Here is a 71,780-nt window from a genome sequence, read left to right on the forward strand (position 1 = left end):
GGAAATTTCAATGCCACATAGACAGGCTTTAAGAAATAGCCTTTCTGGGTGGAGGGGTGGGTGTAGCTCAGTGGTAGAGCACACGCTTAGCATGCATGAGGTCCTGGGTTCAACCCCCAGTATCTACATTAAAAAAAAAAAAAGATTTAAGGTGGAGAGAGTATAGCTCAGTGGTAGAGCTCATGCTTAGCATGCACGAGGTCTTGGGTTCAATCCCCAGCACTGCCATTAAAAAACAAAACAAACAAACAAAAGGAAGTAGTCTTCTGAATCTTTTGTTCTTATTTCCCCTTTGGGGTTCTAGCCATGTATCTTTTGTCCAAGAGGAGCTGCAAATATGTCTCTAGGAAGCTGAATACCTTGGTACATTTTGGGCAGATTTTTGTGACAAAGGTGGATGAACAGTCTTCTTCCACAAACCCAACTGATGTATTTGGAACTTCTTTCCTGCAGGCTGTGGCTCTGTACCTGCGGTGTCCCACAGGCAGTGCAGAGTCAGGTAGATGCACAGCTGGGTGAAAACTGGATTGGCTTCCATCTTGAGGGATCTGCTATAAGGTACCTTTCCCCAGTCAGGCCTCAACAATTTCTAGTCTGTCTTTCTCCCCCGAGTGTACCTCCAGCTCATCTTTCACACTGGTTGCTAAAGTGATTTGCAAATCCAACCATATCTGCACCCTGTTCCCTCCTGTCAGTCCCCGCAAGGGCTTTCCACCACCTTTGGAGCAACATCCGCGCTCCAGAGTATGGCGGCCAGGCCCTTCGTTACCTGGTCCAGCCTTATCCTCTGTCACTGCCACGTGTGTCTCTTGCTCCAAAAACAGCAGGATCCTTGGAATTTCCGAACTCACCTCTGCTCCTCTGCACCTCTCATCCCTGTGTCTGGGTGACACCTTCAGAGCCAGGCTCAGAATTCCTCCTCCAGGAAGCCTTCCCTGGCCCCCTGCAGAGCTCTTGAGAACCTTCCCCGGTGGGCTCGTCACAACCGGAGCCGATTCAACTGTCTTGGTGGGTGTCCTCCAGACACCTTGCTCACTTCTAAATCTCCGGAGTCAATGCCCGCCGTGTAGTGAAAACTGAGAGAACGCTTGTGGAATGAACGAAGGGGTGTCACTGCCTGGACGCTGACCATCATTTTGTGCTAACATCGTCACTGGTCACCTTTAGAGGACAGTGTCTGATGAGCAACAGCTGGGAGCTAAATGGTCCTTCCCTGGACGAAAGGGTGCTTTCCCTGCATCGAAGGGCCCCCCAGGGGGCTTTATCTCACTGTGAGCATGGAAGTAGAAGTCTTCCCAAGAACCTTTTGACATAGAGAGAAAAAGAAGAATTTCAGCTATTTGGAAAATAAGAGTTGGCCCAAGTGTTTGGTTTGAAGTTACAGAGGGGAGGTCTGCCTACCTTCCGCATCCTTGGGGATCTATATCGTGGGTGAGAGAGACCGCGCGATCACGGGACGACCTCAGACACAGATGCTGGCCATTTCCGTCCGACCTCAGCGCCAGGGCTCTGATTTGTGAATTCACCCATGAACTAGGGCTTCCCTCAGTGTCCACCTTTATTTGTTCCTGTGATCAAAAACCAACAAAATCCATCAAAGCTGCAACTGTCTTGCTCAATCACTAGCAAACAGATGCAGAAAAGTCTTTAGCTTGAAACCCCCTCATGTGCCTCACGGAGCAAAGATGCTTTCTGAGTTGCAGGTGAGCAGGTGGGCACACAGGTACTCGGCTCGGTGCTCGGGTTTCGTGTGTGTGCAGGTGTTGACTGAGCGCTCACGGTCCCAGGCACTGTGTTTGGCAGCGCCCGCCTTGTTCAGAGACGGTTCTTCTTGGGTCTCCTGCATCCCTCACATCTTATGAGTGAGGCACCGGCTGCCCTTTTTTCTGGACTTCCTTTTTCAAGAATGTGTGTCCAACAAGCAGCCTTGGAAGACGGGGATTGTGCCTCCCTCCAGAGCCGAGGGCGGGCATGCCCCTTATAAGAGACCCAGCTTTCCCGAACGCAGCCCTCCCCTCCCGGAACTTGACCCACTGTGTGGGCATGCAGCCGCCTGGGGCCATCCACACTGCCCCGTGGGACCTGAGGACAAAGAGGACTGGGGTTCATGTCCTCTCTGTGCTGTGGGTGATCTCTGAAACCCTCGATCTCTGACCGAGGCATCCTGCGCCTCCTGTCCACACCCTCGGAAGTGTTACAGGCTGACTTGTTCACTTGAAAGCGGGGACAATCTCAGAGACTTCACAGTGCTCGACAAGCTTATCTCCCTCTTGAATTTTACATTCAAAACATCCTAAAATTCAGATAGTTTAATCTCCATTTTGTTTGTTAGATCTGAACCAGAGAAGTTAAATAACTCTTCCTGGGTCACAGTTAGTGCAGAGGGGAGATTTTTGTTCAACTCAGTCTGATTCCAGAATGACTCTCTCTCTGTAACACATGAATTGCCAACATTAATGTGCCCATAGGTCCAAGGTGGCACTGGGCCAGTTAAAATCCTGTTGGCCCCTAAATCACCCCCATTGCCACAGAGATAAAAATGCTCAGCAAGGAATGGCAAACAATGGAACAGCCTCTCCTCCAAAGGAACATAAACAAGATAAAACCATCACGAGTTCCTGCCACTGAAGAAAATTCTCTAATATTTCCATAGCAGTTGGCTCGAAGCCCTGACCTGATGCCCTTTCTTCTAGTGAGTAGATGGGATGTGTTTCCCACCGAGCAGGGTGGGATGAGTCAGGTGACATCCAGACTGCACAGCGGGGTAGCTGGAGTGATGGGCGAGCTCCAGGCGAGGGATGTGTCAACCCCTGGGCCGCATGCAGACCCTGTGCATTTCCACTGCTCACTGTTACCTCGTGTCCCACTGAACTGGATCATGGCCACATCTTTATGATGGAGGCTGACCTCTTCCTTCAGTGGCTCCCAATTGCCCAAGGGACAAAGGCCAAAGTTCTTAGCCTAGGGCCCAAGACCCTCACTGGTCCAGCCCTCGTCTCCTGTGCTACTGACCCGAGCCTCCCTTCCCCTCTGAAGCCTTTCCTAAGCCCCTGCCACCCTCAGGTGGGACTGGCCCCTCCCTGCTTGGGTTCCACATTATCTGTATCACTTCTATTTTTTCTTAATTTTTTCTTTCTTTTTTTTCTTGAAATGGAAGTACTGGGGATTGAACCCAGGACCTTGTGCATGCTAAGCAAACGCTCTACCACAGAGTTATACCCTATCCCCGTGTCATTTTTTTCACAGCATCTGTAACACTTTAGGGCCATATATACTTACACGTTTGTCTTCTCCACCTGGGGCTGGGGGCCTGGCTGTGCTTCCATACAGTTTTCCTGCACACTGGGTGGGCCAGGAGAAATGGCCGAGGGGAGGTAAGGGAGGGAGGGAGGGGCTGGAGCCCAGCTCCCATGGGCCAGTTCTGAGACCTCAGTCAGTACAGATGGTCCTGGATCTGCAGAGGGAGGGAGAAGCCGACGGAGGAGGAGGGTAAGGAGGGCTGGCCACATCTCTCCTCCACAATGGGCACCGCCCTCAGGGAGGCCCAGGGGCTCATCCTCTCCTTGCAGCCTTTTTTTTTTTTTTTAATCACTGGTAAACATCCAAATTTAAAAAACAAATTTATTTTTTATTGAAGTACAGTCAGTTACAATATGTCAATGACTATATTCAATATCTTGTAATAACCTTTAATGAAAAATAATTTGAAAACGAATATATGTATGTATATGCATGACTGGGACATTGTGCAGAAATTGACCCATTGTAACTGGCTGTGCTCCCTGGAGCCTTTTTTAAAGGACAGCATGTCTGTGTGTGGGTTCTGGGTGTTTCCCTCTGTGTCCCTGGACAGTGACCTGGGTTCACGTTCCTTGAAGGCGGGGCCATAGGCTCACATATTCTCAACAACCTGAAGTGACAGCACAACAGAAAGGAATGTGAGAAGTCGTTTTGTGTCTCCCAAATGTGGTCCAAGGAACTCTGGACCCACATGTCTGTCTGTCACAGGTGTTTTGGGAAGAAATGGGGACTCCAGCTGAATGCATTTGGGAAGGGCTGCCCGAGTCCCCCTGCCCGCCGTGCACACAGTGGGGCTCTCCAGATGCTGGGAACACTTGGACTGGTTTCACTTCCCTGAGGAAGCCATTTTCCAAACTTACTTGCACATGGGACATCATTTTTGTTTGTGCTATTTATCATCATTTTGCCAAGCTGGTGTTCTACAGCATCTGGGAACACGGACGCAGCCAAACCCTTTATTTTCTGGATGAGAACACGGAGGACCAGCAAGCGTGGGTCACCCAGGGGAAGGCCTCAGCTTCTGAACAAGTCTCTTCCACCTCCAGTGTCTTTCCTTCCCTCTGTTTCTCTCCCCCCATCACAGCCTTGTGATGTCCAGCTCCCTGAGCCGGTGGTCACTCCTGCCTGAACTTGGGTCCTGTTGTTCCCCTAGGGAGAGTCATGGAGACCCTTTTGCCGATGCCCTGGGGGAGATGTCACAGCCTCCAGAACCTTGAGTCCTGGGGGTTCCCGGGAGCCGGGGCTTCAGTTTTTAATCTTGGAGCTGCTGGTCTCCAAATGGGCGATTGCTGAGCTGCTGGGAGTTTTCGAAAGGCTCTCCTGAAAGAGGATGGTTATCAACAGTGGAAGACAGGGCTGAGTCCTTGACATGTGTGTTTCTGCCATGGACCCTGTGAGTTGGTACCATCGAGCCATGTCCACTTGAGGGACCAAGACACTGAGGTCAGAGGTCAGAGAGGTCAAGTGAGTTGCCCAAGGTCACAGGACCAGGAAAGGGGGGACTGGGGCCCAAATCCAGGGAGTGGGGCTCTGTAGTCTGCACTCCCACCTCTATGGCCATGGTCACTAACTGTCCCCATGGGAAGGATGGTGCAATCTGATGTGTGATTTGTAAGAAACATACATTTGATCACTCAGATGACCAAAATATATTTCTCCTATATATTGGGTCTTCAGTCCACAGTTCCTGACGCATGACTCCCAAAACCCTTGGAATATTCTAAGTGTTGAGAATCATAAATGTGTCTTTTTTTATTTGAATGAAAAGACTTTTGGAAGCACCTAAGGTTAGAGGCTGGTTGCTGGGAGAACCAAACAGGATCAAGGGTTTGTAACTTTCAGTTCCGCATCCTGATTTCCAGGGAGGGTTTGGAGGTTATGTCAATCACCATCGACCAATCATTTCGCCAGTCATGACTATGTACTGAAGCCTCCACAGAAATTCGAAAGGACAGCTTTTGGCACTTTTTCAGACAGCTGTCTTGCAGAGGGAACCGGAACACTTCTGTGTGCCGCAGTGCTGGGCCCGCTGTCCAGGACCTCGCCCTGTGCCTACCTTCCTCTGGCTGTCGATCCCTTTCCTTTACTGTCTTTTTATAATAAATCGGTGATCTAGTGAGTCAGTCGGGTCTCTTGGGTTCTCTGAGCCCTTCTAGAGAAAGCAGCTGTTTTGCCCCTTTCCTTTTCCCCCCTAACCTCGAAAGGACCTAATTATAGGAACAAGATCATTAGGCAATTGAAACTACCTCCTGACTTATGTCTCCTGAACGCACACCATACCTCACCTAAAGTGTTGATTATTTTCCTTGATAAAAAGAAGGGAGAACGAAGAATCAAGCAGTTAAAGAATGACTAGCTCTTGACCCCCAGTGGCCCCTTAGCAGTCCTGCAAGCAGATCGCGTGGGCAGGAGAACCTCTGAAGAGAGAGTCAACCAGTCTGCACACAATGGAGATGATGCAGAACCCGACCTTCTGCCCCGATGATTCACTCAGATTCTCCCCCTTTTTCCCTTTAAAAACTGTCACAACTGAGCAGAATCTTGGGGTTGGTCTCTGGATGTGAGTCCAACTTCTCCCCAGATTGTTGGCTTGTCTGATTAAACTATTTTTCCTTTCTACTAGCACTTGCCTCTTGAATTATTAGCTTTTGAGCAGCAAGCAGGCGAACCTGAGTTCAGTAACACTAGCAAATTAATCGAACCCAGGGAGGGGGTCTTTGGGACCTCCAGGTTGTAGCTGGTCAGTCAGAAGCATATGTGATAACCTGGGCTGCCCCTGATGTTCGAAGTGGAGGGTGGTCCCGTGGGACTGAGCCCTTTACCTGTGGAATCTGATCCGACCTCTGGGTACATAGGGTCAGAATTGGGTTTAATTGCTTGTTGATGTGGCGATGCCTCCACACCCAAGTTGGAACTGGGCTTGGGAACCCTTTTCTGACGGAGTTCACTCATACTTTTAACAGATCCATTCTTTCTAATACCAGGCATTTGGTAATCAACACTTCAGCCAGTGGCCAGTGCCCAGGGGGTTGGGACTATCTGTTTCTAGAGGGACCCGGCACCTGTACATTTTTTTCCTGAGGCTGTCCTTGTGTGGGAAGACGCATGCTCGTTACTGGTCCCTCTCTCCCTCCCAGGAGCCGTCTGGCTGTCTGAACACTGCACAGTGGAGCTGGTGGTGGCCATCCTAGCACTGGGCACGTGGTCACAAAATCGCTTTGGGGTGCATAGGTGGGTGGGGAGTAAATCCTGGTGGCTTTTATCTTCCCCAGATGATCACAGAAATGCCGCTGACTCTGAAGTCTCCATTACATTTCAGATTTATTTCCAATCACTCAGAGTCCCATCAGGGGGAGACAAAGGTGCCTTTTAGCTCCAGCACCTGCTGTCTCCCAGATGACAAGGATGGACACTTGATGCAATTATCCCCAGTTGGCGTCCTGATGACTCACTTCCTCACCCCCCTGCCCCTTGGCCCCCCCACAGCTCACACCCAGCGAGGACTTTCACACATGCAGGTGACCACATGTGCTGCCTGGGAGGACCCAGACCTCCTCCCCCCGCAGAGCCAGGACTGGCGTCCAGGGTGGCCAGAACATCCTTGGGTTCCCGGAAGAGGCCCTTCCGGCTCATTCCTCCTTCCCTCCCTCCCTCCCCAACCCCCTGGGTGGCACCCGATGTCCCAGGCGAGGTGCATGTCTCGGGGTGCGGTGGGTGCCCGCGGGCTGCCTGGTGCTGAAGGTGGGGCGGGTGATGGGGTCGGAGGAGGAGGAGACACCGGGGGATGTGAGTCCTGGTCAAGTCCCTCAGATGAAGTACTCCTTCTTGCTGCTGTCACCGTGGTCCTGGAGGGAGGGGTCGTCCTGCAGGGCCGCGTCTGCGCTCTCGGCAAACTCGGTGCCCTTGGCCTCGTTGGTGTGGTAGGTGCCCTGGTGCCGGTACAGGTAGTGCAGCATGAGGAGGAGGAGGCAGATCAGCACGAAGGCCACGGCCGCGATCACTCCTGCAGGAGGGAGGGAGCAAGCGGGGGGCTCTGTGCGGGGCAGGCGCCAGGACGGGCCAGGGGTCGGGCCCCCAGGGCTGTGCCAGGGCGGAGAAGCCAGCAAGCCTGGACAGGCTGGATCCTCTCTGCCTTCCTCTTCTCCTGCCCAGTGTGTGCCCACCCCTCACCTGGGCCTGTCCAGGTTCCCCTCTCTCCCCTCTCCTGCCTTCCCTCCCTCCCTTGACTCAGCTGCCCCAGACAGGCTGGAAGAGCACCCCAGAACTGACTCCTGCTCCCAGGCCCTCGTGGTCCACCACAGAAGGCAGACCTACAAGCACAATCCACAAGGTGCAGCTCATGGGCTTGCCTAAAAGTGAGGGGTGAGCGGGATGGGAACTTTCACTTTTAAAACCAGGACCATCCCAGCTGAGGGGTCTCCTGGGGGAGGCAGGGGACTTGAAGAGCTAAAACGGGGAAAGGGCCGCTGGGAAGACTGGGCTGAGTCGGCTGCCCTGTGGGCACTTCGCAGGGGGAGGAAGCGAGCGCTGTCCGCAGTGCTGGAGAGACCAGGTGAAGTGCGGCTGTGTGTGCCCAGGCCTGAGCTCCCCGCGCTCCTGGGAGGTGGGGTCTGCAGGGCAGGCAGTCAGCAGAACCAGGTCGCTCAGGGCCTTGGAGTGATGGAGTGCAGGGTGAGGGGATGGAAGAGTCTCGGTAGGACTCTCATCGTGGGGGGGGGGTTAAAATTCAGGTGTTTTCTTTGAAGCCATAGAACAAACCCACAGCCTTGACTTAGAAAGTTGGTTCACTTGGGGAGAGGCTGTGGAGAACACGTAGAGGTGGCAACTGTCCTCAAGTCCCAGCTTTGTGGGACAGTCTCCTGAACTTCCTGTGTCAGGGGAACACTTCTGTCTGCATGATAATAATCTGGTCTGAGGAAAAGAAGGTTCAGCAGTCCAGCGATCTGAAGAATGTCAGATGAAGTAGAACCAAACAGGAGTTTGTGACTGACTGCTTTTTAAAATCTATGTTTAATTGTAAATCTCTCCGGGCTGTTAATGAGCTAGTGAGAAGTGTGGCTCTCTGAAGGAAGCAGCAGGTGACATCCCCAGACTTAGTCGTTCCTGAAACACAGTTTGGGGTCACAGCCGTGATCAGTGGGCCCCAGGACAGGGTTCGAGGCAAGACTAGGGCAGGGGCAGATTTCCTTAAGGCTAGAGGAACAGGGGCGTGAGACGTAGGGCAGGAGTAACATGGAGGAGGGGGACAGAATAGAAGTCAGGGAGCCTGGGTCAGCTCCCCTGCCCCGACCTCAACCCACCCCTCTTGCACCTGAGCGGCTCTCCCCCCAGCCCCCGATCCCTGTGGGTCTAGGGCCCTGACAGGCCTGGATGTGGGTGCCTTGGCTTCTTACCCACCAGGACACCGTGATGGACATTTTCTTACAGAGCCAGAGTCCTCCAGTCCACATTAAAACCACCTTTGAAGGAAGGAGAGCACGGGCCCTAGCGGATTCTCCCCTGAGCATTTCCTCTGACCCTCCTGGCTGCTCAAGGGGCCCCAGGACAGTGTACCTGCAATGATGGCGATGTCCGTCTCACTGGAGGCTAGCCCGGGGTTGGGCTCTGTGAACGGGGCAGGAGAGCCTGAGGGGAGAGAGGACAGCTGCTCATACCGCGAAGTGTCTCAGCAGAGCTTGCACCTCTGATCACTTGAGAGCAGCTCGGTGCACCGGCCCAGGGTAGACAGGAAACAGCCTGGTGCACAGACAGCCCTCTGGCCAGGGCGCACAGAGCAGGCCAGGCTCTGCTTGGCCACTGACCATTGGTGGAGAGCATCATGTGAATCCCCAAGGCTGTCAGACACCATTATGGCATCTCCAGGACCATGACTGCAAGAGAGATCTCTGCTGCATGCCTCCTGTATCCCTGCTGCATCCCTCCTGTATCCCTGCTGCATCCTTCCTGCATCCCTGCTGCATCCCTCTTGTATCCCTGCTGCATCCCTCTTGTATCCCTCCTGCATCCCTGCTGCATACCTCTTGTATCCCTCCTGCATCCCTCCTGCATCCCTGCTGCATCCCTCCTGTATCCCTGCTGCATCCTTCCTGCATCCCTGCTGCATCCCTCCTGCATCCCTGCTGCATCCCTCCTGTATCCCTGCTGCATCCCTCTTGTATCCCTCCTGCATCCCTGCTGCATCCCTCTTGTATCCCTGCTACATCCCTGCTGCATCCCTCCTGTATCCCTGCTGCATCCTTCCTGCATCCCTGCTGCATCCCTCCTGTATCCTTGCTGCATCCCTGCTGCATCCCTCCTGTATCCCTGCTGCATCCCTGCTGCATCCCTGCTACATCCCTGCTGCATCCCTGACCAACAGCCCTACCTGCACCTGAAGATGCTCACTAGACACCTGTTGGGGGGCCCTGACTGTGGTGGGCACAGCTGTGTTTAGTACAGTGTCACCGTCCTCTTTGGGCCTCAGCTTTTCTCACATTGATGGTAAAAACAGATCATCTGTGGAGTGTCTGCAGGTGTTGGGTGTTGGTTTAGTTGCTTCCATCTAGTGTATCAAGTAGCCTTCACAACAATCCCACAAGGTGCCTGGCAGCATTAGACCATTTCGCAGGTAGGACATGGAGGCTCACAGCGTGACGTGCCCACAGTCACATGGCTGGCCCAGTGGCCGAGCTCAAGGCTGGGTCTTAACCCTGTGCTCTCACCTCTAGGGGTACTTTCTCTCTTCTCCCTGGACGACACCCCTCCCAGTAGGGCTCCTGTCCAAAGACCCCTCCCTGAGACCCTCCACAGGCCTCTGCATCCTTCTTCTGCGGGAAGGGCTGCCCTGTGGAGCTATCCAAGTTACTAAGTGCATTTTTCCACAGCTCAGTGGTCTGGCCAGAAGGCTAGGATGTCCGAGAGAGCAGGAAACTGCACAGAACATCTCCTCTCTTCCCTGGGGGTTGGTGTGAGAGGAACGATTGATTAGAACATGGAAATATTCATGTTAACATGGAAATCTCACGTCCCCATTTCGGCGGCCACGCATATTAAAACAGAGAAGGCTGCCTCATAATAGTCATTTCCGCTCAGATAATCACTTTAATTATCCTGCGATGAGGTCATTCTCCCCAGAGCACCTGCCAGATGCCTCTTTCTGATAAGAAGCTGGCTGTCAAGCGAGGAAGGACCTTGAGGAGAGGAAGCAGGGGCCCCAAGCTTGAGGCCAGGAGGAAGGGAACTGGGCTGGGGGCTACGCAGCCTGCACAGAGCCTGGAGGTGGGTGACAGGAGGAAACAAGGTCTCAAGTCTCAAGAGACAGAGCAGGACCACCCAGGCATCAGGTCAGGGGGAAGGAGGCTCTGGCAGGAGCAGCAGGAGGGGGTCAGGGGTGCTGGACTCTGCAGTTCAGGGGGGTGAAGTGCAGCCTGTGACCGGATATCTTGCACACAGTAAGTACTCAGTAAACACTGACTGTACGCGTGGTTGCGGGAGTAATGCGCGCATGCGAATGAGTGCATCCAGAGACCGGCGTTCTGAACGTCACGCCATCACTGAATGCCTCACAGCTCTGTAAGACGGAGCAGCATCTGGCTTACGCCGGCGTGGATGGTTGCAGGAGCCCTAGGACTGCTGCCAGGAATCTTCCAGGGGAAGACAGCATTTCCTAAGGAGTCAGCCTGTCCCACGCAGCCGGGCTGAGAAGGGACAGCTATGTCTTCTTTTAAGAACAGTTAGTAATCGCTTACCCCGTGCCAGGTACTGTTCTTAGCACTTAATGTATTTTTGACTCAAGGAGTCCCTGCGACAGTCCATTCGGTAGCAGTTATTAAGAGTCCCTTTTTCCAGATTTGGAAGCTGAGTCGCAGAAAAGTGCTGTTGGTTTCCCAGCGTTGGACAGGTAACGTGAGGGTCAGGAGTCTCTTTTGTCCCAGCCTGGGGAGCCTGGAGCCGGCGCTCGTAGCCCTGCAGGGCCCTGCCCAGTGGGGAACCTGGGCAAGCTGGGTCGGTACCGGAGGCATTGGACACAAATCACTTGGGGTGTTTCTTGGCTTGTGTGTAGGGACCCTATCCCCAAACTGACACACCTGGAGCCCTGCAAGCAGTCCTGTCAGGCCAGCCAGGCAGAGGGGCAAGTGGGACCTGAGACCCCCAAGGCTTCACCAACTGAGCCTCCCAGCACAGGCTTCCCTCAAGTTCAAGTCCACCAAGGGGCACGGTGGACGGGGAAGGTCTATGTCCCGCCCCTTCCAGATGTGTGGAGCTGAATTTGTTCAGGTCGCATCATGTGACTGACTCCAGGGCAGGGAGCCTTCAGCATGGCCAGAACCACCACCCAGGTCAGAACTGGCACAGAGGAGAAGCTTGGGCATGTCGGGGAAGGTTGGGATGTTGGAAGACAATGGTTCTCAAAGTGTGGTCCCTGGAACCACAGTGTTTCCTGGGAGCCTGTTAGAAATGCACACTCTGGGGCTCCACCCCAGACCTCCTGTATCAGAATCGCCAGGGCTGGGGCCCAGTAGCTGGTGGGTTTGGGCCTACAGGTGACTCTGATGCACACTCAGGGTTGAGAACTGCTGGTGTAAGAGAAGGCTTCCCAGGGAGGGTGTATGAGGATTGGCCCTTGAAGGGTGCATAGGAGTTTGCTGCACAGATAAGAGTACAAGCGTTCCAGGCAGAGAGCTCAGCCCACCCAGCAGTGCTCACTTCTCTCTGGTTCTGCTTTCTCCCCAGATGCCTGCTTACATCTGCGACACTGTCTAAAACCTGGGTTTTGATCTTTTGAGAGCTGATGTGGGCGATGGCAGCAGAAGGCTCAAGGGCTGACAACCTGGGGCTTCTGATCCCCCTACGTGGCCACCCCACTGCAGACCTTGCCACCAGGTCAGGACTACAGCCACAAGGCCAGGTGCAGGGACCACAGATGCTTCCTGTGAGCTGGTGGATGCAGGGAGGGAGAGGAAAGGGAGGGGCTGTTCCCGCTCCCAATTCGGGAAGTCATCACCTCCTGCGGAGTGATGGGAGGGTAGGGATCAGGGAGGTGGGTGATGCTCTCATATTCCAGGTGTGGGAATAATATCCTGGGAGGTCCTGGGGGCTCAGCCGCAGCTGGAGGAGGGGGCAGGAGGAGGACTTAGAGGCGGCAGGCACTGGGGGACCTTGTCACTTACTCTTTCTCATTTAACTCTACAGCAAAGCAGCAAAAGGGAGGTTTCTCCCCCCTTTTAAGTTACAAGTAATAAATGCATGCCCAGAGAGATCAAGGAAGTCGTCAAAATCTCATGGCCAGAAAGGGCAGAGCCTGCGTTCTAACCCTACGACCAGTCGCCATGGTTGGGAATGGCCTTGCTCTGTGGCATCTGCACCTGGGTTGCAGCCAACCTCCTGCTGATTCTGCAGGTCTGCTAGGTGGCCAGTCGCCTGTACCCGGTCAAAGGTGGTGGCCCTGTGGTTGGGGGTGTTGCAGGGTGCAGAGGGGCTGGCCCTCCCTACAGGGAACACTCTCTGCTCCAGCCGGCCTCTTGGGCCCAGTTAACAGGGCACAGAACTCCAGCAACAGCTGGATCCTTGAGGGTCCGGTGGTGTTTCTCAGATGCCGACAGGGAGTGGTGGGCAGGCGCTGGCCCCAGGGACACAAGTCCACCCTCCTGTCGCCACGAGAGCCTGACTTCTCTTGCGTTTTCAGATGATGCTGTGCCAGGAAGCTGTCATCTTTCCTGCGAGGCTTTGTTCTCACACTTCCCCATCCAACTCTAACGGTTTTTCCTCCTGCCTCAGGGGTCCTGGAGGGAGCACCCCACTTCCCGTTTCCCATTGCTTTCCTGGTCCAGCAAAGGGGAAGAATTCAGGCAAAATGCAGAGGACTCTGAGAGGAGGAAGATTATTTTAGCCACAGAATCACAAAGGGAAACGCAGGTTTGTTATGAAGTCCTTGGAGAGGCGGCACCATGACAACGCTGTGGATGCCGGCAAGGCAGTGGCCGCCACATCTGCTGCTGGATGATCTGCTCCTTGCTGTGTACACCAAGTGCATTCTATTTCAGGGAGCCCACAGATCGGGTCAGAAACGTCACTTTACCAGGGTCTCTTGGGGGGTGGGGATGGCTTTGCGTGAGTTTGAGTTGGGTTTGCAGAGAACAGGAACCCTCTGTGTGGTCACGGTTCTCCTTGGCTCACACTGGAGTTTCTTCTTCCTGCTCTAGACTCTGGCTTCAAAGTCCTGATGCAGAAATCCGTCGACAGTGGACGTTTACTAACTTGCCTTTTGGGTAGGAGAAGGGTCAGAGATGTCTGCTTCCCTTTGATGGCTGGTGGTTATCACACCCTGGAAGGGTGTAGCTTTCAAGCTACCACTGGGAAAGAACTGGTCTCAGAATATATGGGCCCCCCAAAAAGAAACGAATCGTTTGTTAACCACTGTCCATCTCACTTGCAAGCCAGTGGACGCTGGCTGAGCACTGAGGACCTGCCTGGCCCTAGGCTGAAAGGGGTGTGACTTGATTAAGTAGATGCAATGCATTTAGGTGAAAAGTTAGACCACCAACCCTCTGTGTGAGCACGTGTCCAAATGAGCACTAAAGACGTGCTCGGGGCTGGTGTCGGGGGAACTCCGCATTCAGACTCAGCTCCAGGGCTCCCAGATTCCACGACAGTGGGGAAGATCACGGTTTTGTTTATTCATTCTTTCCTTTGGGAAACTTTCTCTAGCACCTCCTACCTTCCAGAAGTGCTCGCTAGTTGACGCCAGGCCCCTGCCTTCAAGGAGCGCACAATGTAGCAGATGACAACCATGTCTAAGACTAAATTCAGAAAGGGTGGCTTTGTGGGTTCTCAGGAAAGGCTTCCTGGAGGAGAAGTTCTCCCAGGCTGGCCTGCTGAGTGGCTGGGAGGGCAGTGCCGGCAGCAGTGGTGAGAGAAGGACATGGAGGTGGGGCAGGAAGACCTCCACGTGGGCTTGGTGGCGGGGATGCCATGTCATTGCGTGTCAGGTTGGGTGCTGGGGGAGGGGATTCCCTGTCTGCATTCTCCAGCACGGTCACCCTTCCTATCCTTGCAGGGAGCACGTGACCACCGACCTGGGCTGGCATACCAAATTTTCAGGACAAAGCACCCGGCCAGGCCAGACCAGTGTGAATCTGACCCCTGTGGTCAGAATGTGCCAGCCAGTCTTAAGGTCAAAATGATTGCCCTCATAGTCCCTGTGTGTCACCTTCTGAACCACCTCTCCAGTCCCAGGGTGGCCAAAGTGCTGTGCAATGCAATGGTATTGCTCGGAAATCCCCCAGAATGATCCGGCCACATTTTCCCCTCCCAGCTTCTACCCAGATGCTGCCCGTTTTCTCAGCAATCCCACTCCTGGGCATATATCCAGAGGGAACTTTAATTTGAAAAGATTCATGCACCACAATGTTCATAGCAGCACTATTTACAGTAGCCAAGACATGGAAGCAACCTAAATGGCCATCAACAGATGACTGGATAAAGAAGATGTAGTATATTAGTACAATGGAATACTATTCAGCCATAAAAAAGAACAAAATAATGCCATTTGCAGCAACATGGATGGGCCTGGAGATTGTCATTCAAAGTGAAGTAAGCCAGAAAGAGAAAGAAAAATACCATATGATATTACTCATATGTGAAATCTAAAAAAGAAAGAAAAGAAAAACTAGGCCACTAAAGAACTCATCTACAAAACAGAAATAGACTCATGGACATAGTAAACAATCTTATGGCTACCAGGAGAAAGGGGATGGGAAAGGATAAATTTGGGAGTCTGAGATTTGCAAATGTTAACCACTACATATAAAATAGATAAAAAACAAATTTCTTCTGTACAGCACAGGGAGCTATATTCCACATCTTGTAATAACCTTTAACGAAAAAGAATCTGAAAACGAATATATGTATGTATATGCAAGACTGGGACATTGTGGTGTACACCAGAAACTGACACATTGTAGCAGACTGTACTTCAGTTAAAAAAAAAAAAGGCCCCTTTAATTCTCTGGTATGCTATTTGGCAAATGCTTCACCCTAGGATGAATCCTAGAGAAATAATCTGGAACAGAAACAGGAACTCAAGCTCAGCAAAGTGCATTGCAATTTTGTTTAAAACGGAAGACTAAAAGAGAGGACCATGTGAATGTTGCGCTTTGAGAAATTGGTTGTGTAAATGACAATGCACCCACAGAACAGGCTGTTTGCAGTTCCTGAAGTGACGCATGAGAATTCTCAGTGACAGGAGGCAATGCTTACAGTACGACTGAGTGGAAAGGAACAGGGCTCTGTAAAGATAAATTACATTAAACGTTCAAAAAGAATTCTTAAAAAAAGGAATGAAAGGAAATATACTTCCTGAGATGGTGGCTTTGGGTGGCTATGGGTGGGGGTTAGGTTGTGGGGGTCTTGCTTTTCTAACAGAGTTTTCACATACCCACCCAGGCAGCCGAGCGCACACATGGCCGGCCTCCCGTGGTGATTGCAGCCCTGGCAGTGAACCCCTGGGCTGACGCAGGTGTTTCTCTAGGGCACGGTCCCCGGCCGTCCGTGGTGGGACTGTGAGCATCTCAGGCTGGTGACTGCTATGTTCCAGCATAGGGTCAAGCACGTGGATGGCAGGCAGGAAGGCGGCCGGTAAGCAGCAGCTGGCGTCTCCCCCAGGAAACAGGCCAGGAAACTCTCCCCAGTTCTGACTTCAGGCGTGGCAGGAGTGTCGGGACCAAGGACCTGACCCCTCCAGCTTAGGGAAGCGCAGAGGCCAAGGTTATAAAGCCTCTCCTGGGGCAGGGGAAACTGGACATCTGGCTGCTCTGAGGCTTCATCTGAAGAGACTGTCACCTCCCCAGACCCTGTGAAAGCAGGATCGCCCCCTGGCCAGCCTGTGTGGCCTTGGTTTGCTGTCGTGTTCATACCCTGAGGCCAGGCAGGCCCCCTGCCCACCCCGGGCTCCACTTGGTCAGTGACTCCGCTTGAAACCTTCCTTTCCTGACCTGGATAATGATGTAACTGCCACCGTTTTGGGGGCTCATTTTCTAATTTCATGGATGATTGCAATTTCTCAGAACCACCGAGGTGGGTGTTATAAAGCCTGTTACTTGACAGTAGGGGAAACTGTAACTTGCCCGAGGTCACATGACAGTTACAGGAGGGACTGGAAACAGATCTGTCTGACTCCAAAGTTCATTCCAGAATCATCCTTTCAAAGAAGGTTCACTGCGGGCCTACTGCATTCTCTGTTTTACAGCCTGAGGCTCTAACAGTGAACGGGGTAAAGACTGGCCCCTGGGTTCCCATTCTTACTGAGGGAGCAGGCAACAGGGAGTTAAAATGTGGATGTAAGGATGTAAGGCTAAGGGATGATGAATCCTGAAGACATAAAGAAGGGAGAAGGGGGGAGAGGGTGATCGGGGGGGTGATCACGGAGGCCCCCCAGAGGAGGCAACTTGTGGGCAGTGCTAGACTGAATACTTGTGTCCCCCACCTTGTGCTAGCATGCATGAGGTCCAGGGTTCAATCCCCAGTACCTCCATTTAAAATAATAATAAACAAACAAACAAAAACAAACAAACAAACCTAATTGCATCCATCCCCCTCCAAAAAAAAAAAAAAAAAAAAAAGTGGTGTCTTTCCTGCATTGCCTGCCCGGAAGGAAAAAGGAACAGTCAGAAGGCTGATGTGGCTGGAGTGAGATGAGCACAGATGAGCTGTAGAGGATAGTCAGAGAATTGACAGGCTGGATCGTGCAGGGCCATGGGAGCACTGGACGAGCTTTGGCCCTTCCTCTGAGGTGGACGGGAGCCATGGAAGGATTTGGAGCAGAATAGTGATGTGAATTGAGCGACATGCTGAAGGGTCTGCTCTGGCTGCTGTGTGGAGGAGGGGGACCACTGAGGGCCATGGCTGGTCCAGAGAAGAGAGGACAGTGACTTGGATTTCAGGGGGAGAGGTGAGAAGAGATGGAGTTTGAATGTGCTTTCTAGGGACTACAATGATTGGGCGTGGATGCCAAGATGCACAGGGGGAAGAAGTGAGGAAATGCAGGAGGCAGGTGGGTGGTGGGTAGCGGGGAGTGGTCAGGTACTGGATCAGAGGCACCCTTGGGGCTGACGAGTTGCTGGAGTGGAGATGTGGAGTCAACAGGGCCACGGACTAGCCATGCAGGGGGCTGTCAGAGAGGACAGTTGAAATGAAGACTCTGGAGGTACCGAGAGCATCCCGTTCTGGTTATGGAAGCAGGAGCAGGAGCAGATGCGAAGGGGAAGTGAAGTAAGACAGGTGTGTGTGTGGTTGGCGCTGGGATGTGGGTGGAGGTGGTGCTTGAGACAACAGGCAGATGACGGCCCAGGAGGAAGGGACAACAGTGTCTCCAGGTGGCTCCCATCTCTCCTCTGCGCCCAGTGGCACAAGAGCAGAAGGGAAAAGGCCACCACCTGAGAGGATCAGCAGTGTCCCTGGGGTGCCAGGTGCCCGCTGTAGGAGAGGGGAGACAAGCTCAGCGGGGCTGGGGTGGGGGCTGGGTGGTGCGCCTGTGGTCACCATGGGCTGAGATGTCAGGGAGATGAGGAGTCTGGGCACGGGGACGACCTGAAGCCTAGCGTCCAGGCATCCTTGGTGTCACGTCCCATCACCTCCTCTGAGAAGCCCTCCATGCTTTCTGCCCAGGGCTTGCGCGTGCTTCCCTCTGTTCCTGCAGGGCTAGCAACCTTTCTCCTAAATATTTTAGGCTTTGCAGCCCACATAAGGCCTCAGTTGCATATTCTTCTTTGTTTTCTTGGTTGGTTTGTTTGTCTACTTTTTTACAACCCTTTAAAAACGTGAGAACCACTCTTAGCTAGTTCACTGTACCAAAACAGTCCACAGGCTGGATTTAGCGCTCAGGCTGCCGTTTGCCGAACAACTTGTTCAAATCACCATTAAAATGCTTTGCGGTTGTCTGTCTCTGCACGAAGTTTTGAGCTACTAGAGGGTGACGGTGGTATTTTATACCTGAACATCTGACACAGCGCTGGGTGGATGAGTAAGTGATGCTGCATAAAGCATCCTCTGACGCGTCCCAACTGTGTCTCTCGTCATTAGTTTTTCTACACACCTGCCTCTCACGTGTTAAATAAATAACCCCCTGAAGTGTCTCCAAGTCGCTATTAAACAGCCCCTCCACAGATGTACAAGGCGCTTCCAGTGATATTAATGGGCGTCATTTATTAAGTTCCTGGTTTGCAGCAGCCCCTTGTAGAGTCCCGGGGACACAGAGGTGAAGCCAGCATCCTGTGTGTGTGTGTGTGTGTGTGCGCGCGTGCGCATATACACGCGTGTGCCCACATACATGATTCAGGTACAGACCACTCAGCCTCCATGCAGCCCACGGTCACACGGACGTCCCCTCCACGGTCCCTGAGCTCCAGCTGGGTCACAAGCATGAATCCTTATCACTTCTCTGAGGACTTAATTCACTTAAAAAAAATCATATAATTGCATTTTCAGCGTAATTAGGTACCTAATTACATGACTAAATGTCCTCAGTTGGGCTGCATGTGTACATAATGATGATTCAGTTAGCCACGCTTTGTTACTGGGTTTCCAGAAGGTTCATGAGTTGGTGGAACAGGAGTGAGAAAATGGTTTTCTCCTCCCTTCACAGGGTTTGGCAGGCAGGATGGGCAGAGCTCTGTGTTGTGTCTGGAACGTGAGTGGCGTGGTGAGGGAGGTACTGGGGACTTGTGCTGCCCTGTGGTCTCGGTCAAAGCCTCAGGTGGGGTCTGCCAGATGAGGGTATGCAGTGCAGGCATTCTGCAGACAGACCCCAGCACCTCCATGCAGGACGTGCCAAGGGAGGCCAGAGTGACTCAGAGAAGGCAAGACTGTCAGTTTATGGATTGAAAAGGAGAAGATGTAGTGAAGGATTCTCGAAGGATGGGAAACCACAGAAGCAGGAAGCTTGCGTTTCTCCTCCTCCGTTTCCTCCTCTGAAGCTGCGGAAGCGGCCGCAGCAGAAGACGCTGCCTTCTCCCCACCCTGGGCAGGGCGTGGGGAGCCTCCTTATTCGTACGTGTGCAATTGGGCCATGAGCAGCTCCGGGGATGGTTGTGAGGATGACTTCAGATGATACATATGTGGTCTCGGGATGGGTCTGTACATAATACATGTCCACTGATATTGTGAGTGATAAACGTGATTTATTTTCCTGCTGGAATAATGTTTAAAAAGGGTGCTGGGAAAGAGGGGTGCATTCTGATCTAAACATGGGGAGCGGATTGCTTGGGGTGGTGGTAAAGCAAAGGATGGTTGCACGTTAACAAACCTCTCTTTACAAAGATCGTCTGAAGCTGCATTAAGGGGGCGTCCTGATGCAGGCGAAGGGAGCCTGGGCAGTAACGCCAGAGAGACATGGCCATGAGTTCTGGCTCCTGGGAGTCCCTGCTCCATGTGACCATCTCCAGCTCTCAGCTCACCCATCTGTAGAGAATGGTGCACCTGCCTGGCTCCCGGAAGGGAGGCGGTGGGCAATGCATGATGGCTTTTCTTATCATCCCCATTTATTTGAGAACAGCTCTCTCCCTCTCTCTCCCTCTCTCTCCCTCTCTCTCCCTCTCTCTCTCTCTCTCTCTCTCTCTCTCTCTCTCTCTCACACACACACACACACACACACACACACACACGGCCTCTGGGTGCAGGTCTCTGGGGGCAGGTGCAGGGGACCAGTTCCTGTGACCGGCAGAGCAGCAGCAGGTGCTTAGTTACCTCCTGGAATAATTAGGCTTTTTGAATACTTCCCTCTATGCTGTTAACCCTCTTTTGTCCTTGGGGACCAAAGCACCTCCTCATTTTGCATCAGACAATGGAGCTGGAAGTTGCCTGCCCCCTGTGCTATCTCTGCTTGGGGAGGAAAAGGTGTTTCTCGTCACTGTTCCTGCCGCCCCCTCCCCCCGCACCGTCCCATCCTCCCACTGCTTTCCTGGCTGACGAAGAGACTCTATAATATGTCTTAATCTATCACCCTGGCACAGTCCCGCTCCGTCTTCCCAGCACCTCTCTCCCCTTAAGGTCTTGTGATTTATAACTTGCCAACATTAATCTTTCAAAAGCAAAGAAGCCACAAACACACACATAACTCTTCCTCCTGTCAGTTGAAATCCCATGACACAAATCAGCTGCCATCTAAATTAAATGTTTCTTTCATAGAAAGTGATAAACACCCTGGAGACTAATCAAAGAAAGCCTACAGACTTAGACTTTGTTTTACTTCAGAATTTTGTACATGGTCTGTTTAAAGTCTGACAACTGGTCAGTGTCTAATGACCAACAGGAACGGTGAATTGCACCCTCTTGCTGTTTTAATGCAGCTGATGTAAACAGGATGTGTTGCCCATCTTTCCTCATCAGAGATCTTAGCACCCTGGAACTGGATTTGAAATCTAACACATCTTAGGTGGAGAAGGCTAGGCACAAACACAATTTACAATTCTGTTGGACTGGTGTGCTAATTTCTTAAGCAAACCAGGTAAAAGAGCAAAAACAGTTACCAAAAAAGACATTAGCCAATTATAGGGTTGGATCTGTTTGAGTGATCAGGATTAGGGAGGGAGTCCCAGATAAGCCAGATGGTCTAAGACAATACCGATTTCAAATAATTTTATCTTTTTCAGTATGGGTGATTTTACATTGAAACAAATGCAATTTTTAATTTTACTCCTTTTAAATAACTTTTGGGAATAGGAGAAGGAAAGGAAAATATGAATGACTAAATTCAGTACACGTCGAGTTTAATTCCGTTTCATCCTTTTCCTTGTCTTATTACTTCTTCTACCATCACTACCACATTCCATATCATTCATAAACTTCGCTATTCATCTTTTTGGTGAGTAATGAGCAATGAAGAGTCTTAAAGGTTAGGTTTTCTCTTGTAAGCAATGAGCAGGTGAGAGATTATAGAAAAAAGGGAATCTGTAGAAATTTTCAAGAGGTACAGGGATGGTTAGAAGGAGAGCTTTCTCTCGTCCAAGTTTAAAAGAGCACTTGGGAGCTACAAGGAGAGGATCAGCATGATTCAACAAGAGATCAATAGGGCTGAGAGTAGTGGACATGGAGAGGGAGGTATGGTTGTGAGGTGGGGGCTCCAGAAAGGCACACCTGACACAGATGGGAGTCTTGAGGGTTACAGAGTTTGGGCTTCTGGAAGGAGTGTGGTAACAAGTTAATGGAGGAGACATCAGTGTGTTGGGCTGGTAAGAGTGTTATGAATAAGGATTTATTGTTTTGTATTTAAATATATCCAGTTATTGACTCATTTCCGCAATTACATTATTTAAAGACTTAAAAATTAAGATGGGCTTCAGATTTTCAAGTTTACATAAAAAAATAGGTTTTTAACTACTGTGAGAGGCATCCGTGAGATGGATGGAAAGGATGAGGAAGAAGGGAATCTTGAAAGCTTCCTGAAGGTGTTTTTTAAGACTGAGAATACTCCTCCTACTCAGAAGTCTCTGCAGTTTGGGACCTTGCCTGGGACTTGAGACAGTGGGCTTGCTCACAGCAGCAGGGGTCTTTTGCTCATGGTTCTTAACTCTGGCCGTACATTAGAATCTCGTGGGACCCTTCCAAAAACATCCATGCCCAGGTCTCATCTTCCTAGCATTGCCAGGTAAAACGTAGGATGCCAGTTAAATTTGACTTTTGGATAAATAACAACACCTTTTTTTTTTTTTTTTTGTATAAGTAGATCCCAAATATTGCATGCCAACTCCACAGACTGGTTCTTTGTTGACTCACCAGACACACTGTGAGTTTCCCAGTGGGGATACACTCAGAGGAGAACCCTGGAATGTCCCGAGCCTGAGCCCAGAGCCATGCGCACCAGCCAGCCTGAATTCCCACACTGTCATCTCACGTATTTACATGTGAGCCCCTTGGGTCACATGAGCTCTATTTCACACTTCCAGGTTCTGCCTCATGCTATGCCCTCTGTCTGAAAGGTCCACTCAACCAGGTCTACCTGGTGAATATCCTCACATCAACCCACACTGGTCCAACTCCATCCATGGAGGGCATCTGTTCGTACCTTCCAGGAGGAGGCAACCCCCATTTCTATGAACAGACCATCAAACACATCAAAATAACTTGGGGGTGCAGGGAAGGCTGTGGCGTCTTCCTCTTGGTGTCCTGGAATTTTGAGAGGTGGCTAGCATTTGGTGGTTGGTCATCAAATCTCACTGGGTGAGGTCTCCTCCCAGTAGCCCAGTGAAGTGCAGCAGGAAAAAATCATCCAGACCAGCAGTGATGGAGGCCAGGGTTTGCGGTGATTTCTAAACCAATGGAACTGAGTACCTACTAGGCACTAGGTGACAAGACCAACTCTTGCATTTACCTCCCCACATTGCAGAGAACACTTACACACACCAGTCCTTTGGGTCTGATGATCTCCAGTGATGCTCTGACTGATTCCAGGAGGAACCCCCTCTTCCACCCCACAATGGATCATTCCTTCCCCAGACACCAGATCATGTGATCAGCACCCCGGCTGGCCCTCCTCTCCTACCCCTCATTCCACCCTTTTCTGGCCTTCAGCCTCTGGGGAAGGCTCATTTCTTGACATGTCAGCTATAATCTCAGGCCTCCAGCTCAGTCTCCATCTCAGGGCAGACTATCCATGTGGTCCTGCTTTGGGACTTGAGAGTCAGGAACTGCTCCTCCTGGCTGTGTCTCCAACCCCTCCCACAAGGTCTGTTCTGACGGCACCGCCTTGGGGCTCCTGCAGGCCATCTCAAGGCAGGCCACACTCCTCTGTGCCCCCTGGTGGCTGCACCTTCCGGGAAGGCTCCTGCCACTGGGCCAGGGTGCCAGGTGGCCCTGCCTGACCTGCCCTGCATGGAAGGCTGCTTGCAGGGAACCTGGGCCTTATACACATCCATGGGCATGATGGCCTGGAGCAGGGGGCAGCCAAGAGGTCAGCTGGGCTCCCATCAGCTGCTCTTCATGGGTCTGCTCTACGCTGGGTCTTCACGCATAACATCTTACAGTCAAGATGCTGTTCATTCAAAACCCGCTCTCCTGGGACGGCCACAAATCAGCAGGACCTCTCATTAGCTCAACTCCCCGAAACAACCTTGTCAGCAGGCATTTATACCCCTGCTTTATGAATGAAAAGACTGAAGTTCAGAGATAGCATCCATCACCAAGGACAGAGCCAGGATTCAAACCCAGGCCCCAGTCCGAGGGTCTACTGCTGATCCCACCACTGGTCTGGCCCTGCCTCGGCGAAGCCTGGTGATGGGGCCCTGCTGGGTGGTGGTGGCGACATGCCCTCCATCTGTGGAGCCCTGCGTGCTCCTGGCAAGGCACTGGACACAGGGCTCTGTGAGGCAGGGGTGAGCCCATTTTATAGACGGGACAACAAAGGTCAGAGAGGCCAAGTCACTTATCAAAAAAAATCAGCTATGGATGGACCTAGAGATGATCATGCTAAGTGAAGTAAGTCAGACAGAGAAAGACAAATATGTGACATCACTTACACGTGGAATCTAAAAAAATGACACAAATGAACTTATTTACAGAACAGAAATAGATTTTCACAGACATAGAAAACAAACTTATGGTTACCAAAGGGGAAAGGTGGGGGGAGGGGTACACTGGAAGTTTGGAATTGGCAGATACACACTACAGTATATAAAACAGATTAACAATATAGCACAGGGAACTACACTGAATACCTTGTAATAACCTATAATGAAAAAGAATATGTATATATATGTATAACTGAATCACTAAGCCATACACCAGAAACTAACACAACATTGTAAATCAACTGTACTGCAATAAAAAAGCAAAAAAAAAACCCCCAAAACCAAAAAAAAAAAACAAAACCCCGAAAAAGAAACAGTAGGAAAACGTCATCCATTCTACCCTAAAGACAGGAAGTTTAACAGTGACCCGATCTTAAAGGAAAAGAAGTTAACATTTGAGGGTAGAATTTCTGTCTTCAAATGGGGTGTGTGTTGGGGGTGAGCTCTTTGATCTTCAGATCAGAACCCCCAGGAGGGATTAGGCAGCCTGAGCTTTGGGGCAAACCTCCTGCAGGCCTGATCGCTCCACAGCAGATCAAATACCTTAACATCTTCCCTGTCCCAGCCTCAGTGTCTCATCCAGACAATGGGAACAGCGGTGCTTGCCCCCCAGGAGTTCTGAGAGGGCTCCAACCACACGTTTCATCCCCATGTGCCCTGTTCCGAGCCCTAAGGCCCCCTGGGGTCCTCTCCCCTATCGGCCTCCTGGCCAGAACTTTCTCCCTATTGGCAGTTCATCAGATTCTGTTGTGGTGGCCCTGGAAGCCTACACTGGTGTTTAAGAAAATCAAGAGGCTTCCCGGATCTCCCTGCCCCAACTTCTGATGGTGGGGCCCAGGGAACGGGTTGAGAAAGCAGCTGGTGAGCGTGGCCCGGGCCCAATTCATCAGCACCAGGCCCGCCCAGTGCCGGCATCAGACCCTATGCCTCGGCCTGATAAGAGGCTCAGCTCTGCTTTCTCCAAACTGCCTGGAGCCTTATCAGAGGCGGGCCTGGCTGAAGGAGCCGTTTCCATCAGTGTGAATAAAAGGAGGGAAAAAAAAAAAGCAGGAAGAAATATAAGGCCTTTGCTCACAGACACAGCCAAGCCAGCCGTGACCATGGGGCCAAGCTCTGCACTTTGTGGGTGCGTCCCTGACCTGAGCTGAATTCAGAGAGGCCGGCTCCCTGAGGATGCTGTGATCAGGCAGTCAGGTCCCCTCCATGTGTGCATGCATGCGTGTGCTTGCAACTAAGGGCATCTTTCATTGCAGCTGAGAGCAAACAGGGCACTTGGTGAAGCCCCACCCCACTCCCCTGGCACCTCAGGCGTTCCTTAGGACTCCCCTGCTGGCCTCTTCCCTATCTCTCAGCTGCCACTGCACTCCAGGTTGCTCAGTCCCTAGCTAGAGCATTAGCTGAGACACCGAGGGCTCTGTTGTCAGGGCAGAAGCATCCTGCCAAGAGGCTTTGAGGCCCCAAGACTCAAGAGGATGCTAGAATCCAGCTGCTACAGCAGCTGTGGGGAGATACTCCCATCACCCCCTGCCACGATACTTGTCTGACTCCATCTCCTGGTGACTGCTTCCCACCCTCTGCTTCCCACCACACTGCTTTCCTGACAGTTTCTGCTTCAGGTCAGGCCTCCTCTCACCCCAGGGCCTTTGCACATGCTGTGTCCCCTGCCTCTTATGCCTTCTCTCACATATCCCTACATCTTGCTCCCTGGCTTCCTTTTCTTAAACCCCACCTTCCCAGTGAAGACCTCTCCAACCACACTCTTCAAAACGGCACCCCCACAGTATCCCCGGCACTTAGCACCTTCTGATATCCTGAGCATTATTCCCATGTGTCTTATGTCCATCTGTCTGTCCCTACAAGAACGTAGGCTCCCTTCTGGGATTACTGCTGGTTTGTTCACTGTCCTGTCCCCAGGGCCTCGACCAGGGCCTGCCATACAGCTGGTGCTTAAAACACATTCATGGACTGTGACTCCCGGTCTCAGAGCTGGAGGAAACAGATGGCAGAGGCAAAGGACGTGGGTGTAGACTTGGGGAGACTATGACTGAGCTCAGGATCCACCACTGTACAGCTGGTGCATTGTGGACACACTTCCCACTTGCCCCAAGTCTCCAAGTCCAACCTGAAAAAGGAGGTGATATGATAACCTCCAGGGGTGGGGAGAGGCCCCAGGCAGTCCAGGACAACACTTCCGGCCCAGCATTTGCCACGTGGACAGACAGCCCCCCTCTGCCTGGGCCCTGGTGCGAAGCCCTGCTTTCTGAAGGTAGGGGTGCAGGGAGCTGGCTAGTCCAGGGAGGGCCTGTTTCCTATGTCTGCCTAGTTGAGACGAGGGTTTTCTGCAGGCCAGCAGCACAGCCCGGCTGCCTGTGTTCACAGAGCGGGTGACGAGAGGGCAAGAGAAGGTGGAGATCACGTGGGCAGCCAGGTTGTGGGATGAGATGCCCCCTGTGTGCCCAGGTGAACGGTCTGGCCCCCGTGGGCCTCCTGGCTGCAGCCTGGTCCCTGCCCTTGGCTGAAGGTCTTTGGTCCAGGCTTCTAGTCCACCCACGAGGCTGTGGTGTCTCCCAGAGAGAGGTGCACTGGGGCCCAGTGGCCTCGAGGCCTAGAGGTTGAGCCACTGGAGACACTCCTATTGGTTTAAGACAGTGGTTGACAAAATTTTTTTGGATAAAGCACCACAAAGTAAATAGCTTAGGCTTTGTTGGGCCACTGGGTCTCCGGACAACTCTACCATTGTCAATTGAAAGCCCCCATGGGACCCTGTACATAAATGGGTGCAGTTGTGCTCCAATAAAACTTTATTTATAAAAATAGGCAGCAAAGTGGATTCAGCCTGTGGGCCTTGGTTTGCAGGCACCTGGCTTGAGTCTCCGGGTCTCTGAGTCTCTCTCCGTCCTCTCAGGCTAATAAGTGTGTTGAGCTTGCCCCAGACGAGGTCTGCGCCTTTATCTACATCTTCTCATTCAAGGTGCCCACGGGGACAGAGCCATCGAGTGGCTGAGCTGCACCATGAACCCAGGTCTGTCACGCTTGAAGCCTGTCTTTCAACCATGTGATGCTCAGCTGTCAGAATGCGGGCCGCGTGCACGGCTGTGGCCACTGTGGACAGATGCCAGGGTCCGGCCACACCCAGGGCTCCTTGTATCCTGAACACCCCATGAGGTTGAGAGGGCAGGGGCCCCAGGCTAGTGGAGGCCCAAGAGGGTGAAGCCACTGTCCCAAGATCCCCCGCATTGGTTAATGGTGGGGTTAAGACATGCTGGCGAGGTGGCATGGGGGCAGCAGCGGTCCTGCCCCTGACTTCAACCTCGACAAGGGTCAAGGCCGTCTCTGCTGGTGAGGGCTGTGGCCCAGGCCTCTCCGACTGGGCTGTGTGCACCATCTCTGGCCCACCGCACTGACTGGCGAGGTCCCGTCACAGAAGGACTCTTCAGGGAGCCCTGAGCCCTGGAGTGTCAGGTCCCAGAACAGGACAAATGGCCTATTCAAGTGGGTAGGGCTTGCTCCAGGGAGGTCTGGGCAGCGTCCTGCTGGGGTAGGAGGGTCCCTGAGTGGAGCTCGTTGGCCCAGGAGGCATCAGGAACTGAGGCAAAGGAGAAGGCCCACCCTCTGCTCGTTTCTCCTTGGGGGGGGCCCCACTCAAGGAAGCTCAAAGGCGACCCTTGGGCAGAAGGCAGGGCAGTGAGAGGTCAGCCTTTTATCTGCACAGTCAGGCCTCTGTTCCCACAGCCCCAGGGCAAGGAGGGCAGGCACTCAGACAATGGTGCCTTTGAGGCCATCGCAGGGCGTCTGAACTTTGAAGGAAAACCATGGACTTCACCTGCCTTTGACTGCTGCGGCCTCAAAGATGCGGTCTGACTTTCTCGAGCATTGCCCGTCTTCTCAGGGAGCAACCCACATCACGTCACTCAAATGAGTTGTTTAAAAATAGTCTGTTCCAGAAGGTCTTTTCAGAAGCTCCAAGAGTCTTAAATAGGGAATGACCTGGGGGTAATTATCCAGCCGGATAGAAAGAAATGCAGTTGTAAAGCCCATTGGAACCGACTTTCTTTCACTCGTGTGAAAGAAAATGGTATTCTCCATTTGAAACTCCCCACTTCCAACACAAATGGTGGTGGTGGGCAGGGCTTCAAAGAAGGCCCAGGGGTTGGAGCACATGGTTTCAAATCACAGTCCTGCCACCCACAGCCGTGTTGATGGAGGTGCTCACCACAGACACACCTCGCAATGAGGGATGAGGGCTCTGATGAACGAACACTTCTAAACAACATTTCCTCTGCATGACAGGCCTGACCATCCCTGCTGATGGCAGGTACCCTGCGCACTTGCCCTCTTTTTTGTATTTTTACAACCTTGGACTTATCTTTACTTAGAACATTCTCAACAGTCAACATTGATCACTGACAACTTCTTCCAGCCCAAGGTCTCAATTCAACATGATAAACCTACAACTAGTCAAGTAGAAAGTCCCCATAATTTAATATCAGCTGTCAATATTAGCTAGTTTAGCTAATTTTAGATTTCAATTTATATTTGAAAAGTCTTGTTACTTTAAGCTGTTCTTTAAATATCTAATAATATCCAGCAAATCCCACTCCTGGGCATATATCCAGAGGGAACCTTAATTCAAAAAGACACATGCACCCCAGTGTTCACAGCAGCACTACTTACAATAGCCAAGACATGGAAACAACCTAAACGTCCATGGACCGATCACTGGATAAAGAAGCTGTGCTATATTTATACAGTGGAATACTACTCAGCCAGAAAACAGAATAATGCCATTTGCAGCAACATAGATGAACCTGGAGATTGTCATTCTAAGTGAGGTAAGCCAGACAGAGAAAGAAAAATATCACATGATACCACTTATATGTAGAATCTAAAAAAAAAAAAAAAAGACCAACTTATTTACAAAACAGAAACAGACTCAGAGACATAGAAAAATTTATGGTTAACAGAGGGGGAAGGGAGTGGGAAAGGAGAAATTGGGAGTTTGAGATTTGCAGATACTAACTAATATATATATAAAAATAGATAAACAACAAGTTTCTACTGTGCAGCACAGGGAACCACATTCAGTATCTTGTAGTAAACTACAGTGAAGAAGAATATGAGAACAAATGTATGTACGTTCCTATGTGACTCAAGTATCGTGCGGTACACCAGAAGTTGACCCAACATTGTAAACTGACAGCACTTCAATAAAAACATATTAAATATCTAGATAGCCACTTGGTTAGTTCGATGAAGAATCACCAGAAGACGTGGACAATTCAGTCTGAAACCTGAATTCGTGTGATAAGAAATTTCTCACCAGGAGGACTGGATGTTTTTTATCCCTGTCATGATGTGGGTCCTGCTGCCCCAAGAAGCCCAACAATGCTTTGAGGGCAGGGATTGTATCTTAGATTTTCTGTCTCCTCCTGAATCCCTGGGACAGATGACAGGATGCACACATCGTAACCCTGTGAGTTTCTATTGATGAACCAGGGATGTATATAGTGGTTAATAAACATTTGTGGATAAATTGCTTTCACAATGGAGTTATCCATCTAGCTCCCTTTCTAACTTTTCCACCTCTCTTCCTGGGTATCGAAGTTTGACAAGAGCCTTTCTCGTGGAATTAGTTGTTAAAGTGATTGACAGCTGGGTGTGCACTGAGGTCTGGCCGTAAGCAAAGATTTAATCATGGTGAGAGGGTATCACGGCTTCATGTGATGGAAGTGTCTCTTAGGGAAGGCTTCTCTGAGACCCATGCCTCAAAGCACCATCGCTGACAACAAAGAGTGACCAGACATCAAGCGACCGTCCTGGAAGGCCCCAGCTGGAGGCTGCAAGCTGGGTTATGTCACGCCCTCAGTGTCCGGTGATGACTCGAAAGTGACCAACACAAGGGGGCCCTGAAGTGGGGTCACCAGGTGTCTTCTTATCCCCAGATCCACTGCCATGGATGGGCTTTTATGTCTTTCAGATTTCCAGACTCTAAGAATTTCTTTTGTAGAATTGCTGCTTCTCCTGAAAATAACTGCAGTGGAGGTTTATAGCAGTGACATCATTTTTTATGTGTGTGTTTTTTGGGGTGGGGGAACCCCAGGTAGGAAGCTACTTATTTTGGAGATTTGGGGAGGGGTGGCCATCATTCCTTTTGGTGACCCTGCAGGCCCAGCCTCAGATCCTCAACATCACCTGATCCTGCCCCCACTTTCGAACCCGATGAATGAGTTTCTCAGGCAAAGACAGTGCTCACCCTGAGGAATCAGAGACCTGCATCCATGGATACATCTGGCTTTGTGAACTCAACCTAACTTCTTTGAGCTCCGCTTTATTTACCTATTGGAGCAGGAGAGCAGTGTCTCCTGAATGAAGAAAGGAAACATTTGCAAGTGCCTAGCAGAGAACAGCACACAATGCAGGAATGGTCCCATGGCTTGTGAAATTCCAGTGAAAGACAGAGCTGCCCGCCCAGGGTGGGTTCTGTGGTCCAGGCATTCCAGGAACTGGCCAGCATTTGGTGGGGGCATTATTCCCTCCTGCTGCCCTTGCAGTGACCTTGAGAGGCAGCTGCCCACTCCTTCCCTGGGGAAACATGGGAACTGTGTGGGGGTTGGCCTCGGCTGGCAGGACTTGCGTGGTCACAACCCAGCCCATGCGAGTGTCGTTAGCAGCTGCTGGGCTGCCAGGTGGGGGCTGGCGGAGTGGGGGCGGAGCCAGCACAAGTGGCCCAGGGTCGGGTGGACAAAGAAAGACCTTTTCTTCTAAGGCAAGAGAATGGACCTCAGGGCTGCCTGGAGCTGAGCAAAAGGCAAGGGGTCACAGGCCACTTGCTCCCAGCAGCGCGGTCTACTGCATCCCCGAAGTGGAAGGACACACCTGGCGCCAGGCTGGACTGGGCCAGTGATGCGCGGTGGGGCTCTGGGGGAAATAACCTCTTTGAACACTAGTCTCCATATATCTAAACTGGGATTAATATATCTATACCCTTGGAACATCTAGTTGAACAAGGTACCATGTGTACGTGCTCCGGGTGCGGCCAAGTTCACTCACCACCCCGCCCCTGGACCGATGCTAAGATCCACAGTCCAGAGCAATCATGCAACTCCAGCAGGCTCTTTGTGGCTCCCCTCTGGGACCCTCACTGTGCGGCCTCTTTACCCTGAGGTCCTCCAGCTTTCTTTCTGTCCAGGCCTCTTTCCGAACTGCCTTCTAGCTGTCGCCTGGCTGTCCCATGGGCATCTGAAAGTCCCTCTGCTCTAGAGAGAATCTTCCTGTAGCCTTCTTATCAGTCTGGTACATGTAATTCTATGATCAACGTGAATTGCTTCCGGAACTATGAAACAGAGCAAAGAAAATTTACTTTTATAGTTTTAAGTGACGAACAGCCTAATTGCATGGCTTAAAAAGCCAAAAGAATAAGAGAAAGAGAGAGAGAGGGAGTGAGTCCTGGGAACCAAGCATTTACTTTTGAGTCTCTCGATCTCCCCAGGGCACAGGTAAAGAGCACGTACAGAGGCGGCCACTGCAGCCCCCAGCCCAGGGCCCTACCGGGGTGGGCAGGACTGCCAGGGGGAGTAAGGATCAGCGAGGCTGAAGCCGTGCTGACGAGGGTCAGGGCAGAGCTGGGCAGGGGCAGTGGAGGTGCAAAGACCAGTGGGCACCTGGCTCCGAGCCTGGATGAGCTGAGCCAGGGCCCCAGTGCGGACTTCATGTACCTGGGTGCTCTGTCTTCAAGGGTCCCTCCCTGCCCCCACCCCACCACCAAATATTAGCCACACTACTTTATAATGGCATAGATACACAAATGCCATGTGTAGTCTTCAAGGTTCATTCTTTTCCTTCTGATTTTAAAAGAAACAAACCTTTCTGTGGATTTCTAAAGCTCTAAGTGCCAGGCCTACTGTGCATGTGGGCCCCGGCTGAGCCCCGCCAGAAACACCTGCCACGCCTGAGTGGGAGGGAGAGCGGTCGGCCGGCCGCGGCTCCGGGCAAGTCACGCTGCCTCTAGAGTTTCCCTCTCATCACATGCAAAATGGAGATAAAAATACTTGCCGGAGGGCTGCTGGAGGGTGAAATGAGATAGCTCCTGCGGGGGCAGCTGACTTTCTAGGCTCTGAGTCAGGGAGACAGTCATCATAAGAGGGGAGTGGGTGAGGATCATTTATACAATGTGTAGGAAAGGAAAAAAAAAAGAGATTGTAAAGTTTAAAAAAAAAATGACTACACGGGACTTTCAGCTGATGCTGAAATTGATCCACTGAGATGAGCACTCTGGCAGGAGCTGCAGGAGGGCCACTCAGTGTCAAACCCCAGGCAGGACCGAAGGAGGGAAGGCCAGCTTCCTCGCTGGAGTTCAAGCACAAAGGGGTGAGAAAGGGGCTTTCCCAGGAGGGAAGGGAGCCCACACTTTAAGGAGCACCCCAGGGAGGCTCACGCTGCAGTGGCAGCATTGACGGAAAGAGAGAGCTGCTGGGGAGCGAAGATGCTGGAAGGTGTGCCCAGGTTTGGGGGGCAGCGTGCATACACAGGTCAGGGGTACAGGAGCCCTGGATGGGGACAGGTCAGCGGGCTGAGCCAAGCCAAAAGGCCACTGCGGGCCACCGAGTGGACAAGCCTGACTCAGGACTGGGAGAGCATGTGGGTGAGCATGCGATCACAGCACTCTGTGTAGACAGGGCATGTTTACACGAAGTGGACCTTCACATCCATCTGTTCATTCATTTGTGAGTGTTTTTAAGGAGACTTCTCTTTCCCATGGAGAACAAGACAGCTGAGACCTCCAATGCTAAGTGTTCAGCTGAGGCGGGGGAGCAAGGATGCTCTTCCTTGGGCACAAGGGAAGGAGACTGAGCGGCAGAGGGTAGAAGTTTTGCTCAGAGTCACAGCTGGTGGCAGAGGACAGGGCCAGGCCTGCACGAACCCTCCCCTCTAACCACCTCACCTCCACGGAGCAGACAGCTTGAAGGCAGGGGTCCTGGCTCAGCAGGGAACAGCGTCCCAGAACTACTGCAAAGGCTGGGACTGAGGGCCCTGCCGTGGTCCTAGGACTGGGCAGATGGTGCATCCTGTCCTGGGGACCTATTTTCAGTGGCAAGTGAGCAAACAGGGACGGGAGCGGGGAACATGGAGGGAGCTGGGCAGGGCAGGTAGCCAGGACTAGCTAAGGACACTGGCAAGCGCTCGGCACTGGATCTGAGTGAAAGGCAAGGGGTCACAAGCCACCCGCTCCCAGCAGGGCGGGCCACCACTGCATACTTGATTAATGTGCACCCGGCACTGTACTAGCTCTGCTGATGAGCTGAGACACAGAGGGCCATGTTCAAGCCTGTCCACTCAAACCCAAATCCCGAACTCTAAAGCTGGCATTCTAACCTCCTGTCAATAGCAAATTGATGCAAAGTATAAATAGCTTAAAACAGTACAGCAGAGGCTGAGCAGTATTCCATTGTCTAAATACACCACATCATCTTTATCCAGTCATCTGTCGATGGACATTTAGGTTGTTTCCATGTCTTGGCTATTGTAAATATGCTGCTGTGAACATTGGGGTGTATGTATCTTTTTCAGTTAGAGTCTTCTCTGGACATAAGCCCAGCAGTGGGATTGCTGGATCATACGGTAAGTCTATTTTTAGTTGTAAATCAACTATACTTCAATTTAAAAAAAGAATGAAATAATGTCATTTGTAGCAACATGGATGGACCTAGAGATCATCACATCATGCTAAGTGAAGTAAGACAGAGAAAGACAAATGTCATATAATATCACTTATAGGTGAAATCTAAAAAAACGATACACATGAACTCACAAAACAGAAAGAGACTCACATACATAGAAAACAATCTTATGGTTACTGGGGGTGGGGGAGTGGGGAAGGATAAATCAGGAGTTAGGGAGTTGTAGATACTATTATTTATAAATTAGTTAAACAACAAGGTCCTACTATATAGTACAGGGAACTATATTCAATATCTTGTCGTAACCTATAGTGGAAAATAATCTGAAATATATATATAAATAATCTGAATATACAATATATATAAAATATAAATAAATACATAAAATATATTTAAAATATATTTAAATAAATAAGTAAATAAAAATAATATAAATAATATATATAAAATATATTACATATATAATAATCTGAAATATATATTAAAATAACCCAAAATGTATAAAAATATATTTATATATAATAAATATATATAAGTATACATAATATATGTGAAATATATATACATGTAATCACTATGCTATACGCCTGAAACTCACACAACACTATAAATTCACTATGCTTCAGTTAAAAAAAATGGATTAAAAAAAGTACAGCAAAAAAAAAAAAAGAGTATAGCAGAGGAACCTGAGTTCGAGGCCCCTACTCACTGCAGGCTGTGCATGTGGTTCTACTGAGGGCACTTGGCCAGCATCTCAAGGGAAGTGGACTTTGCTGCCCTGCGGACACAGAGGTCCCAGATTGGGACCCAACACAAAAGGCAGGCAGGAAACGTGGCTTTACCTGGTTTTGACCTGGCAAACTACCCTTTCCTTCACTTTCTGACACTGATGGGAATGCACTGCCCAAAGCTGCTGGTGAAATGTGAACACGCTCCCTCTAGGGTCCCGGGGGAGGACCAGCTGTCCTGGGGCCCAGGGCCAGCTGCATACTTGGACTGTCATAGAAGTGTGTGGCGTGTGAAGGAGAAGGGGCAGGGGGTCCCAGCTGTGCCCCTGCAAGTGATGGGCCCGTCCGTCTGTGATACTCAAAGTGGGGACAAGACGCCTCCATCAGGGTGTGGTGGGTACACTGGGATAATGGGGCATCCCTGCCTGGGGCTTGTCCCTCACAAATGCCCCCCAAGCTCCAGCCTCCTTCCCTCGGGGCCTGGCAGGGGTCATGAGGGTGTCCACTGAACCCCGAAGAGTATGCTGGCCACAAGGTTTTGGCAATAATAGAAGAGACGTGTGCCTTTAACTTATAGGATGAGTCCGCAAGGGGAACAGATACAGCGGAGAATATAATAAAAGTGTCACAAAGAGCTATTAATCACAGTTATTTTAAATTCCCAGTCTGATAATTCCAACATCTCTGCCATGTCTGATGCTCGTTCTGTCTCTTCCAGTTGTATTTCTTGCCTTCTGGTGTGTCTTGTAATTCTTCTTGGCATAGAAGGTGTAAGGCTGAATCACAGGTCGTGATGTGGGGGAGCGGGGGAGGGGTGGGGATGTGCCCTCTGGTCCTGCGATGTCTGTCCGAGGCCATCCCCCTGGACTGTGGTCCTCAGGGTTTTTCTCTCCTCCGGGGTGGGACAGGATGGCTAGAGGGGGCCGGAGTTGGGTGTTTCCCTTCCCCTGGGTCAGTCAGACTCTGATAGAATTGCAGTGTGTCAGGCTCTGGTTAACTAGTACCCCTGAGGCCCAGCCTTGTTAAGGTGCACTGGTGTCTTTCAAAACAGTTCCTGCTGGAAAGGATATCAAACCTGTGGGAACCTGGTCAAACACCGGGAGGTGGATCTCACAAGATTGTGGGGGGATCCCCCAGGACAACTAGGTCCCCCTGGGAGCTTTGAACTCCCAGAGTTGTCCACACCAAATCTCCAGCAGTTTGTCAACCTTGAGGAGTCAGTCACGAGAGGTGGAGATGATTTGGGGCCTGGAGGAGGGGCAGGGCCTCAGAGCCAGGCAGGTGGGCAGCCAGTGCTGCTGGGACACCGTTCCCCGGGTAGGGCAGGCCAGTGGCCGAGTCGGCTGCTGTCTGTGACTGGCAGGCACAGGGCACAGGCTCTGAGGTGGCTCGAACCAGGATGGGCGGAGTCGTGTAAGGCCCCACCTGGGACAGAGCTTCATGTCATGGAATCCGGCTCTCACTGGACAGGAGAAAATTGGCCCTTGTCAGTATCTGCCATCGGCTAAGATTCTGCACTCTAACATTTGTTCTGGAAAAATGTACAAAAATGAAAATTTATAATATTTCTAAGGGCAGGAGCCAGTGTTCCCATAGAATTTCAGATGACACGATGATCTGAAGGAAACCTTAAGCAAAGATCAGGTAGGGAGGGTGGGGGAAGGCGGGGGGAGGATGAAGCACGCATCACGGAGAGCGAGGTGGTGACGGCTGCGGCTTGTCAGCATGTTCTTAGAATTTATTTTGGTTTGACTTTCTGTCCATTTCAATTTATTATTTACTGACCTCCCAGTTCTGCACTACGAGCTCTGGGGCGGGTGACTTTTAAAAGGTGCTTTCGGCCTCTGGAGTGACCCAGGCCTGAGCACGCTGGGGCTGGGTGGTCAGCGCAGTCACCCGTTCATGTCCAAGTGGCTGGCAGAGCACCTCTCTGTGCTGGGCCCCGAGTGGTGGGGGGCAGGTAGGGGGTCACAGAGCTTCCTGGGAGTCCGATTTCCCAGAGGTGACAGACCCAGAAATCTGTCGGGGTTGCGAGGTGTCCGCAGGGCCTTGGTGGGCAGCGCATTAGTGTCGGGCGGGCCCAGGGAGGTGTGTGTTTGGGGTGGGGGTGCCCAGAGACCCCAGGGGTCTGAAGTGGGCAGCTGTGAGGCAAAGCTGGTGAGGCAGGGGCGCCCAGGCACGACGGGGGCCCTGGCGGTCAGCCGAGCTGGCTTTCGGGGGCAGGGCGGGGCCGGCAGCTTGCCCAGGGCGGCCCAGGCCTGACCAAGAGCAGGGGGTGATGTGGACAGCTGTGGACTGAGGCTGGACCACAGGCTTGGCTGAGAAGCTGAGGGCTGGCTGGCAGGTTCTGAGGGTCTGTGTTGCACGCAGTCGCTCTGAATGCAAAGCCACAGCTGTGACTTCCTGAGCATGGTTCTCATGGTGGGTGTGCAGGCTGCACAAGGCCCCGCCCTGCACACCTGGGCCCTAATGTCCCCCTCAGGGTGGCCTCTGTTGGCTCTGGGGCCTGAAAGCCTGTGTCCACAGCCCAGCTGTGTCCTCAGAAGCTGGGGGCCCTGGGGTTGGTCATCCCCCAGCCTCCAGCGTTTCATCTGCAAACAGGTAAGAGTGTGGGTGTGAGATGAGGTTGTGGGGAGTGAGCTTGGTGTGTAGGTACCGCCGCTCTCATCGGTGCATTATCAACAGCAAAATCAGCAGCCGTCTGCAAGGGAGACTGCGGGGATTCCCAGCACCTGCAGGCCAGGCTGGCTTTGATAAGTTCTGTTAACAGCCAGGGCCACAGACACCGCTACCCTGGGCACCGGGCCAGGCCCGCCTGCTCCTCTTCATCACATGACTCCTGTGAAGTAGCTGTTACTACTCCCACTTACAGACGAGAAGACTGAGGCTCCCCAAAGCCAGTGATGGAGGCACACTCAAAAGTGACGACGTGTTTTACTCACCAGACTGGTCAAGATAAAAACTACACAGTGTGAATGAGGATGTGGGAAAACAGCAGCTTTCAGGGGCTACTGGTGAGCGGCAGGCATTCATGTGACCTTTCAGAGGGCAAGTCTTCAGGACCTACCAACATTTTAAAGGTACATACCCTTTGTCCCAGAAATTGAATTCTGGGGGGAGTTTATCCTAAAAGTAGACAAACATATGCATGAAAACCCTGTTGACAAGGGCTGCTACTGCAGCACTGTGTCTGGTCAAAAAAAAAAAAAACCAGACTGTACACAACCTACATGTCCATTCATGGACGAATCGGTTAAATAAAATAACCAATTCATTCATATATTCATACAGTTTACACTATGCGGCCCCCAAGAAAGGCGAACCTATATATGGTAATAACGTATAAGCTGTAATAAACATTCTTATAAAAAAAGATGAAGTAGAATGTTTCATTTTGTAAAATAAAAAATAATTGTATATATTATGCATATAACATATAATACATATTATGTTATATATTATACATACCATACATATATTATATGTTATATATATTATATATAGTATATATAACATACATATGTATTATAATATTATATATAGTATATATACATGTAATACCCCTGGAAGGATCCTCATAAATCAATAAGGTTACTGCCCTTGAGGTGGGAAGAAAGTGCCCTTTTCTTTTTTATTGTTAACTCTTCATTCATTGTTCAAATTTGTTTTGTTTCCAGCTTGTGATCTGTGTGCAGATTGTGCTGGCTCAGTCCCCGGGCAGCCTTTCGGTCAGGGGCTCTGAGGGGCGTCTGATATGCTATAGGCCTGCCACCCAGAGAGGCACACCGAGTGGACTTGCCAGCCTCTCACTACTGGTGAAGGGTCTCTCCCTCCTCACTGGGATGGGCGGGTCTGCTCCCCCTGCAAACACAAAATGCCTCTGACCCCACACCTCTCTGTTTCCCAGGGGGCCCTGCGAGTTCCCAGAAATAACCGCCCAACTATGGGCACCCTTGGAAAGGTCCAGCCGCTGGCTGAGCCAGCGCCATGTGACTCCCGCAGCTACGGATATCGGGAGGGCTTGAGCAATGACCGAGATGGAATTTCATTTGGCACTTAATGCCATCCTTTCTGCTTTTGCCAGAGGCGGCAAATTCTATATAAAGCTGCCAAACCTGGCTATCTCCCTACTGAGCACTGACCCCTTCCAGAGAAGGACCAGCAGTGGATTTCTGCACATGACTCCTTCGTCCCATGAAGCCTTTGGGCTTATGAGAGTTGGCTGAGCCCAGCCTGGGCAGGTGGGAGCAGCGGGTCCTCTCCACTCTAACCTCTGGTTCTGAGAAGCAGTGGTGTAAACCGAGACAGGATACAGACACATCCTGCCTGAGTTCGCAATGAGAAACAGTGCCCCTGGTTCTCCCACAGCAGAGATCCCGCCATAAAGTAAATCCAGGCGTAATCTGGACCGGCATGCGAGTCAAGGCTGCATCGCCATCAGTTCCGGATGGGAAATATTTGCAGCCATCGGTCAAGGCCTGAAACTTGAATCCTAGGGAACTGCTGTGGGAGGATATGTGTGTGAGGTGGGTGGGGAGCGGAGGCAGGGTTAGAAAGCTGCACTTCCTCTGTGTCTGACTTGGAATGATGACAGTGGCTCAGTCCCCTCCACCCTGGCCCTGACACATCAAACACACACACACACACACACGCAGGCACGCTCACTAGCATCTGATGCACACTCACAGACACATATGCACACCTAAACACTAATGCACAGGACCTCACGCATCCACCACCTCGTTTAAGATGAAAATAAGGATGCTAGACACGTATTGAGTGCTCGATGTGTGTTCCTCTCCATGCTGAGCCATTTACATGCACTGAGTTCTCACAATCCCGAGAGAAAAACTGCCGCACTGTTCCCATTTTGCGGACGATGAAACTGGAGCTGAGAGGTTGGCTTGCCCCAGGTCCTTGGCTAACAAGTGACACATAGGTCCCAACGCAGGCCGCGAGGCCTTCACTCCCCCGTCCCTTGTCTGTGTACACCCAGATGGCACTGGGCGGCCTCACCAGCACACACGTGGCCAGGGACACGCCGAGGCACACGGTACACAAGCACAGACCCAGCCACAGTCACCCATGCTCAAGTTTGCGACGGAAGGCCACACAACCACCTGGCCTCTCCCATACCCACACCATCATCTTGCATTAATTACTTAGCCTGATTATGCTGGAGACTCGGAATGCCTCCTCTCTGACACTTCGTAATGATCAGACCAGGCCAGGCTGGGGACAGGAGGGAACAACATTCCTTTTTTTTTTTTTTAAATAAAATTTTAGTTTGTTAATTGCAAACGCCCCATGGCGGGGGAGGCCCAGCGCAGTTTCCCAACATCCTCACCAAAACTCTCAGGGCCATTTCCCGTCAGCAAGAAAGCATGTGCCTGTTTGAGAAAGCAAGCAAGCAGGCGCTGAAGAATTACACCGCGAGGGGCCCGGCGAGCCCAGCCGACCGGCCGCATCTGCGGTGGCTGGCTGCCTTGGGAGCTGGCAGAGTTAACTCCGAGTTTCTCAGAATCGTCCCGCCCGGGGAGTTCGGAAAACAACCTGGGAGGCTCCCTAGGGCTGCGGCTTAGCGCTCTTGCCCTCGCTCCCCGGAGGCCTGTTTATTCCCTCAGGGGCAGAGTTCTGGCCCCAGGCGCTTCCCGACCAGACCACCACACAAAGAAGCCGAGGCGGGCGAGTGCTGGGCCGCGGGGGCGGAGGTGGCCGGCGGCCTCTCCAGGCCCCGGGCGCGCAGAGCCTGCGCGACAAGATCGGGGCCCCGGAGCGGGACCCCGCGATGCCCGCGACCCGGCGATGCCCCGGGACCCCGCGATGCCCGGGGACGCGGCTGGTGTCCGGGCGCCGGCCGGGACCCCAGGGCTTCTTGGAGGCGGCTCGGCCCCCGCGCCCCGTCCCCCCGCGGGTACTCACCGTGGCGGGGCGGCGGCGTGACCTGGTGGCTGCTCATCGCCGGCCGGTGCGGGGCGCGGCCCGGAGAGAGGCCGCGGGAACCGGCGGGACGGTGGCGAGGGTCGCGGTCGCCCGCTCCGACCCTCCACAGCCGGGAGGAAGTGGCACCTGTGTCACTCTCGTGCGGCGGGCCCGAGGGGAGGGGCTCCGGCCCGGAGATAGGCAGACTTCATTTAGTTTTTCCTGCAGACTCGGCTGGTGGGGTTTCCACCCTCTGTTTTTTTTTTTTTTCAACACACACACCCGCCCACTTCTGAACTCTCTGAACTCAGCTGCGCTCCAACTTTCTGCGCGAGCGTCACATTTTTCTAACTAGGTTTCTGTTTCCATCTGCAGCTGCCAGATACAGAAGCTGAGAATTACCCTGTTTGCGGACTGAAAAACTCCCCGATGTGACATCATGGCCTTCCGGGGACCCTCAGGGACGGTGACCAAACAGGGCCAGCCCTGCGTCTGCGTCTTGGCTGATAGTTGCGAGGCCTCTCAGAGCTGCGGGGCTTTTGTGACCTGCAAAGTGTTCCCAGCTTGCCTCTCTTTTTAGGGGCGCTGTCCCAATCTGTGGGCTCGCGCTGGGGAAAGGGTCTTAGAAAAAAATTGCTGGACGAAGGTCATGGAATTTACTTGGATCCCTTTGCTTGGGGCTTCCAGACATAAGGGAGTTCGTGGAGAAGTTACTTTACTTAGGCAATTTAAAGACTCAGTATGGATTTAGACACTCTGGTTAGTTAAACGCTCTTTCTCCACATCCCTGAAGAATGTCACGTTATACGTAGCATTAAATCCCCCATTTACCGTAGAGAGCTTGAGATCATGTCACTCTGGTTTTAAATCCCAGCCTCAGGAAACACCTGTACTTCTAACGTCTGATGTCTGAACCTTTCTGTGGGACTTTCCGGTGCTGTTTGCCTGTGGTCCTCCATGCACTGCCCTGTGACACCTCAGCCCCGCCCTGCCCTATCCTGCTCCCGGCCCCACCTTTTCTCAGTAAGGTCACTCTGCCGCAGTCCCAGGGCACCATTCCAGCTGTGTGCACTTGAGGGTACCATCCAGGTTGAACACACCAGGGAGGCTGCCCCCTGGAGGTGTGCGATGGGGAAGCCCCGCCCAGGCTGGACCACTCCAGGCATCTTTGTTAGAGCTGCCTGCTTGACATAGTGTGAAAATATTCCTCGTTCTCTTTTGTTAGATAATGCTGCTAGATCTTTAGCCACATTTCCATGCTCAACATGTACACGCTAATGTGAAGGAAATGTCTCTGGTCAGTTGTGGAAACTTCTGTGTCTCATTTCCTCATCTTCGAAACAGAGACAAACCCACTTTCTTCCCGGAGTTTTAGAAAGACAATGTTTATAAAATAAGTGGCAGAGGAAAGGTACTTAAAGAAGCTAGCAATGATGAGTGTAACAGTTTAACATTTTGTTTGGTCATACAGGTAGGTCCATGTTGGATAATAGTATCTCCTGGGTTCAGAGTTCATAAATAAACAATGCCAGTGACCTGAAATGCAGCTGAGGGCCTGGCAGGAAGAGCGGAAGAACAAGTCCCTAGGTCACTGCTCCTCACTTAGGGGAGGACTTCTCAGAGGCTCACTTATAGCCAACTGGCCGTTACACGTAGGTATAAGAGTCTTCCTTAACTGATTTCTCGGGGTAAGACAGATTAAAAGCACCAAAGAGTAACAAGAATTCCTCATAGAGAAGAAGCCAAAAATGAACTAACTCAACAGCTAAACAACAAAGGTAGAAAGCCCGACAAACTATGAAGTTCAGGTACAAGAGCAAAGCAGTGTTTGTTATGGAACCAAAACATCTCAGGTCCATCAAGTAGAGGATGTGTCTGCACTGTGGTCTGACCGAGCTAAGGCTTTGGGACTCCATCTGAATTTGAGTCTTTACTGCCTTCTGCTAGGGAGCTTCCAGCATTGTGCTCAATGTCTCTGAGCTTCACTTTTTCTCATCTATGAAATTGAAGCGATCTGCAGAGTCTGGTTGTTGTGAGTAATACATTAGCCTGTTAATCACTCATGGGATAATGCAGTGTCTTACTCAGCACATAGGAGTTAAAGATATTGGTCCCTTGTCCCCTCACACACACGCTGGGTTTATAGTAATGACCCCAGGCCATTCTGAAAAGAAGGTGAATAGTATTTAATAGTGAATAGTTTAGCTAGCAGGGAAACATTTGATATATGTTAGGAGATTTAACCACAGAAGTGTTTAATTTTAAAGAAATGAAAGCTGTTTTAAAATTTTTAAAAATACTTATGTGAAAAATTAAATGACATGGCAAGAGTCTGACACTGAATCACAGAAATGCATTATTAACATGTTTTCACGTGTTGAATGTTTATTATTGAAGCAGAAAGAACTGAGCTATGTCTTGTAACAATAAAACAGCTCTTATCCCACTTCATTCCCATAAATACCCTCAAAGAGGATATTGCCAAGGGCCCATTTTAAAGGCGAGAAAACTGAGGCTGGGAGCAGTGACAAGAACTAGTTCAAGGCAGTGGAACCAGGGTTAAGAAAGCTCTTCAATGCTCTGTAATGCATGTAGGACATGGCTCGTATCAGCGCTAAGCCCTCCAGGGGGTGAGAGGGTGTGATGGATGAGAGTTTTCCCTTCCCTCCTGGCACTATTTAGGGCAGGATCTGCCCACAGGAGGTGTGTCCCTGCCGGCTTTCTCACCTCCCCAAACTAACACTCAGTGCTGGCCACCTTCTTGGGAAGGGGCTTGGAGGTCCCCTGCTGGGGTCACTGTCTTCAGGCTGTGAGTTCTTACAGGCAGTGGTGGACAGGTTTTACTAGAGTCCTTTAAAATTTCTAATTAAAAGTTTGTCCTTCATTAAAGAAATAGATGCTCTTTGTGCAAAAAAAATTTAAATGGAGAAAAAAAAAAACCAACAATGGCTCATAATCTCTAGCACATGAAGGCATATTTATTTCTAGTCTTTTTAATGCACTTGTGGACCTTTGTTTTATACTACTGAGATTTTCCTGAATATGTGATTTTGAGTGCTGAGTTGTCATTACCAAACTTTATGTCACAACCATTTTTTCCTATAAAAGCATTTTAATTTGTTTTAATTACTGTTGTTCTTTTCTTTGCTGAACACTGCTGTGCTAAACCGTGTGAACACAAATACCTGCATTTCATATATTTTCTTCCCTTAGCTTATATTCCAACAAATGGCATTACTGGATCAAAGGTTAGGGGTGTGTTTAAGGCTTTTGATACATTCATGATTTGTCTCTGTAACGGTTTGTATTCTCCTCAATCAAGAGTGCCAGTGCTCATCCCAGAATTAAGCATGAGATTTTAATTCATTCTGTAGGTTCTGTAGCTGAGAAACATGGAGTTATTGGAGTTTGCATTCTCTTGATTACTAGTGAGGTTGAGTATGATACCCTATGAGTATTTATAAATTACATGGTTTTTATAGGTGAAAATTTTGCTCATGCTGTTCAGGGAAGAGGTTCATGTTTTTCTTACCGATGTATTTGAACTCTTTACCCACAAAAGGCAACAATACCTTTTCGTGTAGATTGCAAACATTTTCTCCTGGGGCTTTTTTTTTTTTTTTTTTCTTGGTTCTTTCCCATTGGCAGAGAAACAGTTCGACTTATCTGATGGGCAGCCTGGTGGCTTTTAGGAAATCCAAACTGTGGCTTTGCATAATTTAAGAGGAGTGGAGAGGAGAAACAGGGGTTTGGTTCATTGACACTGTCACGAGTGAGGAGTGATGATTGTGGGGAGAAGGAGAGAAACTAACATGGCAGAGTCTGCAGCTCCCGCCAGGAAACTCTCTGCTCCCCCAGCAGCACACAGGTCTTTCAGGGGAGAACCCTTAGGTGAGCAGATTTTAAGGCTTGCTTTCACTGAGCTGCCATCCCCCTTTGCTCTAGACTTTGGCAAAGGCTGGTTCTCAGCTTGCCAGGCAGAGAAGAGGATGCCTCAGGTTGGTGAGGTTGTGAGACTCCGAGCTACAGCCCATGGCCCTGACTCACCTCCTTCAAGGATAGATCTCTAAGCATCCATATGGCCTGCCTCTGGAAGCTTCCAAACCATACCTCTAAGAGAAGAGGAACAGCACAGAAACCCAGCAGGAAGTGACTTTGGGCACAATCTTATGCCTTGGTAACAGCTCTAAAGCCAACCTGTCATGGGCTGTTAGGGTTGAGGGAAGCTTGGAGCTTCTGGCTGGCAACAAAAACAAAAACAAAAAAATAAAAGAAAAGGAAAGAAAGAAAGAAGGAAAAAGAAAGCAAGAAAGAGAAAGAGCACAGAGAAGTATGTGTGTTGGGGGAAGCTGGCTTGAATCTCAGAACAGAGGAGTCAGGGAAAAGAACCCAGCCTGTAGGTCAGTCTGCGTGATCCCCACACTTTAGGGAAGGTGTGATTTTCCAGGAAAATACATCCTAACAGACACAGGATTGGACCTAGGATGTTCCGAGCCTGACTTCCCACATGTGGTTATTGCTAATGTCACAAGTGTCCTCGCCAAGCAGGTGGTGCTTTGTTTTTGTTTGTTTTCCCTTTTCCATCTTCTTCTTTTGACAGAAGAGGAAACTGGGGACCAGAGACGTGAAGAAACCACTCATGCTCACACAGCCACTCAGTGATGGCTGGACCTGGAACCAGGTCTGTCCAACCCCAAAGCTCTGCTGGTGGGGGAATGTGCTGTAAGCTCACTCTCCCCAGCACCCTTCCTGCTCCACCCGGTGTCCCTGATGATTCCCTGGTGTTGCTGCTCAGCCTCACAGGCTATTCATCCTGGAGACCCTGAGATGCAAGGAGAGAGGCAGGAAGTTGCTGGCTGAGTTTCCAGTGGTTTCCATCAGAACACAGGGAAATGGGAATCCTCCAGCAATTCAAGAGTGAATTACCAGCTTGCAAGGAACCTTGTTTGGGTCACAGCCCTTTCCCTCTGGGTGTAAGTTGTTGGTATGAAACTGAGCTAAAACATTGCTTCTCCATCTGCTCCCAGCTAAGCTCTCAGGCCCCCAAAGGGAGGAGGCAGCTTCCTCTTTTGACCTTCTGTTGAGGCTTGTCCTGGGCCAAGAAGAGGGAGGAATTCTGGGCGTGTAGGTCTGTGTCTGGAAAGGGGGAACTGGAATGGTAATTATATTTGCCGAACTTTTGCTGGGAACCCTCCATATTTCATCTCATTTGATCCCCAGGGCAGTGTCATAAGTAAGGAAAATCCAGGACTGGGAAGGTGGCAGACATGGATTCTCATTTATGGCTTACCACTGGCCACTTTGCTAAGTGACTCTGTCTCCAAATCTTCTCAGGTGCAAAATGCGGTCGATGCCTCCACTGATGTGCTCCGAAGGGGCTGGCGCTGGCTCCAGATGAGTAAGACAGAGGCTTCACAGCACAGCAGAAAACATTTGAACATATCCTGGGAAATGCACACACACTGACGTCAGTGGCCCAGGATCGCAGCGAGATGTAACCCGTCCACCTCCGGATGGGAACGGTCACAGCGAGGCCGCGGGGACGTGGGCACCTGCTCATCACTTTCTCCCCTTTGTAAGTTTCTCCAGGCGGATGGCTCATGACAAGGAACATCGTATCTTGTACCTCTCACTTGCGATGGCCCATCACAATCATATTAAAGGGATAATCAAAGAGGTTTTCTTCCAAAGTGAAGGGCTTTTCAGGGGACCCTTCAGGGTGTATGAGATTTCAAGAATTCTGGGAAGGTGGATGGGGTGTGAAGCATGTTGAGGGGAGGAAGGAGGGAGATGGACTTCAGGGTGGCCGTGGCGGGGTGGGCAATGGGGGTACATTAGCCTTCAGAGACACAGGGGCTGGGCTCAGAGCTGGCAGGTTGGAAGTGGGGATAGAGACAAAGAGGTTTGTTGAAGGTCTGTTTCGGGTGGAGGCAACTCCTCCCTCCTCCTGACCTTTGGGTGCAAACTGTCAGTTCCTCCACAAAAGTCTGCGCCAGGGCTAAAAATGTGTGGATGTATTTAAGAAAATTAAGAAACTTAAGGTGTAAGTGAACCAAGGCTGCTAGTGTGGGAAGGAGCTTTTTTCAGTAAAACCCTCCTTTTTGGGGGATTTGGGGGCCCATAGCTCCTCCTCCACACCCCCTAAAGCAGAGAGCATATAATTCAGAAACATAGGCTTTCCGGCCAGATTTTTCCTCCCCTCAAAAAAGGGTGATCAGGAAACAGATGGATTCAGACAACAGAAGAGGAAGTTCTTAATAACTTTTGGAAGAATCAGCCTGGTCGTTCATTTTGAAATGTTGGTAGACAATTACATATGACAGCCAGGTTGTATACAACAACCAGAACATGGAAGAAGAAGTCCAAGTTGAACAAAAAGAAAAAAAAAACACAACTAATCTCAGTTAAAGAAACAGATACAAATAAGGAAAGAACTTAAAATGAAGGAATGAGGCAGAATGTTAATATACTCAGAGATTTGGGAAAAAATTAAAACCACTCAGTAAGAGCAGTGTGCTCTGAAAAAGGGAAAGCAAATCATCACAAAGAATTCTCCAAAATTGACAGCACAATGGCCGAAGTAAAAATTCAGTATACGGGTTGAGAGTTCAAGCTAAGGACTCAGAGCAGAACAAAAGAGAAAAGATGAGAGATGATGTCGGAGGTCCAACTAGTATGAATTTCTCAAAGAGAGAACATAGAACATGGAAGGGAGGAAGGTTACACATCAATTACATGAAGGAGACAAAGGAGGAGGGGGAAGTAGTTCAGAGCTAAAAAATATAGGTCTTTCAGCTGGAAGGGCTGAATTTCAAAAAAAATGCACATATCTCTACATTATATCATTTCAGAGCACCAGTGATGAAGAGAAGATTCTTAAAAGCTTCAGAGACAGTGGGTGGTGGGGAAAAAGCATTCATCCACCCAACTTTAAACTGCACAAGTTCTTCTTTACAGCTCTTTTCCATGGGGCCCCTGCCTAGGCATCCTTTGTTCCAGGTACAAGAATATTAAGAGAGTCCCGAAGCCAGAGGTGAACTTCATACCCAGCAGAGAGAAGGGGACCACTGCATCTGCAAAAACAGGAACAACTTTGCAACAGTTTGTTACCTTGTGTGTGACCTCTATGGACACTAGCTCCACCCCTTGAATTCTTGAACTTTTACTATTAAACTCTCTGCCTTCCCTCCCCAGCAGGCTCACAGTCTTAGAGGCTTAGCCCACTGTGACCTCCTTGGCCTGGCAAAGAAACAAAGCTGCCTTTTCCACTTCATCCAAAACTCTGTCCTTGAGTCTCAATTCGGCAAGTGGGGAACAGAGGCTGAGTTTCTGCAACATTGTGGGAGAGGGGCCTGGACAGGGGCCTCGTGTGGGGGGCCAGCCATCCCTGGTTGCTTCAGAGGTATCCAGCCCTACGTGGTCACCCCACGTCTCTCTCCACCTGCCCCATATGGGGGCCTTCCTTGGCCTGACCTATGTGGACACCCCACTTGTGGCGCCTTACCAGCCGTCTCCTTCCTCTGGGCACGAGCAGGGGAGAATGGATCTGGGACAGGGGTGCATGAAAAGAACCTGGCATGAGGTATCAATTCACATTGTCTGAAGTTGGCAAGTCAAAAACTCAGATAATTAGCGTATTCTCTAGGAAAATGAAGAACCCCCTGCAGACCTCCCACCAGAGCTGGCAAAAAGAGTCTCTTGAGAGCAGGCCTGTGGGTGGGGGCGCGTGTGGTGGGAGAGGGTTGCTTTTAAAACAAGAGCCCTCTTACCATCTGAACTATGTTTTCCTTTTCCTTTTGCTTTTTGAAGAGCACTTGGGAAAATCTAGAATATCATAAAAATACTTCAGCGGGCTGAGAGGATGGGCTTGATTTAGCCAGATGAAACTTTGCAGCAGTTCGAAGCCCTGAACTTGTTGCTAGAGAATGCACACGGAGACCAAGGAGGCAAGGCTTAGCTCAGCCTCCAGCCTCCATGCTGCATGATTTAAGGAGTGTGTGACAAGGGAGGGGTCTCAGTCTCTGTGATCTCCTTGAAGGACTGGTCCTGAGTCTCCCTGCCCCCTGAGCAATTCCAACTGAGGCTCTGAGTAGAAATGGTAACCCACCTTCTCCCAGTGTACCATCCAGACTAATACCACTGTCACGCCTGCTTACCTGAGTCCACCCAGGGGTCAAGCTTCCCGGGCTCTTCATCCCATCCAGCTTTTTTTTTTGTAATAATATTTGAGTATGTTATTTTTATTTATTTATTTATTTATTTATTTATTTATTTATTTATTTATTTATTTATTTATTTATTTATTTAATTGAAGTGTAGTCGATTTACAACGTTCTGTTAGTTTCTGGTGTACAACAAAGTGATTTAGTTATACATATACATATATTCTTTTTCATATTCTTTTCCATTTTGGGTTACTACAAGGTATTGAATGTAGTTCCCTGTGCTCTACAGCAGAGCTTTGTTGTTTATCTGTTTTGTATATAGTAGTTTATATCTGCTAATTCCAAACTCCCAATTTATCCCCCCAACCTCTTTCCCCTTTGATAACCATAAGTTTGTTTTCTATGTCTGTGGGTGTATTTTCTAACTAAGTTTATTTGTGTCCTTTTTTTTTTTAAGATTCCACATGTAAGTGATATCCTATGATATTTGTCTTTCTCTTTCTGACTTACTTCACTTACTGTGATAATCACTAGGTCCATCCATGTTGCTGCAAATGGCATTATTTCATTCTTTTTTATGGCTGAGTAGTATTCCATTGTATGTATCTACCACATCTCCCTTATCCAGTCATCTGTCGATGGACATTTAGGTTGCTTCCATGTCTTGGCTATTGTAAATAGGGCTGCTGTGAGCATTGGGGTGCATGTGTCTCTTCAAATTATAGTTTTCTCTGAATAGATGTCCAGGAGTGGGAGTGCTGGATCACTTTTAGCTTTTTAAGGAATCCCAGCTCTTAATCTTTAATGGGCTCTATTGTCCATTCTTTCAGATTCTCTCAAGCCTCACAATTCCACCAGCAAAATTCCCTGTATTGTGTAACGTTTTGTTAAATGCTACCTTTATGTTCTTGGTCTTTCAGGAGCCTGGCTTTCCTCTCAAGTCAGGATTGTACCTATATCTGTATCTACATCATCTCCATCTCCATCTCCATGTGTCACCTCTACTTAAGAGGATTGCTTTCCAAAGTGCCAATTTCTATTGCCACCATCACTATGTAGAGTTCTTGACAGTCTACATCTTCTAAACACTTGTATTTTGAGTCTTTCAAATTTAGCTATTCAGTTTGGTGGGTAGGAGTGTTCCATTGTGGTCTCAATTGGCATCAATCAATCAATCAATCAGTCACTCAGATAAGATGACCAGTGAAGCTGAGTATCCTTAGAAGCTGGAAGGGACTCGTGGGCATAAATGAGATGCTGGAACAGGACTTGACCTCCATCTCTGTCACGGACTTCATGACACTGGACTAGATATTTTCTCCTTTGATCTGTAGCTTTCTTGTCTGTCCTGTGGGCCTAACAACTCCTACCTGACAGACCTGTGGTGAGAACTGAAAACAATCCATCTATATAAAGTGGCAGGGACTTTAGGTTTTCAGTAAATGATGACTCCTTTTTTTATTTGTCATTACTCATTGGGTGATAAAAGCCACTGACACATAAAAAGCAGGCAGCACCCAGGGAAGGGGCTGTGAGGAGGCGCAGGGGCCTTGAGAGTTAACTTCTGAATGACCCCAGGATAGCCTGCACTGTTATCCCTTCCCCAGCACAAGCAGGGTGTTGCCCTGACCTATGCATACTGGGCATGGCTGTGAGGTTTTTTGGCCAACGGTGTGTGAGTGAACATGACCTCAGTCACATCCCAGCAGAGGCTGGAATGCTCCAGGCAGCTGCCTTTTCTTTGCTCTGAGCCATGCTTCTAGAAATCTAACTAGCTCTTACTATGCCACCTCAATGCCTTGATGTGGCTGTGTAGGATTACTTGGAATTGCTGGCAATGATGGCAGTCAGAAACATACCAGGACTTCATTGTGTTTGGCAATAATAAAAAATAATGAACACAAATGAGATTCTCTTTACAGATAGAAATTAATATGACAATGGACAGCTACTCTGACGTTTACCTCTGAAGCTGGTCATGCTAGTTTTCTCAGAAACACAAAACAATGAGTACAAATGATCTGTCTGCTTAGAACTGAGAAAAAGCACAGCTGAAGTAAACAGCACCATTTTAGTGATCGTTTTCTCAGTCCTGGTGAAGCTGATGGAGTAGAAGTAAGTTCCACAAAACTAGACTCTTAAAGGATGGAAATAAGCTAGATGAGAGCATAGGAGCACTTGCAGAACAGCGAGATCTAGACATCAGCTAGTGCAACCCTCTCCTCTGCGTATAATGAGGAAAGGGTTAATACCAGAGCCTGCCATTCACGCATCTCCCCACCCAGTCTCCTGTTCATCTACGGAGTCAACACTTCATTTATTCTGCAGCCATCCCCTGGTTGTCCATGGTGTGTCAGACACCATACTGGGGGTGGAGGCTACAGAGATGACTCTGAGGAGTTGTTGAGAAAAGCAGGGATAAGAGCAGAGAGAAACACTAGACAGGAAGTTCCCACAACGTGGTGTAGAGGCTGCCTAGACAACTGAGCAGGGCTCCATCTTTGCGAGGCCACAGCAGGATGGACAGAGTTTCCACACCATGTCCAGACCCCTAGAAACGAAGCCTTGTTGTCCTTCCCTCAGCCCCAGGGCAGCTGGCACATTGGAACACTCAAAGATGGCAAGTGACTGAAGACCTTTGGCATGAACATGGTGAAATCCTCTCCCACAGTTATCAAATATTAGATCGATGAGCACAGCCCACCTGGTTTTATCTACCTGGTTCCATGTTAATGACCCTTGACTCACCTGGGCAATGCTTTCTTTTTTTTTTTTTTTCTTTTTTTGAATTAAAAAAAATATTTTTTTGCACGGGGAGGTAATTAGATTTATTTATTTGGTTTTTCAGTGGCGGTACTGGGGCTTGAATCCAGCACCTTGTGCATACTAAGCATGCATTCTATCACTGAGCTATACCCTCCCCCAGGGCAAAGCTTTCTGATCTATGCCTGGTCTCCTCCCTTTAGCCATTCTTTTAAAAATATTTGCCTCTTTTACCTACTGTTTGAGGCAAAAGCAAGCAGTGTATTCCTTTTTTTAGCTTTAGTTTCCTACTTCAACTCCCATCCAGACTGAGATAGATCTATTGCCTCTGTGTCATTTTGAGAACTATATGAGTTAATACATGGAAAGCACTAAGGGAATCTGGCAAATAGCTCTCAAAAATGTTGATGTTATTATTAGCTAATTTTTTTGTGTGCCTTTACAAAACATTCTGAATGACACAGTCTTAAGAATGGAATTGCTGAAGCAAAGAATAAATTTGGAATCCAGAGAGATACCTACCAGTTAACATTTTTCATCCCCATGTCCTTAGAATATGAAAGTCCCAGTTTCACCACCATAGATCAATGGTGTATTAATTTGTAACATAGCATCCTATTGCTGTTTTAATTTGCATTTTCTTGATTAAAAGCAAGGCTGCACGTCTTTCAGATCTACTCTTGTGTAGCCTATTTGTGTTCTCTTTATGAATTGTCTGTTTAGATCCTTTGTCTATTTTTCCTTTGTGGTGATTCTAGTCTTATTGATTTGTTAGAACTCTTTATATATTGTTAACAACTATTATATCTTGATATGGTGGGGGTTACAGGAAAGTTTACATATGTAAGCACCCGAAGAGATGTACACTTAAGATTTTTGCACTTTACTGTATGTTAGTCATAATCCACTTAAACATTTTTAAGATAGAAAATCAGACAGAAATAGACCCACAGAAAATTCAGGTATTGGGTTTGTTAGACATGAAATCAATAACAATGTTCAAGGAATCAGCTGAAATGGCGATTTTTATCAGGAAACCATAAAAAAAGACTAAATGAACATTACAAATAAAAATATAGTAACCTATATTAAAGAACTCAACAGATGGGTTTCACAGCCAATTGGATAAACTTACAATAGAGTTAGTAAGCTGGAAATTAGGCCAGTAGAAAATGAATAGTCTGAGGCATGGACAGAAAAAAAAGATGCAAAACCACAAAAAGAATATGAGATATGGAGCATGGTGAAAATATATAACAGAATTATAACTGGAGTCCTAGAGAGATAAGAAAATTAAATGGTATAGAAGATGTACTTTAAAAATCATGGCTGATAATTTTCCCCAGATAACAAAAGACAGCAAGTCACAATTTCAAGAAGTGCTATAAATCTTAAACAAAATAAATGCACTAAATAAACCTATTTCTACATACATCACAGGAAGACTAGTAAGAACAAAAGATAATCCTAAAGGCCACTAGAGAAAAAGAACATGTTACCTTCAACTGAGCAATGAGTAGACTGAAAACTGCCTTTTTTTTTTTTTTTTTTCGTTGGCAGTGGGGTTAAACTAGATTTTCTTTTTGTCTGCGTACATTTGAAATGATTAGCAGAAGTTAATACAAAGCTACAATTTAGGGGAAAATCCAAGTGTAGAGGCTAGAACCACATTCCAGTGACATGTATTCCAGGCTCTTCTTGGAAATGATTTTCCATGTCATCTCAACTTCGCAGATTTTCTGTAGATTTAATTTATATCTAAGTCACCTAATAAAATCAAGCCTCTTTTTCTTTATTAAAAAAGCAAATGTATGTGATTATCCATGCTATTTGTTAGTATTGATTCAGAAAAACTGGCTGCTGCTCTGTAAAGAAAAAGCCTCCCAGGAGACGTGTAAACACCAGAAGTGACAAGATGCCCCATTTAGTCTGACAGCAGCTCATGGGAACATGAGTATAAGTGTCGAGCTTCACAGGCAACTCTTTTAAAGGAAAAAAATTCACTTATTTGGACATAAATTTTATAATGTGAGATAAGAAAAAGTGATTTTTCGAATATATGCATGTATGTGTATGACTGGGACATTGTGCTGTACATCAAAGATTGACATATTTTAACTGACTGTACTTCAATTTTAAAAAGTCATTTAAAAATTAATAGACTTTATTTTTTAAAGCAGTTACAGATTTACAGAGAAGTTAAACAGATAGTAGAGGGAGTTCTGGAAACACTTCCCCTACACACACAGTCTCCCCTATTATTCACCTCTTGCATTAGTGTGGTACGTTTGATACACTCAGTGAACCAATATTGATGCATTTTAATTAACGAAGTCCATAGTTTACATAAAGTTTCACTCTGTGTTTTACAGTTCTATGGGTTTTGACAAATGAATAATGTTCTGCCCACCATTACATTATCATACAGAATAGTTTCACTGCCCTAAAAATCCTGTTGTCCACCTAATCATCACCCATGAATTCCTGGCAACTATTGGTAATTTTTTGTCTCTGTAGTTTTCTCTTTTCCAGGATGTCATATGGTTGGAATCATACAGCAGGTAGCCTTTTCCAATTGGCTTCCTTCTCTTGGCAAAATGCACTTAAGCCCCCACCATGTCTTTTTGTGGCTTGAGAGCTCATTCCTTTTTCTTGTTGAGTAATACTCCATTGTATGGATGTACCTGGGTATCCATGCACCTATTGAAGAGTATCTTAGTTACTTCTTGATTTTGGCAGTTAAGAATACGATGCTATAAACACTTGTGTGCAGAGTTTGTGTGGGTATGAGTTTTCAAACTCAAATGGTCAGTACTAGGAGAGTGAGATTATATGGTAAGGCTATGTTTAGTTCTGTAAGAAACTGCTAAACTGGCTAAACTGTCTTCTAAACTGGCTATAGGATTTTACATTTCCAGCAGAAGAGGATGAGAATTCCTTTGCTCCATTATTTTTTTTACCAGCATTTGTTACTGTCAAGTTTTTTTTTTTTTTTAATTTTAGCAATCTTAAAAGATTGTTTGATTATTTCACTAAAAGTGATATTTCATTGTTGTTTCAAAACAATGTCTTAAAAGGTTGTGTAGTGGTATTTCATCATTGTTTTAAGTTACAATTCATTAATAATATAGGATGTTGAGCATATTTTCATATACAAATGTGATACCTGCAGAGTTTCATTGATGAGATATCGTCACATGCTTTGCTCATTTTTTAATTGGGTTGTTTGTTTTATGATTGTTGAGTTTTAAGAGTTCTTTGTATTTTGGATACAAGTCCTTTATCAGACATGTTTTGCAAAGATTTTCTCCCAATCTGTGGTTTATCTTTTTGCTATTTTCACAGTGTGTTTCACAGACTGTAAGTTTTATTTTTTAGCATCTATATGTATTTTTTTATTGAAGTATAGTCAGTTTACAATGTTGTGTCAATTTCTGGTGCACAGCACAATACTTCAGTCATACATGAACACACATATATTCATTTTCATATTCTTTTTCACCATAAGTTACTAGAAGATATTTAATATAGTTCCCTGTGCTATACAGTATGAACTTGTTTAGCTATTGTATATATACTAGTTAGTATCCACAAATCTTGAACTCCCAATTTATCCCTTCCGACCCCCTTTACCTACTCTGCCAGTAATCACAAGTTTGTTTTCTATGTCTCTGAGTCTGTTTCTGTTTCATAAGTAAGTTTGTCTGTCTTTTTTTTTTTTTTTAGATTCCATATATGAGTCATATCATATGGTATTTTTCTTTCTCTTTCTGGCTTACTTCACTTAGAATGACAATCTCCAGTTCCATCCATGTTGCTGCAAATGGTATTATTTTATTATTTTTTAATAAGTGCCCCAGAGCATAAGTTTTTCATTTTAGTGAAGTCCAACTTAGCAGTTTTTTCTTTCATGAGTCATGACTAGTGTTGTATCTAAAATCTCATTGCCAAAACAAGGAAACTATGAATTTCTTCTATCTTATCATCTAGAAGTTTAATGGTTTTCTGTTTTAAATACATTTTGTATATTTTAAATACATTTGGTATATTTTAAATAGGCTTATGATCCATTTTTACTTTTTAAATGAAAGAGGTAAGGTCTGAACCTAGATTTTTTTTTTTTTTTTGTATTTGGATGTCCAGTAGTTTCAGCACTACTTGTTGAATAGACTCTCTTTTCTCCAACTAATTGTCTTTTGTTTTTCATCAAAGATCAATGACCATATTTATGTGGCTCTATTTCTGGGCTCCTTATTCTGTTCCATTGATCAGTTTGTCTACTTTTCACCAATAGACACTATTTGAAGTTGGGTAATATCAGTTCTCCAGCTTTGCTCTTTTCCTTCAGTATTGTGTTGGCTATTCTGGGTCTTCTGTCTCTCCAAAGAAACTTTAGGATCAGTTGGTCAATATCTACAAAATAACTTGCTGGGATTTTTATTGGGATTGCACTGAATTTATGGATCAAGTTGGGAAGAAGTAACATCCTAATAATACTAAGCCTCTCCATGTAGATTTTCTTTAATTTGTCTCATCGGAGTTTTGTAGGTTTCCTCATATAGATTCTGTGTGTGTGTGTCTGTGTGTGTGTAACATTTATATCTAAACATTTCAATTTCAGAGGCGAATATAAATAGTATTGTGTTTTTTATTTCAAATTCCAATTGTTCAATGCTGATATACAGGAAAATAATTGACTTGTATATTAACTCTGTATCTGAAAACTTACTATCTTCACTTAGTTTCGAGAGTTTTTGGTTGATTTTTGAGATTTTCTACGTAAATAATCATGTCATCTGCAAACAAAGACAGTTTTATTTCTTCTCAATCTGTATACCTTTCATTTAATTTTCTTGTCTTATTGCATTAGCTACCAGTACATTATTTAATACAAGTAGGGAGAGGGAAATCTTTTTCCCTCTTTTCTATCTTTTTCCCATTCTCAAGGGGAAAGCCTCTAGCTTCTCAACATTAAAAATAATGTTATGAGTAGTTTTTTGGTAGATGTTCTTTATGAAGTTGAAGAAGGTCCCTCTAAGTATGCTGAGAGATTATTTTTCCCCATCATGAAAGGGTGTTGGATTTTTAAAAAATCTTTTCCTGCTTCTATTGATATAATCATGATTTTTCTACTTTATCCTATTGATATGATGGATTATATTTGATATTTTTTTGAATGTTGAACCATTTTTCCATACTTAAAATAAAACCTACTTAGCTGTGGTGTATAATTTTGTTTATACATTGTTAAATTTGATTTGTTAATATTCTGTTGAGGATTTCTTTGTTCATGAGAGAGACTGGCCTGAATTTTTCATTTCTTGCAAGGTCTGTATCTGGTTTCAACATTAGAGTAATGATGACCCCATATCTTCTATTTCCTGGAATATATTGTAGAAGATATTTTCTGGAAGATAATCTTTAAATGTTTGGTAGAACTCACCAGGGAAACCACCTGGGCCTGATACTTCCTTTTTTGGAAGTTTATTAATTATTTATTCAATTTATTTAATAGATATAGGGTAATTAAGATTATATATATTTTCTTTCCTGAGTATGGGTAGGTTATATCTTTCAAGGAATTGGTTCATTTCGTACAAGCTGTCAAATTTGTGGGAACACAGATGTTCACAATTTTCTTTATTATCCTTTTAATATCCATGGGATCAGTAGTGATAGTCCCTCTTTCATAAATATTAAATATGCTAAATATGACCAATTTAGGTATTCTCTCTTTTTTTTAATTAGTTATCCTGGTTAAAGTTTTATCAGTTTTATTGAAAAAACAGATTTTGATTTCTTTGGTTTTTCTCTAGTATTTCCTATTTTCCATTCTATTGGTTTCTGCCCTAATTTTAGTATTTACTTTCTTTTCCTTGCTTTAGGTTTACGTTGCTCTTTTTTAAAATCTATTTTTCTAATGTGAAAGGTTAGCTTTTTGATTTGAGGTATAGCTTCTTTTCCAATATATACATCGAATACTATAAATTTCCTTCTAAGCATTGCTTTCCACAAATTTTGATAAGCTATATTTTCATTTTCATTTATTTCAAAATATTTAACAATATTCAGTCTCTTGGGACTTCTTTTTTAACCCATGTGTTATTTAGAAGTATGTTCTTTAAACTCCAAGTACTGTGAGATTTTCCAGCTATTATGATCAGTTTCTAGTTTAACTCCATTATGGTCTGAGAGCAGACATCGTATGATTTCTTATTCTTTTAAATTTGTTAAAGTCTATGTTTTATGTCCCCAAATGTGATCTACCTTGATGAATATTCCACTTGAGCTTTAGAAGCATGTATATTTTGCTGTTGTTGGATGAAGTATTGTATGAATGTCTATTAGATACGGTAGATTCATGGTGCTGTTCAATTCAACTATGTGCTTATTGATTTTCTGCCTGTTAGATTTGTCAGTGTTGGAGAGATATTGAGATCTTAAACTATAATAGTGAATTTTCTCTTTGCAGTTTTATCAGTTTTTGCCTCCGTAGTTTGATGCTCTGTAATCAGGTGTATATCTGTTAAAGATTTTTATGTATTCTTGGAGAATTAAGCTTTTAATCATTCTGTGATGCTTCTCTTTATCCATAATAACTTTCTGTCCTGAAGTCTGCTTTATCTGAAATTAATATAGCTACTGTAGCATTCGTTTGATTAGCGTTAGATTAGTATGTCTGTCTCTATCCCTTTACTTTTAATCTATCTATGTCTTTATATTTAAAGTATGTTTTGTATAGATGACATATAATTGAGTTTTTAAAAAGAATCCTCTCTGAAAGTCTGTGTTTTTTAATTTGTATATTTAGGCCATTCATATTTACGGTGATTACTGATCCAGTTCAATAAATACCTACTATATTTGTGACTGTTTTCTATTTGTTGCCCTTGTTCTCTGTTCTTATTTTTGCCTTGTACTTTTTTTCTGCCTTCTCTGGTTTTAATTGAACATTTTATATTGTTCCATCATTTTCTTCTCTTACAGTATCAATTAAACTTCTCAAAAACTTTTAAAGTGGTTCCCCTAAGGTTTGTAATTAGATTTACAACTAGTTCAGGTCCATTTTTCAAATAATACTAATCTGTTTCCTGGTTAGTACAGGTAACTTATGACAGAATATTCCCAGTTCTTCTCTCCTTTCCTCTATATTTCTGCCATTTATTTCACTTATCTATAAGCTATATAACCCAATACATTGTTGCTATTACTTTGAACAAACAGCTTTCTATTAAGTCAATTAAGAATCAGAAAAATAAAATATTTTATTTTTATTTACCTCCTTTACTCCTTCTCTGAAACTCTTCCTTCCTATATATAGATCCCACACTTAAGATCTTTGCAATTTTCCTTCTTTCCAAAGGACTTCTTTTAACGTTTTTTGCAAGGCAGTGACATACTGCCTTGGTATGCCATACAGTATGGTGACATACTGTCTCAGTTTTTGTTTTTCTAAAATAATGTTCATTTCTTCTTCATGTTTGAAGGATAATTTCACTGGATTCAGAAGTCTAGGTTGATAGGTTTTTTTCTTTCAGTGCTTTAAACATTTCACTCCATCCTCTTGCTTGCCTGGTTTCTGAAGAGGATTCTGATGTAATTCTTATTCTTGACCCTCTGAAGGCAATATGTTTCCTTCCAACTCTCCCACCCTGGCTTATTTAAAATTTTTCTCTTTGTCTTGGTTTTCTCCAGTTGGAACATGATGGCCTAGGTATGTTTTATGTTTGGGTTTTGTGAATTTTTTTCTGCTTTATGTTCTCTGAGATTCCCAAATCTGTGGTTTGCTGCCTGTCATTAATTTTAGAAGATTCTATGCCAGGATTAATGCAAACATTTCTTCTGCTCCTCTCTTCCTTCTGCTTCTGGTATCCCTACCTTTTGTGATTGTCTCACAGTTCTTGATATTCTGCTTCCTTTTTTTCCCATTCTATTTGCATATCAGTTTGAGAAGTTCCTCTAACATATCTTCAAGTTCACCGATTCTTTCCTCAGCCCTGAGCAGTCTACTGGCCACAACATCCAATGTCTCCCAGTTGGAGCTCCTCTTCAGGAAATCTGTTGGGACCATGAGAGAATGAGCAATGCAGAACTGGCAATAGGGAACCTAGAAATGCTGTTCTGCCACATTTCACCGGGAAAATTGGGCAGCAGGCGGAACTTGCATGCTGAAAGGGAGACTGACACAGTTGTGATGACTCAAGAGGAGGGAGGGGAAGAGAAATGACTGAACACCAGGGCCACCCTGCAGCCACCTTGAAATCATGAGGGGGATCCTGCCTGATGAGAAAATCAATACACCAAGAATAGAGAATAGAAAAATGGGAAAATTTTTGACTTCTTGCAGACACCTGAGATGGCCAATTCATCCTGAAACTTATCCTATCAATGGACTTCCTGTTTTATAAGCTAGTAAGTTTCTTTATTCAGTAAGGTATTTTTGTTGGGTTTTCCCAATTACTTAGAGACTATAGCAACCTCCCTGACACTATTCAAAGTGAGTTGTTATCATTCTATGTGGTCATTTTGTTTAGTAAGAGCATTTTCTTCCTTCAGATACTTAGTGGGGAGATTTCCTCTACCCTGAGAAACCACTTTGAGTTGTCTCTGAAGAGAAGGTAAGGCAGGGATTTCAACTGGTCACTTGAACTGAATCCTGATATCTTGACCTCTATTTGGGCCTTTCCTCATTGCTGACTTCTCCCAACTGTGAGTTTCTACTCCTTCCTCAGATCCTCAGTCAGATTCCTCACCTTGTAAAATTTTTCCTTATGACTCCAGGTGACTACAAACTGTTATGAAGTCACTGCAGAATTACAGCAGACAAGACAGCTTCAACTGATAAACTTGTACACCATTTTCTCATGGCTTTAAGCGTGTTTTTGTGTTCTCAAGGCTGGATATACTCAAAATGCTCTCAGCTGCAAGTAACATAATACACAATTAAGTCATACAGACATTTATTGTTTATTTAACAAGAGGTCTGGTGGTAGTCAGGTGGGAGTGTAAGCATCTCGATAGTGATATGGAAAAGCCAAGCTCTTTTATCTCTTTGCTCCACTATCCTTTGCATATTTGCTTTTTGTTTTCTTGCTTATCGCCTCATGGCAAGACAAGTCATGCAGCCCCTGTCAATCCCCGTGCATTCCTTATTAGCAATCCCAAGGAAAGGTGGGTCTGGGCTGGTTGATGTCATCATAAACCCAGCTTGTGTTCTTCTATCTACTCTACCTTTTCAGGGTGTTGGCCTTTGACCTTAAGCTTGTCGCCTCATGGTTGAAAGATGGCAGCAGCTCCAAGACTCTCAGGTCAAGCATCAATGTTCACAGACCAGAAAAAACAATGCTCCTTCCCCAGTTCCCCTTTTGGAATATGGAACATTTTCCTAGAACCCCTAAAAAAGGCTTTTCTTTGTATACCTTTGTCTAGAAGCTCTTACCTAATTAGTGATAAGAAGAATGGAACCTTATAGACTGGACCAGATTAATAAAATGTCACTCTCTGTCTCTGGAAAGGGACCTCATTTTCCTTGAAGTATATGACCACCTGTTAGTAAAAGGAATAAGCAGAGGGTTAGGCAAAGTAATAATAATAATAATAATAATAATAATAATAATAATAATAATAATAATAATAATAATAATAATAGCAATCCACCATAGAAAACTTTCCTTATTCTAGGAAATATTGAGAAGGAGGGGCATTGAAGTTGCACAGGCATGATTTTGTAACAAAAGTTTTAATGACAATATTGAAACAAATATTGAAATACTTTACAGTAAACACCTGTACATCTACCATATAGAACGGAGCTACCCTTAATATTTTACTATACTTGCTTTATCAAAATGTAATCATGTATCCATTCTTTGATCCATTCATCATTCTGTTTTAGTTTTTTGATACACTTCAAAGTAAATTGCAGACAAGAATACACTTCATCCTAAATACTTCAGCATGCATATCATTAGAGTTCAATATTTTATCTGATATTTTTATTTTATTTTTAAATTCTTATTTTTTATTGATGTGTAGTTGATTTACAATGTTAGTTTAAGTTGTACAGCAAAGCAATCCATATATACATATATATACACACACACACACGTATATATATGTATAGTCAGATTCTTTTCTACTATAGCTTATTACAAGAAACTGAATATAGTTCCCTGTGCTGTACAGTAGGTACTTATTGTTTGTCTATTTTATATATAGTATTGTGTATCTGCTAATCCCAAACTTATTTTTCTTTTGATAGACAATGTATATACAATGAGCTGCACATAATTTCAGTGTATGGTATATTCTCTGAGCTTTGATAAATGTCTACCCATATAGTCTGTGTAGCTCAAACACCTACTGAGACATAGACCATTATCATGAAAATTTCCTGTGATCCTTTCACATTTACCCTCATCTCCAGCCTTCCAGAGGAAACCACTGCTCTGACTTTCTCTCATATAGATTAGATTTTTCTATTCTAGAATTCTTATGACTAAAATAATACAACATGTCCTTTTTTGTGTAAAAATTCTTTCACACAGTATAATGCCATGAGATTTACCTGTGTCATTTTGTATAGCAGTAGCTCATTCATTTTTACACATGAATAATAATACACTATATGAATATGCCACATTTTATGTTTCTATTCTTCTATCAATGGATATGTGTTTTCCAGTTTTTGTAAATATGAATAAAGCTGCTCTGAACAATCTTACCCAAATCATAGGAATTGGTATAACTAAAATTGACATTGGTGGGTTGTAGTGTAGGAATATATTTAGTTTTGTAAGAAATTGTTGAAAGTTTTCCCAAATTGGTTGAACATTTTACACTTCTACTAATAACGTATTACAGTACTAGTTTTTTCACAGTGTTTTAGAAAATCAGATGTCCTTATAAATAAGGGTTTATTCCTGGTCCTTTATTCTGTTTAATTGACTTAGCCCTCAGTCCCTATGGAGACACCATGCTTTCTTGAACATTGTTGTTGTTGGTTTTTTTTTTTTTAATAGAAAGTCTTGACATCAAGAAATGCTAATGCTCTGAATCTTTTCTTCTTTTACAATATTGCTTTGGATATTCTAGGTTCTTTGCATTTTCATATGTTTTAGAATCAGCCAACCAATCTCTTCAAAGCATTTGTTAGAATTTTTGGGGGGTGGTTTTAAATCTGTAGATTGATTTGAGAGGAATTAAATTAAAATATTGAAACTTTTCATCCATTAACATGGTACATCTCTCCATTTATTTAGTGAGTATTTAATATCTCTCAAGATTGTTCTGCAGTTTTGAGTGGAGAGGTCTTAAACATCTTTTATCTTTAAGTATTTAAATAATTTTGATGCTGTTGTAAATGAAGTTTAAATTTTTTCTTTGTTTATTGTTAATTATAGAAAATTCTTTTTGCATATGAGCTTTTATCTTGCATCACTCTCAAATTCATTTCTGACAGATGCAAATGTGTTATAGCTTTTATTTTGTGGTTTCATTGGGGTTTTCTACATAAACAGTTATGTTGTCTGTAAATAAGGGCAGTTTAACTTTTTTCTTTCCAGTTATATGGCTCTTATTTCTTTTTATTGCCTTATTGCACTGGCTAGGAGCTCCAGCAAAGTGTTAAAGTGTTAAGATGGGAACTAATATCTTTGCTTCATCCTGACATTAGACAGAAAGCATGGAGCCCTTCACAACTGAGTATGATGTTGGCTATTGGTTTTTAGAAGTTCTTGATTAAAGTTAGAAGTTCTCTTCATAGTTTTTGAGTTTTTCTCAGGAATGGAAGTTGAATTTGGTCAATTTTTTCTGCATCTATTGAAACAACCGTTTAGGTCTTCCCTCTTTATTCCACCACTATTATCCTCATGGTGATCTGGGTCTTGGTGCCTTCAGGTTCCTGCTCACAGGAAGGGGGGCAAAGTCAGGAGAGGGCACTTGCCATCAAGTGGCAAACACCCACCTTCTGTTGGTGGGTCCCAATCATATGCCCACATCCAGCTACAAGGCGGCCTGAGAAAAGTGGTCACTGGCCAGATGGCCATATCTACAGCTACAATTCAGTTAGTGCACAAGAAGGGAGGGCAGGAGCTAGTAGATACAAGGTGAAAAACCCTCTATCTTCTGTTTGAACCTTGCTGGTGATGGGAAACTTACAAATGACTGAAGAAGCCAACTTCCTCTTCACACAATTCTGAAAATGAAGTTTGCTCTTTGGGTAGGCCCCCATCTGTCTGCTTATAGCCTTCCCCAATTCTTCTAAATGTCCCACCACAGATAGAAGGGGGTTTGTGTTATGTGCCTCAAATAGGTTCTAAATAATTTCATTCTAAAACAAAGTGACGATGTCAGCCCTCCACACACAAGACCTCAAGAGACTTCTGTTGCCTATCTAAGTAAGCCCAAACTCTTTGGCCTGGTAGCATTGGCCTCCATATCAGAAAGAGAAGAATCCACAGAGTAAGATGCCCTGTTACAGTGTGTTGCCTCTGGAGCAGGTGCAGAAGTGAAGCTGACTACTGACCAAGGTCTAGGTCCTGAGGTTTACCTCTGTCTTGGGAAACTCTGCTTTCTTCAACTGCATCAGCGTTGTCCTCTGGCTGGTTTCCAGTTGACCCAGGGATGGATGAAGTGGTTCCAGGACAAATATACAGGATATCTTCCACTCAACAATATCTCTATTGCCATTTTGCTGTATTTCCTGAAATGCCATCATTTACCTTTCATTGCTTTGGGTTAAGGTGTGGTTCCTTCTTAGAATGCAGATCAAAAATTTAGATTGGACTCATACATTTTCACATTGATTAACTGGCTGGAGAAATTGCAGACAAGCGTGGCAACACTAAGTAGTTCTCAGTAATTATAACCTCACTGTGATTCGTTTTCTTTAAATGAGGAAAGTGCAGTTTAGAGAAGCTAAGTGATTTGACTAATGCCACTTGGCCATTTGATAACAGAGCTGTGTAACCAGTGCTTCTTAACTTTAAATACTGTGTGTGTCCATGTGCCCATTTGTTCATTTGTGTTTTCCTTCAGTGTGTGGTTAATTTCACAGCTTGAGAAAGTGCTGGAAAAGGACATGTAAACATCTTTTTGTTGCATGCAGGGAATCCCCTGTGCTAAAACAGTGCCTATGAAGCTGTGAGGTCACATTGACCTCAGATTTAATCCTGCTTCCTTCACCTACTAATCTCTGAGCCTCAGTTTCCCCATCTAGAAAACAAGGATACTTTGCAAGCCAGATTTTCTCCATCTTGACATTATTGACATTTGGACTGCATAATTCTTTCTTGTGGGCAGTGGGGCGGTGTGTGTGGGGGGGCGGGTTCCTCTGTAGAATGTTTAGCAGTGTCCCTGGTGTCTACTCACTAAATGCCAGGAGCACACCCCGCTTGCCCTGAATTGTGACAACTAAACTATCTCCAGGGATTGGCAGCTGTCCCCTGGGGTGTAAAGTCATCTCTGTTGAGAGAGGCTGCAGCAGGCATCGACTAGCATGTGCTCCAGGTCTTCCAGCAGCGCCCTGTCTGGGCACCTGTTCAATGGTGTCAGTGTCGCTACCTTCCCGACCTCCACATCCTTCATCTTCAAGATCAGTTCTGTCTCCCATCAACTCCTCGATTCTGCTTCTTCATCTCCCAAATGGGTTTACATAGGAAAGTAAACCTGCTGGTGTCATTTTCAAAGCTGCCTCAAATACTGCCTTTTCTTTCACATTTTCAATGGGCTCTATCTCAAATTGCAGAATCAGCTAAAAAGCAGCATGTATTATGCTTTATATTACAGATGAGAAAACTGAGTCTCGAAAAGGCCAACGGTGATAAACTTTAAATAGTGGATTCCAACTCAGTTCTGTCTCACTCCAAAATCTATGCTTTTTTTCCTACACCATGCAAAGGCTGTGATAAAGCTGCCTGGTCAGAGGAGTGAGCCCAGGTTTAGCTAGGTTTCAGGTAAGGAGCAGCCTGTTGCACAGGGGTAACAGGAGTAGGTCAGGGCCCCATCCACAGCGCAGGGCCCCTCCATCCTGATCCTACTGAGTGTCCACTCGCAGGGTCCTCTGAGGCTCCCCAAAGCCCCTGCTCACACTTTAAGCATCAGCCGTAACAAATGTGTGCGATTCCCAAACCTCAGGACTGGCTGGATGCACACAGATTACCTGGGATGCCCCTTAACATGGAAATTCTAGGACCCCACCCTGAGGCATCTGACCCAATGGGCATGGGGTCTGGGCATCTCTGGATAACTGTATCTATGAGATGCTCTCAAATACCACCCTCCCAACCTTTCCCTTCTGTCCAGGACACCTCCAAACTCTCCCTTACCCCCGCTGGTTCCTCCTCAGCCCCAGGTTGGCTCCCTGCTCCAGCTGACTGCTGGATTGAGTTCTGTGTCCTCACCCTGTGCTCTCTCAGTGAGGTCCTCCCCCACCTCATATTCCAGTTTCCATCTCAGCATGTGATAAAGTGGACATTGAAATCACCTGTTGCTTTGCTGATCTCGGCCACTTTCTAGGACAGTGGTTCTCCACTGGGGGCCATTCTGCACCTCATGGGACATCTGATGGTGTCTGGTGACATTTTGGCTGTCGCAGCTGGGAAAGGGGTGCTACTGGCATCCAGTAGGTGGAGGCCAGGGATGCTGCTGAACATCCTGTAACACGAAACACAGCCCTGCAACCAGGAACGATCTGGCCCCAAATGCCAGTAGTGCAGCAGTGGAGGAGCTCTGTGATCAAATCGCTCCTCTCTGTTTACGAGCTATGCACCCCAAGCAGGTTTCTCACCTTCTCTGTGCTGACATCTTTGTCTGTGACATGGTTCTCAAGAGCATCTACCTCCTGGCTGCTGTGGGGATGAAATGAGTTAATGCGTGCAAAGTGCTTAGAACAATGCCTGGTGGGAAGGGGGTCAGTGACTATTTGCTTGACCCAGAGTGCAGCCCCAGGTGGAGTTTAGGGCCTTCAAGTCCCTCTGACCATTCTCCACACAACAGCCACTCCGCTGCACTCCAGTCATGCTGCCTGCGTCTGTAACACCCTCAGAATATCCTCTTTCCTCTGACCCACAATTTGCATTTCAAACCCACCTGGCCAGTTGGGGTTGGCCTTCTATGAGTTTAACCTTGACCCACTGATTAACTCCCCTCTAGAATCCTGCTTGATGGGTGCAGGGCAGGTCGGCACTGAATCACTTGAGAGCCTCTGTGGGCTGGGTCACTTAGGGGATCTGGGCACCTCCTTCCCACTCCCGGTCTGCAGTGCTTCTGGGACCCCCTGGTGCCATGGGCACCCCCAGCCCCTTCAAATGTGCCCTGGGCCTTCCCGGTCAGGCCTTTTGCTCTACACTGGAGATACAAGGCAAAATAAGACATACATGATGTTTGCCCACAGGAAACTCACAGGCAAGATGAACACACAGCTCAACCAGGAGGCCTCCTCTGCTGGTCACATGTCTGGGATCTGGGCCTGAAACTGGGGCCCAAGGCCTGGCTGGGCTGAGGATGCTGTCTCATGTGCACTGCTACTGTGTTGGGTGTAGCACTGCCCTTCCACATGAATAGTGTAAAAGAGAGGGATGCATCTGACTGCATATGAGATCTGTTCCAGCACAGCATCTGACCCTGTGCTTTGTTTCCTGTGCTCAGTCATGTTGGTTCTACATCTTTTGTAAAAGTATGTTGCCTAGACCCTGAAATATACAGGAGAGAGCATTCTCAAGGCTCCGATCTTTAAGTGTATAACATATTTCCAGTCACAGAGACATAAAGAGTTGCAGAACACAGAGTAACATTTGTCTTGCTGAAGGTTTACAGGAACATCATGACCTGACCCACGTGGACAGCTACAAGAACAAAGGATTCCAAGAAGAAAGAATTCCTACACCAAGAAGTTTGCAACAACCAACCACACCCTCTCCCCTTTTTAGTTTAAAAGGAGCCTGAATTCTGACTTGAGGAAGATGGTTCTCCAGGACATTAGTCCCCCATCTTCTCAGTCTTCTTGCTTTTTGAATAAAGTCATCATTCCTTGCCCTAACACCTTGTCTACTGATTCATTGGCCTGCTGTGCAGCAAGCAGAACGAGTTTGGACTTGGTAACAATATCACACTGATGACAGCCCTGGTGATTGCTACTACTGTCCCCTCCTCCTTGGTGGGAAACTGGGCTCCAGGAAGTCAAGTAACTTGCCCAAGGAAGTGGAAGCCTCTTTCCACACATGATGGTCATCACTGACCACCCCCCACGCCATCCTAACTGCCCTACCCTTCTCTGCTCTTGGGCTCGGGCACCGTGGGGCCCTCCCATGGAGGAACTGGTCCATGGTTCTTCCTGGATGCTGCTGTCCTTCTCTGTGCCTGGTGAGAACCTGGAGCCTGTCCATATGCCTGTCCATATGAACGCAGCATCCATCCCCATCTGGCGGGCCTCAACCACACCCACCTGCTCATGTCACTTGGAAGGAGGTCTGGCCCTCATCTCTAGAGGTAAATTGATTCCCTCCACCCACCTGCACTGTGGAACTGGCTGGTTTATACACTGCTCCCACCTGCAAATCATCGCTGTGTTGTCCCCAGTGCTGTCAAACCTGCTTATCGGACTCGGAAGGCTGGAGGAGCCAGGCCATAAAGTTAAATGAAATCCCTGCAGAACTTAGGATTTTGGTGACAATGAGGAGGAATTACAACTTGGAGGCGGGTGAGGGAGGTTGCTGACGCCTCCATATCTCTCTGCAGGCATTATTTAAAAGGCTCTTGTTTTCTGTGAGGTCCAGGCTTCACAGCATCCTTTGCCAGCTGTGGAGGGCTTGCTGGCCTCCATGCTGTTCTCAGGTCAACTGAATTTGAACGGTAGAAGGGTCCCAGTTTCAGCTAGCTCAATCCTGTCATGTTATGGATGGAGAAGTCGAGGCTCAGGAGAGGTGCCAGGGCCTCCTTGCTCTCCTGGAATGTGTTAGTGAAGGAACCAATATTCAACTCAGATCCCTTGGCTCAGAGGCTACTGCACCTTTTCCTGTAATTTCTGAACCCTTTTTAATATTAAAGAAATTGTATCCACACACCACTGTGAATTAGTATTTAAATACAGACAAAGCTGAGTGACAGATGTGAGGGACCAGGAGACAACAGGATCCCAATGACCCCAATGAGATTTTTGTTTGTTAATTTGTTTTTGTTTTAACTATGTCACACTCTTTCCCTCTGCAAGGAACTCCCAGCCTGCATCTGATCTGGAAAACCTCTTACTCTCTAAACCCCAAACCAATAAATGCCTTTTCTTCTGGCATCTACTTTTTGCTGGATCTTAGGAGAACACAGAAAACATAGGCACAGTGCCTGCCCTCCGTGAGTTCAGAGTTTTTTGGAAGACAGGCAAATAAGCGAATTATCTCCTGATTGGATGCTGTATGCAAAGACAGAAATGTGTCTGGAACTGGGATGGGGGGGGGGGTGGACAGAAATGCACATTAGAATAGTTGTTAACTGCCGCAATCCATGGTGCTTCCTGGAGGAGGTGTTGTCTGATCAGGAGAGTGTTCCAGCATGGTGTGACATGCATGGCTCATGACCTTGAACTGCAGCTTTTCTTTGGAAGTGTGTTGCTTCTCTCCTTGGTGTGACTGCCAGGTCTTGAAGAGTAGAGAAGACCTTTCCTTGTATTACTTTGGGTCTCCAGCAGTGCATGACTCGGGTCCACACACCCTTTATTTAGGTGCACAAAGTAGATGGATCCATTGTGAGTCATCGTGCTGAACATGGGTTTGAGCTTCAGTCTCATCGTATGTGAAATGGGGATGACGGTGCTTACACTGAAGGTCACTGGGGACTTAAATTTTACGGGGCTTCTAAAATAGTTCTCAGCACAGAGAAGCTAGTGATTTGGGTCCTCACTTTGGGCCAGGAACTGCTTGATCTAACTTCGTTTAATGGCAGTAGGCATTCTGTTTGTGAGTGTGCCCAATGATTTCCTGACGGGGTTGCTGAAACAAGGTTTTTATTTTTCTTTCAAGAAATAGCAACTCTGGTGCTGTTCTCACAAGCTACCCTGGACTGATGGGACCAGCGTGGTGGGGAGCTGACTGTAAAGGACATCCCTGTTGGCGTTCATGGCAGAGAAGGTGAGAGAGCCGCCTCTCTCCTCCTACGGGGCAGTGAAATCTTGCTGTGGGACTGGCTGCACTGGATCCCCATTGCGCTTCCTGGCTTTGGGGGATCCCAGCTTAGATTTCAATCCTGTGAACTCCTCAAACTTAGCTGGAATTTTCAGAAACTGCTGCGCATGAGATCTGATCCACGGCAGCCGTGCACAGCTCAGATCACAGCAATGTCTGTGGAAGCACAAAGAATAAGTTTAATCAGAGAAATAATAAAATGCAGGAATGAAGGGGAATAGTCAAGCAAAACAAAATTTAATAGTTTAGACATTAAACAAAGTCAAGGACCTTTAGTTCCATCCTGGGGGAAAAAAGCATGCATTTGGGAACAGAACAAGAATTGGATTCAAATTCTAAGCTCCCTACACATAAAGAGAGTGATCTCAGGTGATTCCTTAATCTTCGAGAGTCAGACCCCTAATCCACAGATTAGGGTATAAACACTGTCTGTTACAGGCATTGTGAGGATTATGTAAGATCACGTATATACATGGCTGATTGTGTTCCCCAACTCAGGTTCCACTGCTCGCTGTTATTCAAGAGACAGTTGTCAGTAGAAAGAAAAGATTGCTTTTTTCTGGGGACCGGCAACCTGGGGAGAAGGTGGACTCATGTCCAAGAACCAACTGCCCCCTGCTTATCAGCATTTTAAAGGGGAGTCTCGGGGGGCACAGGCAGAGGGAAGGGGCTACATGCAGAACAGCACAGTCATCCTGAAGTTAGTCGTGCAGGGTCTGATCAGCATCATCTTGACTACTTCAAGTACACTTCATCTTCAGTTCCAGGGTCGGTTTGTTCCCATTTCCTTGAGGCCAGTTCTGGGAACTGTGGCAGCTTCTGTCACAGCTACAGTCTGGTCACCACGTAGCTAGCTTCCTCCACCTGGTGGAGGTCTCAGTCTCTACAGGACAGCTCAGAGGACATGGCTCAGGATACGATCTAGAGCCCTTGGAGGAGCAGAAGGTCCCTGACTTTGTTTAATGACTAAACTATTATAATTTTGTTTTGCTTGACTATTTCCCTTTGCTTCTGTAGTTTCTCCTTTCTCTGGTTCCACAGCACATGGTGGTTGACTCAGAAGTATGTACATTGGAATGTCGGCTTTACTTGCTATTTGATCATAAACAAGTCTCTCAGCCTTTGTTTCTCTGTCTTTCAGTTGGATACTATCACAGAATCATGTGAGTGTTTTTCATGATGCAGTATGTTTAGAGCAGAGTGTGGTCTTATCCCTAAGATGTGTAATTTTGTATTGGCAGGATTTGAAAAGGCAGGTGGAGGACAAGGTGGGCGGTGGGTCTGTCCTGGAAAGGCCCCAGAAGGTCCTGCTCCATTTCATTAATACTAATGTCCCCACCTCCTGGGTCCTCACGAGAGCCTCTCGGGGCCAGCCGGTGCCGACTGAGCTCACTCCTTCCAGGCTTGTCATGCCCTTGTCCCTTTAACCGTCAGTCCATCCATGGCTCACCAGGAATCCTCTGGGAGCCCAGTCTGCTGCTATGCCTTCTCTTGGAGGTCTCAGGTGCTCTCTGATCCTGAGTTTGGGGTGAGAGCCTGGCTTTGGGGTCCCTGTCAGTCTTCCCTACACTGACTGGAGGGAGCAGAGGCAGCAGATGCTCCTGGCTGACCAGACACACAGACCCCGGGCCCTGCCTCCAGGCTTTTCTTGTCCCTCTGAGTGGAAAGGCACTGGTTAACAAGGGGACAATTTTCAGACAATATCACAGTTGGTCTTTAAAATTGCTTAGGCCATTCCATGGCAGGAAATAAGAAGAAAACTAAAACCACAAACAAAAAGCACAATTGCCTGACCGCCCTCTGAGTTTTGAGGACACCTTGGCCTTTGGGACCTGGGATGGAGGGATGTTCTCATTTCTGCGCCCACCTCTCCTCTGCAGTCAAGAAACCTCTTTCGTTCACCTGCTCCCCCCTCCCCCAAGGACTCTTCTAATCATTCTTTGAGCCTGCCTTCAGGGCTTCTGGTGTAGAGACGGAGACAGACAGCTGTGACATGAGCAGTGACAGTGGGCAGGGCCAGCTCTCTGTTCCCTTCTGTGACCATGCTTCAGAGACAGACTCAGCACCATTGAAACAACTAGAGAATTGCTAGATTATTCACTTGAGCACCTTGGAGATGCCTTTCTGTGACATTCTGACCCAGTTTTTCAGGCGAAAAATAGTACCACCGACAGGTGGTGACCATGTGAGTGAGGATAAACTACATGCCCCAGATACAGCAACTCCCTTCTCCTCCAAGTCTACATCACACGTGTGCCCTCGGCTCACGAAACTAGTCTTTCACTAGGGGCTTTTTTGGATTTCAGGAAGCCCCTAAAATCACCAGGTTTTCACTGTGGCCGTGATGACTATGAGTAACTAAAAAAAAAAAAAAACAAAAAAACAAAACAACTTTTGGGAAAGCTAGGAAGAGAATCATAGCTTGCTATCAATAGATTTCTTAAGGATGGTTGTGTTTTATTTTTATTTTGCATTTTTAAAATTTAAAAAAAATTTAATTGAAGTTTAACTAATG

At 47.3% G+C, this 71,780-nt stretch overlaps 1 protein-coding gene across 1 annotated transcript; it reads right to left on the reverse strand.

Annotated features, from left to right (window-relative positions):
• Positions 1–6,604: 6,604 nt before the first annotated feature.
• GYPC (glycophorin C (Gerbich blood group)) lies at positions 6,605–40,419 on the reverse strand. The gene is made up of 3 exons (XM_031451233.2): positions 40,165–40,419; positions 8,854–8,925; positions 6,605–7,303 (listed from the first exon to the last, which is right to left on the reverse strand). Exons 1-3 carry the CDS (start codon positions 40,199–40,201, stop codon positions 7,107–7,109), a joined length of 306 nt encoding a protein of 101 aa, XP_031307093.1. The 5' UTR covers positions 40,202–40,419; the 3' UTR covers positions 6,605–7,106.
• Between the last annotated feature and the right edge of the window lie 31,361 nt (positions 40,420–71,780).

This window comes from Camelus dromedarius, chromosome 4 (assembly GCF_036321535.1).
Source record: "Camelus dromedarius isolate mCamDro1 chromosome 4, mCamDro1.pat, whole genome shotgun sequence".
In the NCBI taxonomy this organism is placed as follows: Eukaryota; Metazoa; Chordata; class Mammalia; order Artiodactyla; family Camelidae; genus Camelus; species Camelus dromedarius.

Bases quoted from the DNA above. Each gene is read 5' to 3' on its own strand.
- GYPC (XM_031451233.2), bottom strand. From the start codon at position 40,201: ATGAGCAGCCACCAGGTCACGCCGCCGCCCCGCCACG. The intron at 8,926-40,164 runs GTGAGTACCCGC...CTCTCCCCTCAG, and splicing joins CACGCCGCCGCCCCGCCACG to GCTCTCCTGCCCCGTTCACA. The intron at 7,304-8,853 runs GTACACTGTCCT...TCCCTCCTGCAG, and splicing joins GGACATCGCCATCATTGCAG to GAGTGATCGCGGCCGTGGCC.